We start from the raw sequence: 72,089 nt of genomic DNA, 5'->3' as shown, positions 1-72,089 counted from the left end.
TCACCATCTCCACTAAGCTTAACACAAAATGCACACTGCTCTTGATAGTTAGGAAGCTCCATCAGGAACATCTGTCCCTTAGCCTGAAAACCTGATGAATGGCTTAAGCAGGGAAAGCTTAAGAGCAACATAAAGGTTCCTCAAATCCAGCTTAGGTGTCTCACAGTTAATCTGACTTTATCATCCTCCATTCCCTTGTCAGTCATCAAAGAAAAATAATTACTGCCACAGGCAATTTATCCTACCCTGAATCTGCAGCCAAGGTACACTTGAAGATGACTATTTGTCTTCAGTGACTATGAAAGGAGCCTAAGGAGATCAGCTTATATTAACACCAACCTCAGCTGATCTCATTGCAGGCAGCCATGAGCCAACTCAGGAAAAGATCAAGGGCAAAATTCACTAGCATAGAATTCTAGAGTTGCCTAAATGCATAGCCTGAATTTGCAAACATTGAACTTAATACTTGATTCTCAACTGTTAAAGCTTCTCCCCTTTTTTTTTTCTTTTTTGCATTTTCAGAAAATGAAATATGCTTTGTAATGCAAGGGTGATGCCAAAACTGGAGGAAAGTCAGAAACCAATAAATTATTTACCTGTTAGGTAGTCACAGGGCATACAGGATGTGCTATGGGGCTCCTTACGAGAACAACACTTGGCAGATGTAAAAATAAACTCTGATTTTTGTATGCCTGATGTATCCACAAGATCAGCAGGGAGGGCAAAATTTTGGTCACCTTGAATGTGTACACTTAAGTTAAAATGAACTGAACCACTGTTAGAAGGTCCTGAGTTCTCTTCACTGACTAGAGAGAGAATGCTTGGTGAGTACACCAGGTATAGACATCTGGACATGTTTGACTCAGTGCCACCTGGACACCACTAAATGTCCCCACCTGCCTCCAGATTCCAGTTCAGTTATACAGAAGCATTTAAAGATGCAACATTTATCCAGCAGAAAAACTCAGTGAGAAGACAAAATGCAGAGGCAACTTTTGCCAAAAAGAAAACAGGATTAGTGATTATATAGGAAGACATGAAGATTGAAGGATATCAGGTTAGGTCAGTAAGGAAAGGGAAAATAATTTGGTTTTGTTTAAATGATGGGAATGCGGAGATGTAATTTTTAGACACTTTTACTTCGTTTTAGGTTTTGAGTCTCAAAAGCTGGCAGTCTAATTTTCAAACCATAATATGATCCTGAAAGATTTTTATCAGCACTGAAAGTGTGTGGGTAGAAAAGGTGTTTGGCATAGCACAAACTGCTTGGAATCTGACAGAACAAGAACTGTAAAGTCCCTTATACACCCCACTTTAAAAGGTCACAAGAGAAGATAAATGTTTGCAATACTTCATGCCAAAAGTCCTTCTAGACTAGTATCTTCTGTCCAACAATGGGAAAAAGAATGGATTTACAACAGGGTTAAGGAGGGAGCAGCAATATATCTCCCAGAGTACTCAGCCACCTTCCAGAGTTCTGCAGCTTAGGGCCTTCTTGAATCACAGTTATTTTGACAGCCCCTTCTGGATTTCTTTTCCATGAAGCGCAGGATCAGAAGAGGCATCAGATTCCTGTTACAGCAGAACTAGAACTTGTGATACAGGACTTCAATCACAAACACAAATCCACCAACTTGTAAAATGACAGCTTAACAAAAGAAATGAGTGCTCTGTAATCATAGAACTTGATATAACTTGGGAAAGCACAAGTTTTCACCATTTGGGTGTGTTATACCTCTATATATCTTCCTAGCTTATAACAGTACGATGGATTCACACAGAATCAGTGCTTTGATTTTCCTGCTCTCTATAATATTTTGGGAAACTGTTTCCTAAAAAAAAAAAAAAAAAAAAAAAAACACCAAAACAAAACAAAAAACCTTATAAAATTTTTGACTTTTATTATATGGTTTTGACAGCTTTGTGCACCTTGAGAAAGATGTTATGTGAAATAGTTTTTCTTGACTTAAAATCATGTGAAAGCCACATGTGGCATCGCTTGAATCATGTCACTTCTGTCTCTGCACTCAAGAGAGCTCTTTTTTTTCCTGAGACAACATTTAAAAATATCTAGACAAAACATAATGAAACATTTAGTATTAATGGTCGCACATGATGGCAAAAGCACAGCCTAGGGTGAAGAACAGAGGAAGGTATTAAGTCTCCGGATTTGGGTATGTGCTTTGAGGTTATGGATTAGAAAAAGTCTAAGAACCGGACTAAGAATTAGAGGTAGGGCTGAGGGCTTTACAAGCTCTGTGGGATTGTGCTTGGACCTAGGGTGAGGGTTGTTGAGCATGCCTCCATCTCTGTTCCACACATATCCCCATCTCGTCTCTCTGCTCTGCTGGCCGAGCTCCCTCCTGCCCAGCCTCCATCCCATGGGCATTCAGCTGCTTTTACAGAGGGCCCCTCACAGTAAACAACTAAGTGCTTTCCCTCTAATGTGCATCTCCCTCTTCCATCCCACGACCTCCCCGCTCCCCTGACTCCATAAGGGACCTGGGTAGGGCAGAGTGGTTGGATTTTGTGCTCATGATGGCCTTTGGGGTTAACCTGTGTGGGAGGAGGTCGGACACAGCCCAGGCCACCTCCACAGTGAATGCACTTTATGACAAAATCAGAGGAGCTTCTGGAGCCTCTGCAAAGAGAGGTGAGGTAGGAAGTGCTGAGTCAATGGGACAGGAAAAGAGACAGTTATGCTCGAGCAGAAGACACAAGAGAAAATTACAAAGAAGGGTGAAAAAGAAGGAAAAATGCCAAAAAATGGCAGCCTGAATTGTGGAGAAAAAAGAGCAGCCTGAGCAAGGGCTGTAGAGAAATATCAGGCTGGAGAGGGAGAGAGAAGAATCAGGAGGAGGTGTGACTCTAAGGGACTATGGTTGATGGAGAAAACCATGTTGGACCAGTTAAGAAACAAGGAGCATGAAGATAAAAGGACCTGCTACACACCAAGCCCAGTCTGCTTCACCCACTTCCTCACCGAAGGATCTGAGCACAACGCACAGCAAACGGATTAGAGGCATGAAAGGCGAGAGTAGAAATGCCCAGAGGTTAGCCAAAGCATTTTTCCTGCTTGTTGGGGTTTGTTTGTTTGTTTGTCTGTGTGGTTTGGGGGTTTTTGTTTTGGGGTTTTTGTTTTTGTTTGGTTTTGGTTTTGGTTGGCGGGGGGGGGGGGGGTGGGGGTGGGGAGGGAAACAGGGCAGTTAATACTAGGATCAGTAATAAAGAGTTTTGTCAATTTACACTAATTCAAATTTCCTGGCATGAGCCTGGGGGTTTTTTTGCCCATTACAGACATCTGCATCCCCAGGCATATTCTCCATAACCTCACAAACCCTGCTCTCCTGGTGGGCCTAACACACGTGAGCTAAGATTAAGAAAATACTCTTGGACTTGAGGCTTAGAGTGAGGGTCAGAAGACCTTGGGTTATGGTGACTAAGGCTTCGGGCATCTCATTGGGATTTCTGCTTAGAGACTTGCATTCAGGCCAGGGCTGGGGATTAAAGCCACCTTTGAGGCTGAGAGATTTAACCTTTGGGATTCAGGAAAGGCTTCAGATGAATGTTCTGGCCCTGGTTAAGGTTCCTGGTAACGGTGTAAGGTAGCTTTTTGTTGTTTATTATACATTAGAGAAACTATCTCTCTCAGTCAATCTTATTTTCCTGTGTTATACAGAGTAATTGTTTCGTTTTCTATTTGTGATTTTGATCCAATCTTAATTTCATTTAGTATGTTTATACTAGTTTAATTTGTTTTCTTGGCTCTTTTGATGGTCTATTTATACTTTTCCTTGAAGTTCGTGACTTGTTGAAAAATTCTACTGTCACATAAGTGAAAGTAGGAGCCAGGACATATTGCCTGTGATGCTAAATAAAACCTGATATGGCAAAGGGAACCAGGGACAGTGCAAACTAACTGTATTTCTTGCTTGTTGCCAGCAAAGGGAGCTGTTGAGCCCCTCAAACTGCTACATTCCAATGACAAGTGGGAAAAGGGAACCTGAACTTGAGTATTATCACTGTAGTGAATGTGTCCGGTTAGCTTGTTTATTGCCTGGGCTTCTCCTGTTGTTTATACATAAAATACTTTTCCCCCATAATGGTTTATTCCACAATTCTTTGCATGCATCACTGATAAAGGCTGAAGCTCCTTTCACAAGATGACAGGACAGCCTCATGGAAATTTCCTAACTTTCAATCACATAGTAGCAATAACTGAGTAAAAGGAAGATTAAAAACCTTTAGGTGATATAACATTCTGATTAGGTGTCTGCCTTTATCCTTTTGTGGCACATTTGCATTGTGACTAATAAGCCTTTGCTCTTCAGTAATAACTGCATTTTAGCTCCTTGAGGCAGTAGTGACATCCTTTGCTTTCAGAAGATGACTGCAATTACACACTAGTTGAAACACACTAGTTGCATGAAGATTAGGGTTGAAAAATCAATTATTTTCTTTTTTGATCTCATCAACTCACTGTACACTTAATAAAGAATAAAAAGTTTCTTTTTAACCCCTTAAAGGAAATCCAAAATACAGGAACATAGAAGTGGATGTCTATGAAAAGTAAAGGCGTTACTTCCCTATGTTCACTCATCTCTTAAACTTGAGCTGTCTTAACATTGCCAAGACTAAGGAAATACAAGCTTTGCTGTGCAATGCTGTCTTATGGCACATATTAATAGCATTACAGATGATCTATTATTTTTTAGCATATACTGTAAGTGTAACAGAGCTTTACAAAAATACACTGAAAATCTTTGTTCATTCTGTAGTAGTGATAAAGGGACTACATTTCTATGACAGAAAAAAAAGCAATTTGGAGTGACAAACCAAAATATTTTGTGTTATCAAAAGGCAATGGAGCGGCAAGAGAAGAACCACTCAGACTGAAACACAGGCAAAATGCTTGTTGTTTAAGTACTTGGGGTGCAAGCTGGATGCAAGGGTCTGAATGGCAAAACTGTGATTACTGCCCCAGAGTTGTGTTGTGAAAACCTGTCAAAAAGACATGGGACGCATAGAAATAGAATCATTCAAACATGCTAGTTTTTTGAGGGAATACTCTTTTTCCAGCTGAAGCTATTAATTACAATTTTAGCTGGTTTAACTTTCCACTATAAATTAGATGAAAGAATAACCTACTCTTTCCATTAACAGCTCAGCTCCTGACTTTGCCCTCAGTCCTTGTTTTGATCTCACTGCAGCCCCAACTGGACTTACAGAGACAATCCACCTTGTTAAATTTTTTTAAAAAATCATTTCCCCTTCTCATCCATCTCTCCCACACCCACAAAACAACCAACCAAACAAACAAACAAGCAAAAAAAACCAACAACACCACCAAAGAAACAAAACAAACAAACAAAAAGAACCCACCCTGTTTTGTGGCAGGAAGTTATTTTTTAATCTACTTAAGCCAGTTCCAGAGATGCCTCAAGAGATAGGACCATTTGACTTAAAGGAGGGTGAGAAAATATTGGTGGTACTGTACCATGTGGTTTCACTCAGCTCCTGGTATAACTGTGAAAGAGATCATTGTTAAGGAACTTGCTTCCACAGAAGTCAAACTAGAATTTTTCTTCTTACAGGTAGGATCTTCTCTTAAAAGAAAAATTAGAGGCCATACCAGGCACATTTGCAGTTATTGTGACTGAAAGAGTGTATGCAGCTGCTAGACTGAACAGTTAGCTAATTCCGAATTGCCACATCCCTCTTCAGTTCATTATTATATTGTCCTCTCTTCTTTTGGCTGCAGCAACCCAGGCTACTGAGTTTTATATTGTTTGACTGATTTTATATCTTTAAGGGTTGGACTCAGTGTTCTCAAGAGTCTTTTTCAACATGTGATCATGTGATACTATGGTTCTATGAACATTGCTTTTAAAAATGTCTCAATTGTTTGCTTTTTTCTCAGATGTGTGTAGTCCTGTATAACCTATCTGTGCATCTCAATATGCCTGCAACAAAGTAAGTGTAGAAACAGCATACAAGAATTATAAAAAGCCCATGACTAAACAGTTGTGTCTTGTTTCAGTCAACCCCAGTGAAAAGACACTGCATGACAATACCTCAGTGAGTCCAGGCCACGCTTTTTGAAAAAACATCTCCTTTGTCATGCCACAGATGTCTCAAGGACACTTTTTTTTTCCCCCACCTTTCCCAGGTTGCTATATATATATGCACTATTTCTATTTCTCACAATATTTCATCAAGAGAAAAAGCACAGTGTGACTCTGGGGCACCATAATCTGGAAAAAAACAGGAACCTGGACATCATGAAACCAGAAAATCACTGGTTAGTGGAAAAGTTTTCCAAAAGCAAACATCCTTTCAATCATAAAAAGATCTAGGGGTTATTGGCCTCTGCTGATATGAAATCTTTAAGAGGAAGAAAAAGCCCTTTTGAAGAGATAGAAGTCTTTGAGAAAAGTCCTCCACCCTAAGTAAGCAGATATGGATTTTATCATGTTTCCAGAAAACCTCTGCTTCTATAAATTTGCCAAGTAAAAATTATATTCACAAATCTGAGGTTTCTCCAGTGCAGAAGCGATACTATGGCAGAAAGCCGTACACAAAACACCTTAGATTATCAATTCTGAACTACATATGCATTATTGAAAACAAGTGAATACATTTCATGTTCAGTGGCAGTGCACTTCAAAAACATCTGCCAAAACTTTGGTCTCATTTTAGTCAACTGAAGAAAAATTTGATTTTATTAGAAACTGAAATATGTGCATAGAGCTGAAGGGAAACTTTCAGATCCTGTTTTTCCTTTCCTTGCATGAGGGAAAAATTAAAGGCAAAGGTAATGTACTACGAGGAAAAATCACAGGTTGTTACTGAACTGTGGCCAAGAATGTAGTACCTGTATTCTTACAATCCAGATAAGGAAAATAGGCATATTCTAGAGAATAGAGATCATCAATAATTATGCAAAACTCACTTCTGTGCTTTACTAGGCTATGGAAAATTCCATCCAGTGAGTTCATGGGAAAATTTGAAGCATTAAAAAGGATGATTAAAAAAAGTGATGAGAACATCAAAGTGAAAGATATTCCTAGATAATCGAGCCTTTTCCTCTCCTACCATGGGAAGCAAGATTTTTATTTATTTTTTGTAAATGCAGCACCTTCCATATTTAATGTTTCCATTTCTCGATTTTTTTTTTTTTTTTCTTTCCAGGCTGAGAAAAATTGTCTAATTTCTAGTCCTAAATTACTCATAAGCAGTCTATATTTATTTATTGAACTTACATGCCAGGCATGTAAATATTTCTTCTCCTCACCTCACATTTGACTATCACAAGTATTATCTCCTCTCAGCTCTCATTTCATTAAGCAGAAGGAACCATGTCTTGCTGGTCCCACTCTGCCAAAAAACCTACACACTATATTTGCACTTCTTTCTGGATTGATTTAATTTTTGTTGAATATGGATGATCCAAATGAGGTGCAATATTTCAATCACTGATAAAATTTTAAAGCTGTGTTATCTCCTCTGGGGGGGGGGGGGGAGGTTATCCCTAGAGGAATTAATAGAGCTGTCAGAGTAATCCAGATTCCCCAAGACTGGCAGGGTGGTTCAGAGGATTTACATAGGCATGTAGGCTCCATAAACAACTAAGAAAAAAGAATTCTTTTGAAAGCTGAGTGCCTGTGTCTATCATTGTGAGCAGCACGGTAGCTAGGTCCACCAGGGATGAAAGTCGAGACCTCCCATGCAATAAAACCCAACAGACTCCATAAATGCTCAGTTTGCTTTTTAGAAACTATAAAACTTTCACCTTGTTTTGTTTTGTTTTGTTTTGTTTGTTTTTTGGGGTTTGGGGGGGGGGGGGTGTTGTTTTTTTTGGTTGGTTGGTTGGTTTTTTCCTGTGAGAGGAACATGCATGGATTTTCCTAGAGCTCTGTGGTCCTGTGTCCAGGTCTGGACTCCCCAGTACAAGAGAGACAGAGGCATACTAAGGACCACCAAGGTGTTGAAGGGCCTGAACCATCTCTTCTGTGAGGACAGGCTGAGAGAGCCAGGACTGTTCAGCCTGAGGAGGAGGTGTCTCAGGGGTGATTTCATCAAGGTATTTAAATACCTGAGGAGAAAGTTTTGTTCAGAAATGCATTAGCTTTTGCATGAACTCTAAGAATATCACCGTCTTCATGTTTTGAAATGAGCACTCCTATTTCAGTGCTACAAGACCTCACATAATAGAACTGGACCAATACTGATCCTCAGACAGACATCTTAAGGCTGTACTTTCATCCTAAATATAGGAAGCATAGGTATTTTAATTAAATCAAACCAACAACTGGAGGCACCAGCAAGCCATATATCTGAATTTTGTTGTCTCCTTTTGTCCTAGATGTCTTAAAAAAATCAAAACAAAACAAGAAAAACAACCAACCAAAAACCCACACACCAAAAAAATGCAAACAAACCAAGAATTTCTCTTCAATCTGATGTTAAGAATCAGTTTCCTCATATTTTTTCATCTCCCAAGAATTATTCTTCAATCTGATGTTAAGAATCAGTTTCCTCATATTTTTTCATCTCAACCAGCCTAGATTTGGTAGCAGGAAGTTGGGAGAAATTTATGTTTCTTTGCCATAATGCCTTAAAGTAACACTATTTGTTAATGCATTTTTTCACCACCTGGGTCTATTTGTTCCTCACTGGTATGTAGAGAAGGAGATGAGCAATGAAGCTAGGTTTCTAAAGATACTGTCATAAATTTTGGTGGAGGAAATAATCATTTAAGAAACAACAACCATAACAAAAGGAACAAATGAACATGAACATCCAGGTTGTTTTGAAGCTTAGCCAGGACTGTCCTATCTTTTCATCTCTCAATACAGACACTAGAAAGATTACTCCTGAATTTAACATTGAGATAAATATGGCTCTCACGACACATTGTGTATTTGCAAGTTGTTTATAATGGCTTTTACAACTGGAAATGCGTTTCAGTGCACTACAGAAGAAAGACAGAGAATGTGCTTATCCTTTAGAAAAATTGTTATAGTTAAGTTTCCAGGGTTGAAGTAAGCTGGATTTTAGTCTAAACTCTAAAGAGTTTAGACTCTAAACCTTCCTCTAATGAAATATTAGCCAAGACAGAGAACGTTCTCATTTCAGTAAATCCAGTAGATAAGTCATATATGGCAAGTAGTGTATACAGATATTTTGCTGTGAAAATGCTGCATTTATAACCAGCGTAGGTTTAATTCACTGTTTTAGTGGTAACAGAAAAAATCTGGTTGCAGTAGCTCCCTGCTTGCTACCATGTTGGACCATATTGGTTTCCCAAAAGGGCACATTCCCATCCCTGCAGAAATGAAGGAATAAGAGCAACACAGTCCAATGAATCACTCTCTAATCTCTCTAATAGATCTCCTCCATCAGATAAACTACTGTCTTACCTCTAGACCCTGCTGTCTTCCTACTTAGAATGTGGCGGGATTAATAGCACCTGCAGATCTCTAATGGATCACTTCAGCTCCGACTTTATGCTGCAAGGAGCTGCCTTAAAATGAAGCCTAAAAAGCAAGTAGAGAACTAGATATCAGAATTCTAATGTTATGGCTACCCAAACTACTATTTCAAAGGTGAGAATCATGGCAAGAATTCTTTACATAGCAGTTGAAATGCTATGCAACTCATTTTCATCCTAAATTAAGCTACTGACTGAACCTGTGTCTCAAAGTCCCCTTTGAAAAGGGGATTTTTTATGAGAGTCACATACTGTTTGTTCCAAGGAGGAAAAGTCTACTACCAACAATAAAAAATGAAGCAATTCCAGTTAGAAAAATAAAGTGTTTTTTAAAATAACTTCCTGAGAGTCTTTACAAATGGTCTAAGTTTTTGCAGTTAATGCTTAGAGCATTTTTCTTTAATCAGAAAACAGAATGAGGATCTACTTCTGTCAGAAAATCTATGTATAAAGTAACGAACCACACTAAAAATCTGCAGATCAAGTTTAAAGTGGTATTGCAAATAAATATTTTTTTAATTACATTAGGATAGAGCCACTCAAAAATTATATGCTTTTGGTGATTTATTTTTCCCCATTTCTGATTAAGAAATCAAATTAAATATAATTGCTTCTTTCTTATTCTATGCCAGTTTATATTTGATTTCCCGGCCTGAGAAAGTTTTGGCTGTGGTTTGCAGTCCAGGAAACTCCAACAAAAGATTATAGAAAACGGGCCAATGCCATCACGTAGAATATAAAATATGGAACACTTCATAAAACCCACTTGAGATACAATGGATGACTCAGGTTTAGGATAAGTGGTAGCAGAGATAAGAATAGTAATGGATGGTAGCACATTGTTCAGAATAATCACTCGAGCAGTTACGGGAGGAGTCTTCCCAAAATACATAGCACATGGGCCAGGTTGCTTCATGCTCTTATCAGCTCAAACTCAGACCTAACTCCCAGGTTGTACATTTGTGTTAACTCTCAAGATCACCATCACTATTGATATAACCCCTAAATTATAACAAGTTCAGTACAAAGTATCCTGGCTCTGACGCAGGCTTTGTGCAGGACCCTGGGCATGCTGCCCAAAAATCTGCTCTCAGGTTCTTGACTAACAGAATGGGGACTGTCATCTCTGTGACAAGAAGCTGTGCTGAGGGTAAACGTGTGGTTCTCTGAAGAACATATATACTGTTGGGTGCTCAAGGCATGACCAAGAACATTCAGTCAGATATTTCCAATTTTAACTTCATCCAGTATAAAACCAAGGGAGGTGGGCTGTGGAGTCCTAGTCAGAGAAGAGAGCTAGGAGCATCCTGCACAGCTGATGGGGAGAACAAACAATATCTACACACCCGGTCATGAGCTTAACTTGCTGGTAAGAAAATCTAAGTGCCTGATCTCTTGGGCTGAGCTTCACAAAACACTGTTGGGTCCCCCAGCTGTTTCTGTCAGCCAAGAATGCTTTTCAGAGCATAGGCACCTGAGTGAACAGGATACAGAATTTGAAAGTACACCTGCTGGTTGCAGTAGCACCCACATTTGTACAATAGCACTGATCCAGAAAGCAGCTTTAGGAAGACTATGGTCTGAAATAGCTCAGACTAAAAATCCATCTATCCCAACTGACAGTGGCCAGAGTAAATTCTTCCTTGGATGCTTTGACACAGCAACAATTTTTGACTCATGATGGTTAAGCTAGAAGTGTTGTCCCTATTTTTCTTTTAGCCACTCAGACAACCCCTTTTCCAACCCTTCCAAACTTTCAGCATCTACAGCAGCCTCATGAAAAGATCGTGAAGAACACCATCTGAGGAAATAGCCCCTGTTTTCCTGGATTGAATCACTGCCTTGCTGGTTTCAATAAATGCTATCTATTTTGTAGGCATAGTATAACGAACATAAAGAGTGCTAGAACCAGGGAAGAAAATGCTCCTGTTGGAGAAAAAGGAGACAAGAGACAGGGCCAGTTTTGAACTGTATTAATATGAAAAGTTTTGAGGGCATTAACAAAATAGTTGAGATTACAGCAGCCTTGCTGTGGCACAGGCAAGTAATTATGACTGCCATAAAAAAATGAACACAGAATAATAAACTAATACTGTCTCATTTAAAAAAATCTTTTTTTTTTTTTTTTTTTTTTTCATTTTAAGATCCTTCAGTTGTAAAAAAAGATAAATACCGGTACCAGGAGATAATCACTGTTTTGTATTCTCAGTATTTAGAAACACTGAAAGAGCAACATCTGGGAGTTTACACAGTACAAGTAGATGCAGCTCCTAGTAAAGTAATTTCTCTGTAGTCCCTCAAAAGGAAATATAAACCATCTCCAAGCAGCTTGCAGCTGACAGTATGCACAATATTGAACACATTTTTCTACATGTATTAATTTTAACATTTGCTTCATTTTCCTTAAACACCCTCTTATACAGAAAGTTGACAACAGAGACAGTTATTGCTGAGTTGAAATATTTCTTTGATTATTTGAGATGTGTGGAATAGTAGAAGCATGGAAGAAGCTGTACAGTTTTACTAAGTTGCTTCTCACATACATATTTGTAAGAATTCAAATATAACCATTTTACTGTCACAGATAAACAATGAGTGAATACATTTGTTCTGAAAAATAAATAAAATAAAAAAGTATCTCCATTACTTCCTTAGAAAGTTTTCATTCTCACCATTACAAGAAAGGTGATAGAAAAAGAAGATCCAGTGCTCCAGTATGGAATAATAATTAACAACACAATCTCTGTGCTTATTTTTCACAAACTTTTTGGAATTCCCAACAATGCATATATTGAATGTATTCCATACATGGAATGTGTACTTTTTCCACACAAAGCAAACAATAATATGTTTCTAGTTTGGACATCTCAGTAATTAGATGATAGCTACAGGCAACTGCAGCTAAAATTAACCTAGGAAAAGATACATAGATAAAATATCTCTTTGGGGCTCTTTCAGTGTGACCGCATATAAAAATAAAAACAGCTGTTTTAAAAGAAATAAAATATTAACCAGAAAGCAGATAATATTATGTATGTTGTGGCCATTTTTACTCTGTTGAAACTGACTGAAATAGCTACAGAAGTTTACCTCATTATGACAAGTAAAGCAGAATGCAGGAAACAAATTAAGTTTCTTGCTGGCTTTTTCCTTTTTTTAATTTCATAAGAGAATGCAAGATTAATTCAAATTGTGGAACATGTTATGTCCTTCAAAACAAGATTTTCTAAGGATACAGAACAATGTGTGTATATATATATTATGCATTTATCTTTGTGCTGCTCGTAAATACTGTTTTAAGGCTGCGTGATTATCCTATATTGAAAGTGAAAGCTGCATACGCAAAATTCCTGTTAACACAGTATTTCTGCATATGTTATTTCTGAACATGGAGATGCTTTCCCCAGACTGGGTATAGGACTGATTTGCACACATTATCATCCTGGTTCATCTGAGATCCCACGTGCCCCTCAGCAGCCACTGCAGAAAAGCATGAGTTCCTCTAAGTTTCACATCAGATCTGCCAGCCCTGCGGTGACATTCCTAGCACCCTTGGAGATTTCAAATGACACTTGATGACTGTGCTTTGGCAAGCAAACCAAGCTGCAAGTGTTAACAGTCCATGTCTTAGGCTAAGCTTCCCTCAGCTGTAGCACGTGGAAACAATCCAGTGGGCAGCAACACTGCCTTTGAATAACTCAAGATAAAGCTTGAGGATTTATATTCCTGCTCATAAGACTCCAAGACCAGCTCAAATTTAGAATATAACCTCCTTGAACCAAACTTAGGACAGGCACTCCAATCTCCTCCATCACCTTAATACCAGAGTCTCGCTCTTCTCATGAGAATATAAACAAAGATCTGCTGAATGCTCTGATAAACAAGTGCTTCCTTTGCAACTTGCAACCTCACACAGCAAGCAAGAGAAAAATTTAAAAAGCTACAAGGAATTCTCTTTCTCCTCCTTCCCTTCTAACTGATCATGGCACACACAGGAACTCAAAGGGTCATTGAAATCAGGACCAGTTTTGGAGTTCCAGAAGAACAATTAACAAAATAAAGCCAAGGGATAGTTGCAACAATTAGACTGCCAGAAGGTGTAGCCAGAGTACCTTTGGGTGAGATGGACAGTAAAGAACGATTCTCTGGAGCCAATTCCACTGATAAATGGGAACATGATGGGGATTTTTAACGCGTTCAGAGTAAAATATCAGTACACATTTATCTTCTTGTGATATTCTGACAAGCATAAAAATAGGTTATATTTTGTTAAGCTCCAGACCAGATAGCACTCAAACAGCGCCACAGCACCAAACTTATTGCTTCACTTGGTAAATCAGCATAAAACTAAGTAGTGCAGGGATATCTCACAACAATAATTCCCCCATCTGACAAAAAATAAAACAGACAAAGCCTCTTAGAAAAGAAAGTAAAAAGGCATTGTTATAAGGAGTTTGAAGAGGAAAAGAGCTCTTGCTGGGGGCTGTGCAAATTATTTTGGTCGGTAAACTATGCAAAACCTGTTCTCCTATCCAATTTACCATTGTTCAGTTGTCAGATTTGATCAATTCTAATTAGGATTTGCTACTTTTCCTGAAGTTGTTTGAGATCTGTCATACTAAAAATATTCTAGGAGGTAAAAATTTTGTTCAGGCAGAAATCAGCAGAGAAAAGTTGTTCTGCTGTATCTCTAGACTTGAAGATGCATTCTTACAAAACAAAGCCATGACAACCATTTGTTATTCTTCCACTTAACCCCTCTTGGCCTGAAAGGTTATGGTAACTTGATTAGTGTTTTTTCTTTGAGAATGATCAAACAAACTTTCTTTAAACTTGTCTTTTTATAATCAAAACTAACTTGCATATTTTCTTTTCAAAATGACATGGTCATAAGTAGTCATAAGTAGCGCAATGAATTTGGTCTATTTTATTGTGCTGCTTAAATACTGTTCTGTTTATGTTTACATTATGTATGATTGACAATATCATTAGTGTCCTTGTGAGTATCCTATCAAAATGATTAGCCTCAGAACAGCCCAACATCCCAAAGATCCCATTAGAACATCTCCTTCTCCCAGAAGTAAAAAGACTTTTTATAAAGTCTCATGAATTAAACACCTTTCATTCTGCCAATGTTAATTTCTTTCTAATTTCCCATTTCCATTATAGCAATTAGCAAACCTTCAAATCAGTAAACCTCCTAGAATATAATTATTTTCTACGTAGGCCATTAGAATTACTTTTGAGCAGTCAGGGCACAAAAGTCCACATAGTACATTTCCCCAATTCCTACACTAAATCTCATTCCCTACCCACACACAAATAATACTTACAAGTTGCACGTTCCCTAGAAATGCTCCAACATAATTGTCACCACCTCTGAAGTCATGGTTCTGCGTGGCTTGAAAGTTTTCTAAGTCTGCTCATCTTCAGTGCTTAGGATAAATGAACAGTGGGTTCTGTTGTGACTACTCACATTCAATCACTTGGCAGGTTGGTATATCAGAAATCTGACAGAGCAAATTCCAACAAATTTCTGCTGTTTGTTTTTCAGCCCTGAATATAAACACTGATAAAAGAATGTTACATTCCCAAAGCCAGCTCAGTATCTCTTATCCTCTGCTAATTCCTCAGAAGGGGATGAATAAATCAAACTAAAGCAGTAATAAGCTTGTTTCGTGGAAGATGTCCCGATCATATCTTCATGATTTTACTGAATTTCAAACAAGCCACTCTTCACCTCCCTCAAAACACATTAAAATAAAAACAATAAAAGAAGATCCAACCCCCCAGAAAATAGGCATATAAGGCAAAATGGGACTTCTCTATTGGAATATTTTGTGGGTTTTTTTTCATAAGGAAAGGCTTTTTCTTTGGATGAAAGATTTTTTTCTGACTTCTTCTCTTGTCCAGTGATTGCAAAATAGGAAATGCTGCTAAGGCATAAGCGTTACTTATCACCTTAATTCATTCACTTTCCTAAAATATGCATATACCAGCAAATAGAATTATATATGTGAGTAGACTCCATTGATAGGTCTAAGGTCTGCAGGTGAATAAAATCCTGAGTAATGCTGATGAGGACTTAAAGTAAGAATCTCATGAGAATTGTTTGATTATTTTTCCCATATGTGTCCAGGAGATATGGTTATATCTCCGTATGACAATCTTTCTGTATCCTTGTTATATTTTGCGTTCCTTTGCAATACTCATAAATTCAGATGCAGAAAATTCTGTCAAAGGATTACTTCATAATCCTCTCCTACAAAATGCAGGTCTATGACCTTCACAAACAAATAACTGCATCCAAAATAAACCTGTAGCCATCTTGTTGACTTATTTCGAAATTTGCAATTATGGTCGTAATTCCTAGCATCAGTATGGAACAGAAGTGTTATTTCAAAGGAAAACCCATCAAGTCCTTTCTCACAGGCTCGTTTTGTTTTTAACACAGCCTAGTTCAAGTTTAGCTTTACTGTCAAATGCGGGCAGGTTTGAATTGGGTATAATTGTAGAGGGAGTTCAGAACAAAACTTTAAATTGTACTCACATGCTTTCCTAAATTCTAGGCATTACAGCTTCCTTTTTAAACTTACACTGCAGTCTCCTGAGATGTAGGAAATAAAGAGGCCTAGCAGAGGTTAACAGATGAACACAAACAGCAAATGCTATACACCATCACAGAGGCAGTAAACAAGCATACTACCATTTTAATTAGCGTGTGATAAACTCTGGTTTAGCATATGATGAACTCTTACTTAGATCTCAGGTCCTAAAACAACCACAAATTTAATAAAACAAATCAAACCAAACCAAATTACCCTACAGAAACAGAACTGTGACAAAAAACTATGGACTCTGGTAGGCAAGAGCTAAATTTCTATGCTGGTGGGTCCTTTAAGAGACAGACACAACTTTTACCACATCTGAAATTCTATGATTTCATTAGAGAAATAGATAATACACACAGCCAAATTCCCTAAATAACTTAGAGTTTATAGTAAATACACTCTCTGAGGTGTCCACTACATAGGTTACTAAAAGCTGTTTAACACAATGTTGGCTTCCTAGGTATGCCCTAAGTGCAGTGTAACTAGGAAGCATTACTGAACTCTGCAGCGACCTCAGCTTCAAGCAACCAGAAGGTGTTTCACCATGTCATCCTCCTGATGGCAAAATTAGCCACACAAATGCAATTAGTCACTAAAAATGAAATTAAAGGCTGCCCATTCCTCTTCAGTCAAAGAAAATAACAGATAAAAAGGGAAATTAAAGGAAAACTGCAGGGAAATACATACCCCACACCCTCCCCCGCCTAAAAACGAGGCAGTTTGTTGGTTTTCATTTGTCTTTTCTTCAGGAAGAGACCCATCAAAGTTGCAAATTTAAGAGTTCTTACAGAAAAGAAAAAAAAAGCCAACTTTGTACAGCCACTCAAAATTACTGTCATTAATCACATCTTTTTAAAAAACCTAATACACATTTTAATTGTGTATCTCTTTTATTTAGATAATGGATTTGTACAACTTGCGTCACTTTCGGTCTTATTTTTGGAAGCTTGACTATAAAAGATGATTTTGCAAAGCAGGGACCAGGATCTTTCTTTCATTATCCAAATTAAGTCATTCTCAGTGCTCCAAACTCTACACCAGTAGTTAAGTGTGTTATTCTGAAAGCAAAAGAATAGCACAGACTGCTTCTTCACTGCTCTCAAGCGTCCTGCACAGTCTCTGTGGATGGGTTTTGAGAAGCGCAGTGTGCTGTCTCAGGCTCGCATTAGGACTAAGACATGGTGCACAAATCATCCCTGAAATAACCTGCAATCTTATTGACCCTCTTGGAAACACTTGCCAGCACATCAGGCAAAATTTATCACTGCTCTTACTCACCCTTGCTGCTCCAATAAATCCCTCTCCCACAATGATCCCAGGCTGTTCCTGGCACCCTGTCATCCTTTTCCCCATGACGGTCAAATGATGCCCTGTGAGAGGTTTCTGTCATCACAGCATTGGTAGAAAAGTTCCATGTTCTGTAATAGGGGTTCATAGTGATGTCTTCTGCCTGTTTTTCGTTAATCCCTTCCCAATTCCAAATTGATGTGCAGTGAAACTCTATAAATTTAACTACGCTATTTTTTGACTTCTGAATTGTTAGAACAATAAACTAGTCTCCCTCTCTGCAAAATGGACAATCAGCTGGGAAGGGAAAATATCCTTTCTGCCTCAGCAAATCTGTCATAAATGCAGAACTTTATCTTAGTCTCAGAGAAAAGAAGGGGACAGAAAAAACCTGAGCAAATTCAGTATCTTTCTACAAGATACCAGGGAGGGTGAAAACTGCTGATTAGGGCCCACAGTCATGCTCCCTAAATATAACCTCTCCTCAATGATCTTTCATGCCTTTACCTTCTCCTACCAACTCAGTTTATCTCCAGCCTGCATTACCCAAACCCGCACTTTTCCCCATACATCCTCACCACTTGGAGGACAGACTTAAAGAAAACTATCTTCGTTTTCTTTGTCAGACCAGGAATAACAGTAGACTAACACAACAGAAATATCCCCATTTTTCTGCTGCTCTGCTCCTTGCGACTCTTGCGTCTCATCATGATTCCCCATTCTCATGCTCAGAATTCTGCCCAAGATTTACTATAGTTCTTGATCATGAAATATTATGTATGAAAGATCCCATGAAAATATCTGCAAATAAAGCAAGCTACAATGTGTTCAGTTTTTTCAAGGAAGAAAATGTGCTAAAAAATAATAAATGCAACCCCTATTACATTTTAAGTTAAAGCCCTTTAAAAAACATTGGGCATTTTAATTGAGCTGCTTATGTTCTGCATTATGTCATGTAATGTAGGAATTGAATTTCATTTTTCCTGAAGATAGTATATCTTCCAGAATTTCAGCATTAGTTTATGATGAAAGATAACACAGCAATAAGAATCTTCCCCTAAAATTAAGCATGTCCCTGTGGTTGTTGAACTGTATTTTCCAGCATTTGCAAAAGCACAGTGCTTTTCAAACCAGGGGTCCAACATATCTAAAATTCCAATGTTGTTTATGAACTGATGATTTCAATTAACACATATTGCCAAGCATTCATTTTCCAGAAGCCTGGACTGCTGAAAATGGAATCAAATTCCAGTTTTAATCAGACTTGCCTGTCTGATAAAAGTTAGCGCCTTAAACTGAAATACTTTAACAGGGGGTTGAATGTTAGCCATAGATTATGAGAGAGCGAGAAAAAATCATAACTTGATTTGAGAAATAGGAGGTTATTCTGTTAACCTGTACATGTTCAAAAAAATATGTTATAGTTGAGTACCACACATTATATGTTTGCGATATAATAGCTGTTGGCATGAGAATTACTTCAGATTTCTTAACTATTTTTGTGTCAAAATTTTGGTTTGGAAGGACTGATATATCCTTCCTAAATTTTTTCTTGTTAGATTCTGATTTTTATACCTCAAATTGTACATTTAGGCAATGAGTAAAAATGCAAATCAAAGTTTAGCCAAGATTATTAGAAGTCAGAACCAAGTTCTTATGGCCTTGACCTAAGACATGAGCAACTTTTGAAATCTGGCCTGCTTTATTCCAGCAAATGAAAGGCAGCCAGTAAAGCTGATCCACCAGTCATTATAGCAGATGCCCTTCAGACTCAATAGCTAATAAAAAGTCTCTCACTTCAACCCTTGATAAAGTATCATTCTTCCTGTGCAGATGTTTGCAAGGACTACATCCACTCAGTAGTATGTCATTAATTCTCTTCGATACACCTGCTGTTGTGCATTTTGCAGAGGAAGAGGACACGGGTGCTTTATAATTCACACATAATTAAGAAGTGTGAAATGTTCTGTTTTGAAATAAAGCTAGATGTGATGCTTCCTTTTGAATATAAATAGGAACTCAGTGGACTAATGGTTATTTAAATCACTTTGATCCTCTTTGAGGAGTCTTATGCTAATAAAATGTCTTTGCATCATCAGCATAACAAAGCGAGATCCTCATAAATTTGCACATCTCTTCCGTCCTCACAAATTCAAATTCATTTCCACTTCCTCCAACCTTGTTTCCGTAAACCCCACAGGTGACACTACCTAATCTGCCTGTCTTTGTCTTGTCTGTCTCTTTTGTAGGTGACTGAATAGTCAGTTCCTCTAAGGTTCATCTATTAAAGGTATTCCTTATTTGGGGGGGTTGTTTTCCCTTGCTTTTCACACCAAGGGACTCTGTGGTTCCAAGGTTCTTATTTCACTCACTACTATTTAATCCCCTCTTTCCTTGCTACTACTTGAAGTCCACAGAAATTATTCCCTTAATTAAAGACCCTCAGCTTCTTCTTATCAGTTAACCCAAACAATTCAATGTGGTCCACTGAGGTTGTTTTGCATAACAGTACCCACGCATCTCTGCTAAATTAGGAGGCTAAGCAGGTAGCATTTAGAGCTTTTATTGTCCAAATCCATCAGGAAAACAATGATCCTAGGACCACACTCCAAGAGAACTCCAGTTTGCTTAGCATCTTCTGAGACCAGAAGAACTACCGTTTATTAAAAGCTTGTTTCACTGAAATCTAGAAACCTTCGAAGACTTATTTTAAAAAGCATTCTTGTCAAAATGGAATTTTTTTATATGGCTATGCTGATTTCCCTTACAATTTGAAAAGGAAAATGCCTTTAAAATTGCTAAAGCGTTCCACTTCAATGAAGTAAAAATGTTTTAATGGCATGACTTCAAATTATTTGATCAACTATATCATTCCACCAGAAATACAACATCAGTGACTTTGGAATCTGATTTGGAGCAGGGTGGGGCCTTCCTTCCTTCCTTCCTTCCTTCCTTCCTTCCTTCCTTCCTTCCTTCCTTCCTTCCTTCCTTCCTTCCTTCCTTCCTTCCTTCCTTCCTTCCTTCCTTCCCTCAAAAACTGAAGTTATTATTTTACCATCAGCTCTACAGTTGGTTCCTTTTAAACCCACGTCCCAGGCACATCCAAAATTGTCTCACTCCAAGGTAACATTACACTAAACCTGTGTTAACTGGTCCATTACAGACAGAAATTCCTGGGAGACACCGAACCAGAAGACGCTGACATTCCCCACGGCTTTCTCAGTACCTCCGTTTGTTTTCTCAGGACACTGCGGTGCCCCCCAGCTCAGGGACAGAGTTGAACCTGAATACTTGGCTGCAGGTGCCATAGGTGTAGTAGGACAGCAGGCAACCTGGAGGATCTAGCAATCTATTTGGGTGAGTATGTTACTGGCATAATCTAAGCATCTAAAATATTACTTTCCTCTCAGGCCACTCACTGCCAGGATAAAGACATTCACACGTTTTGTAGCTGAGGATTCTCCCACACAGATACCCAAGGAAGAAAGAGCAATGAAATAGCAAAAGCAACAGAAGCAACAGTCAATGGAGGAAAGAAGATGATGGATGAATGAGAGTTAGGAAGGAATCAAACCGCATTAAACACTGATGCACTTCTGTGCCAGCGCCCAACAGATGCATTACTTACAGCAGTAGCATAAAACATCTGCTTATCGCTTTATTCACAGCTGGGGCCACTAAAACAGAATGCTCCCAGACCACAGGATCTGTACATCTGCCTGGTTGCTTTTTTGAGACACATTAATGCAGAGGAGCTCCAAGGCTGAAATCAGGGACAATCTCCGGAAATTATTTTATTTAAACACCAGGTTGCCATTAATTCACAAGAAATGAGGACTATTAAACTAGATTCAAACCCCTATGGACAGAACTGGCACTTAATGCTTTGTCAAAGCAGCAAAGTATAATCCTAAAATAGATTCCATTATTTACAATAGAAAATGTGATGAATATTGCATCTTATTTTTTTTTTTTTTTTTTTATAATTTTCCATTAGCAAAAGTAATTCTTTGTATTTTGAACATGCACATGAAGGAAGCTTCCTGCTTTTTTAAAATTGTAAAACCACAACACAAAACAGAATTCCCCCCAAATTATGCAAATGTGCAGTTCAGGAGAACTTCTAACTGCAATGGCAATTACTAGTAAATGTTGAACTAGAACAATTGGTTAAGCAAGGGCAGAGGACCCAGATCTTATGAATGGAAATTAAGAGGTGCTTTAGAATGGCATGAGGATGTTGGTTTAATGAGACTTCCGCATGTGTACCTGAAAGGTTCTTTTAATTCTGTTAAGACTTGTGTGACTTACCCTGCTAAGCAAAATATTTTTCACAAGTTCACCCAAAACTGTCAAATCTAGAGGCTTCTATACTCTAGACTTCCAGAAATGAACTTTCTGGCTTTAAATCTGCAATCTGTCCTGAAAGGAGGAAAAAAAAAAAAAAAAAAAAAAAAAAAAAAAAAAAGAAAGAAAAAGAAGAAGGAAAAACAAAAACAAAAACAAAAACAAACAAAAAAAAACCCCACACAAAAAAACCAACACCTCAAAATCTTGGGAAAAAATAAAATCTGTTACAGGGAAAAAAAATAGAGGGTAGAGATAGAGTTAGAATCTTTATACTCACATGCTAGAGAAAGTGTTAAACGTGAAATAGAATGACTGAACACAGTTTACAGTAAAAATTAGCTGGCAAGAAATTTTAAACAATACATACTACAAAATAATCCTTAAGAAGTGTTTCCCCAGAACACTGAGAACCTCAAAGGTTTTGGTTTTATTTTTTTCTTATTAGTTATATTTGTATGAGGACAGAAAGTTTACTTTAAAACACATGGAATATATCTATAATTGGGAACAGTTTTATAAGGGGTGGTTTATAAGAGCCTTAAGCAATGCCGGATTCAGAAGTTTGGACTTGAGATGGTTTTTCTCACGTGATCGTATGGTGACCTAGACTAAAAAACTGAGGATGCGGGGGGAAAAAACAAATTTTAAAAAAAAGCCCAAACAGCTGGTTTTATGCAGGTATGCAAGATTGTTTTCGCAGCCTTTCCTCTGTCCAGCTGAACATCTGTGTCCCAAGGGCAGGGGCTGCCTGCGCTAATGCAGCGGCACTGCTGCTGAATGCCGAAGTATTGACTCAGAGAGAAGAGTACAAACCTTTCTGAAAGCTGTGTACCACTCTCTTTTGGATGCAAATATGTCACAGTAAGAGGTTAAAGGAGGGTCATCTCCTTTTGCTTGTCTTGGTGAGTGCTATCACCTCTTCCAGTGTGCAATTTAAACTGTGTGTGTGAGCTTTCACTGGTCAAGTTAAAGCAAAATGCACTAGATTACTGTCTTCACAGTGGGACTCGGTTGGAAAAAAACTTCGCAATTTCTAACAAAATGCACATTAGATGGCAGATCCAAAGGGATAGAAACCTCAGGAGAAACGGCAATGGGTTGTTGGCACTATGCTGCAAATCTTTTTAGTCAGCATGCTGCAGGACAGAGTCCTCCTCTGTACACATTTATATGTACACATCTCTAATTATATGTATTCATTTCTAACGATACTGTTAAGGAGGGTAGAGTTAGACAAGACATATAAAATTGACACTGAAGAAGTCTGTCTTTTCCTTTCTTTCCATCTCTCCCTCTCTATTCCTAGAATTATACCCTTGTTCCCAGTCCCATCTCTGTGGTCTGATACCGAAAGGGTTGATGGCAAAAAGATTATCCTTCCATTTTGGTTCAGCTGGTTTCCTACTAAGTCACTAAGAAGAACTATGTCCCTGAGTTACAGCAATGATAATATATTAAACAATGAATAGTACCACTCCAAGGCACTGGAACTGGATTGTTTATGCTGTCTACAGTAAATTATTTTAATGACCCCAGTACGGTTTTGGCCCAGGTTAACTGTCTCTCTTCCGATAATTCCTATAAACAGCTGCAAAACCATAATGGACTAGAAAACGTTCCCCACAGGCAGCTTGTATATGGCCACCAACTGCTGGAAGTTTCAAGAATGTGATGGATGGGGAGGGTGCTGTTTCTTTCCAGCTGCTCTCTGTGCCAGAGTACAGTCCTGGGCAAATATAATTTGTTAGAAGACATGGAGCCCAAGGGACAGACACACCTGAGACCTGGTGAAAGAGGAGGGAAGGAGTCAGCAGGTGAGAATGAGAAATAAGTGAAAAAGCTGTTGAAGAGGAAACAGGACAGTTCCTCTCAGCAGCAGTAAGCTGTTACACAGGCTCAGCCTGTCTAATGTAACTGCATCCCCATAGATTTACAGTCTTGCTTCTCAGTGAAATATTGGTACCAGTTCCTGCTGACTGCAACAAAGACACCAGATACCTGCAGAGTGAGTATGGAAGCAGTTACTGCATGAAGGTGAAGAGGTGGAGAATCTGCTTTTCTCTCCCTCCTTCCAAGGCTGTGGCATTGTATTATCACAAAATGACCCCTGGTTTGACACATTAGATATGTAAACTTTTGATAAATGGCCATTTAAAGAGTTAATGTTCCAAGCACTTTAGATCCACCAATTCTCCCTGAAACAGAGAATAAGCAATCTGGATGTATTAGACAATTAAACCCCTCAGCCTCCTTGATGTATTAGTGGAATTGAATGGCTTACAATTACAACTCAAGGAATTTGATAGTGAATCCTGTAAGGATCCCAAGGCCCTTTTTTGCACCTATTCATTTTTAGAAGTAAAGGGGAAAAAAAAAAAAAAAAAAAAAAAAAAAAAAAAAAAAAAAAAGGAAATTGCTATCTGTTAATTGGATCAGGGCCAGCCAAAAAATCAACAATGGTTTCTGGAAAAGGGTCTTTTTTCCTACTTGTTGCTTTTAGCATCAATTACCTCACTGATAGAGTACATGATCTCTTTCATTGTCTTTCTATCTCTCTTGCTCTCTCTCTCTCTCTCTCTCTCTCTCCAAAAATATTCCAGCCCAGATGGAAATAAAAGGGCTTAAAGTGTAGGAGTCTGAGACAAGTGCTGTCAGATATGTTATTTTATCTTTGGATGGTAGATTATACAAGAAAAGATCATGTTCTGTCTTTCTGTTATATTTATCTCCATCATATTTCTCCAGGTGCACCTTGATCCCTCGAGTTATAGCTGTAGAGCTAAATAAACAACATACAGAGACCAAGCCTGTGTTCTGATCTAAGTGGCATCAACTGACGCACATCCCCTGCTTAGGACCAGATCCTGGTAGTGTAGAGCAGATTCATCTTGGAAAGTTGGCAAGATCTGCCTTGCTCTGTGCAGAGCAGAGTGCAGCCTAGCAGATGCACAGTGGGGTAAAGTGCTTGAACTCATTTCCTGGCCCTCTTGTACTTAGCAGTGCAGATGCAGTCAGAGCAAACATGACAGAACATCTGGAACGAAAAGATGGGGTCAAGAAAACTTGACAGAGATGAGAACTTTCCATGGCAGTTTCTCAGCTAATTGCTGGAGGAAACATTTTCCAAAGTTGCATTCTCTTCTCCAGGCTCTCAGTATTGCAGTTTTGTTTGATGATTAGGATTAGCTCAGGACATCCTGACAGGGAAATTACCTCACAAGGACCTTGGCTTGAGAATCTGATTCTAGACTGGAAGTTTAGAATAAATCCAGTTAGATAAATAGCAAGTATTTAAACTAGAATATTTGCAACAGTAATTCAATAAAACAACAAAAACAAATCTTTCTAAAGGCCAGTTACTTGAATTGTTTCCTTCTAAGTGCTCCACACTCCATACACTGCTGATAATTCTTAGATAAATTGTTGCTTAAAGCTCCCATTTACTTTTTTGTTTTATAAAATAGTACATCTCTAATTGTTCTTAAATTGTTCATATCTCCCTCCTTCTCTGCCTTTCTCACTTGAGATCTGTGGTCATTTGGTAAAAGAGAAAAAAATGAAACATAAAATAAGAGTCAACCATGCATAAATCAGTTGTAATATTATGAAGTTATTTTTGGTTATTTTTGGATGGTAACATCAAAGCTTGGATGGTTTATGTCATCTCCAAAATCATGCAGAGAAAGGAGGGGACAAGAGCTGATTTGTACCTGTGACACATACCTGCCATAACCAACTGTTCCAGATAAAGTCCATCTGCTTTGCATCAGTGATACGGTGAGAAGCAGCTGGAGGATCTCAGTGGATCTCTCTCTCATGATCCATGATGGGCTTACTTCCTCTTTACGCTGCTTTACTCTATGAAGTTCACTGGCACAATTCCCTCCTGTCCTGGACACTTAGCAGTGCTATCAATATTATTCATTCTTCCCTGCAGTCATTATTGTCTTTATTTTCCCTGTACTTTTACCATTGTTGTTCTTTATCTCTCTTCTTCTACCCCTACCTCTCTCTTTTCTGGCGTGGGAGCAAATTCTTTCCTCTTCTCTCCCTCTGATTGCACAAGAACTCTGATATGGTAGCAACCAACCATCCATTTGCTTTTATCCAGTAGAGAAACCTGTGTTTTCTACTGCTTCTACAGTTTCTACTGCTTCTCAGGTGAAGGCCTGTGACCTTTTCAAGGGTATGAAGTAAAGTCATCTAAATCTGCATTTGACCTAGGTACACCAAATCTATGAAAGTTCTTGCCTCTAGCTTCAGTAGAAATCGTATTAGATCTGAAAGAGCCAAGTGCATTTTCCCAGATTTCTATAAACTTCAGTAAGCAGAATATGTCATACTGTTTTGTTATGAGGGACTCATCCAAAGAGAAGGTGATGGATGAAAAGCTTTGGTAAAAAAATTTAGCAGGCCAACAAAGGCCAACAAGAAAGGGGGAGGGGAAGGGGAAAGGGAAGGGGAAGGGGAAGGGGAAGGGGAAAGGGAATAGTTCTTTCTGCCTGGACATGAAGAGTCTGATCGTCGTAGACTGAACTACATCTTGTACATGAAGCAAAAAATACCCCTTGTGAGCTCTGAGTGTTTATCCTAGGACTAAGCAGAGTTTTTGGTATTCTGTCTGTGTTGTCAGGTTTGCATCTGGTTTACTCTTCTACAGCCTTAAAACTCAACCCAGAGAGACATCCTGGGAAAATAAGAGTCAATATGAATAGTAGAATCAAGGAGAATTTAGTCCTTCATAACCAATTTGTATTTTGCTTTTTGATTTTTGTCTTTTATGAAATGAGAATCTTACACACTAGTTCCCCCAGCAGATGAGTGGCATCAGCAGCAAAGTGAGCTAGGATAACTAAAAACCACTGTGCAGCTACCATGTAGCTACCTGTGTGTTGCCAGATTTTACGTCTTATTGCACTCAATTATGTTGTTAACATTGCTTCCATGGATTAATTGGACACTCCTGCTCATGGTACTTTATTAAAGAATAATCCTTTGAGTAGTACTTCTGGCAAGTACCCACATATTGGCTTTTCTTACTTACATTTAAAGCCACCAGATCCTTTTATATAATAACACCTAAATACTATTAAAATGATATGTCTATAAACAATGTTCAACTATCATAAGGAATTCAGGTTTTACCAGGGAAAAAAGTGCACACAGGCTGAACCAATCTCTGTTTATGGAGTCCCTTTTTTACAGTAGAGTTCTTTTGCCCTCTTTTTAGCCCCAAATATATAATTTTGGGCTTCAATGAAAACAGAGAGGGGAAAAAATAATATCAAGTATCAGTGTTATTGATTCCTGAGGTCAGCTTTTAAAACCCTGACTTTCTTGTCTCTTCATAGCATGCTTCCAGATCTTTAGCTTGAGACTTGAGATTAGGAGCCTTTCCTCAGGGTTGATAGAGGATCATATTTTGTCTCCAAACTTTGTGCCAATGAGCAGGCAATAAAGAATACTCTCTCTCCATGGATGTTTAAGAAACATTCAGAACTGATTAAGAATAGGCTCACATCCAGCCTCTCACCCACCAGCATCGACAAGTCCTTGGCAGCGCTGTTCTCCATCTGTTCATCCTCCAGCCTGTGTTGATAACAGGGGTTGCAGCACCTTGCAGTTGTTCTTGTTAAGCCTCCTGAGATTCCCTTGTATGGGAATCTTCTCATTCTTCCCTTTCATCTTTGTTTAAGAAGTTTAATCAATTCAAGATAGTGATTACGCAGTGCAAGAGTGCACGGCAAGAGAATAATGGAATTTTCCAATATTGCTCTTCCACTGAAAGTGAATTGTATTATTGTGATTCTATAACTTTTAAAGGGATTTTAAGTGGGATTTAAGAATAGTGAAAGTTGATTCCTAGTTCCCTTTTCTGACAAGACTGATTTGAGTCAGGTTCCTCTCAACCAGTTCAAAATACCTCATAGTTAGACTGAGCTCTTAAAATTCATAAGAAAGAAACCTCATGAGAGCAAATAATCATATTCTAAAATAAACATCTAAGATCAGACAAATAACTTTAAAAGCAATATTTTCCCACCTCTATTAAAAAAAGAAAAAAAAAAAAAAATCATGGTAACTAGTTCATGGTTGAACATCCCATGCCAGGTGAAACAAATTCCACACTTTCAGTTAGTTTTCACCTGTTTCCATTAAGAGCCAAATAAGGATTTTTCTGGATGTCTTGCCAGGGGTTTTCACATAAATCATATCTTTATTCATCATCAGAGAATTCCAAAAGTTGTGTCTGAAATAAATGGTTTAGTGATATGTCTAAGGGCAAGCCATTGACAAGGATCTGATTATATCTTGTAGATGAACATGCTCGCAAAACTGCAGGTGCTAGTAACCCTGACAATTTACATTGCTTTCAATGTTTATTGAGAATTTTCAAACCTCATGTACCCCCAAGTTAAGTATTATAAATGTATTATTAGGATTTTTTTTTAACCTTTAAGGCTTCTGAGAATAGCAGCTGGTTACCAAACAAGAAGCAGGACCATTCTCTTCTGGTACATTTATTTCTGGCAGTAGTTATTCCTCCAATCATGTTTACATTTCAAATGACTGATCAGATATTAAGTGCAGGAAATAACTTTCCTTGTCTGACTGTATCCTCTCTCCATGACACGAACAGCAGCAGATTCCAGGACTTGGCTACATTCACAGGCTGCGTGTCACTCCTAGTTACCCTGCTCATCCAGCTGGCTGCTCAGGCGAAAACAACCTAAGAGAAGGGAAAGACAGGAAAAGTGCCTGACAGCCCTCAAAGCAAATAGTGTCTAGTTCATTTCTTGTTTCTGACTTCCAGATGTGTTTTTCCTACAGTCTTTAAACAAGCAGACAGTGCCTTGGCCTCCACTTCTTAGCAGAAGTCATTAATTGACCTTGCTTGCTTCATATGTTGACAGTGTTACCGCACAGGCCAGAGCGCCGGTCCTGTACGGGAACCCAGGCTCTCTTCCCCCTGAAGCAACTCAGATTCCTCTGAAAGTCAAATGCTCCCGAAGCAGAGCATGTGAACAGGCTTTTGAGTACCGCAAATCCTGTACAATAAAAATCAGTGTTCTTAAAGCATCTTATAAAAGTGCCTTTTCATCAGTTGATTTTTCTGTTGCACCATGTCAATTTATTTTGGTGGGTTTCACTGTGCTGTGTACAATGTAGCTTGGGGTCATGGCTGCTTTCCCAGAGGGACCAAACCATTCATGTGCCAGTTAGAACCACCATGCCAAAGGAAATTTGTGTTGAGGGCTTCAGCTGGTACTGCAAGAGTATTCACATTTGTTAGGCTGTTTTTGTTATGACCTAACCTCTCAGTAAAAATAGAATAAACCAGGTGGCCCCAGAGAAACTGATAGGCTAGATAATAGCTATTGATAAGGTATTCCTAAAACATTAAAGAATAATTGATCCTTTGTTTTGAAGGGCAAATGAATAAGTTTATGAAAGAATTCTCCTCATCTTTTCTCTCTCCTTCTCTTTTGTCTTCCTTTTTTTCTTACACACATAAATGCAGGAAAGTAGATTCACAGTTTTTCAACATGACCCAAGCTATATAGATATATCTATATATACATAGTATGTATATATCTTAGCTTATATGTATCACTGCATTCAGCAGGTACTCAGAAGGCCAGTAGCTGCTAGGTGGTTAGAAGTTCTTCCACAATTGTCCTTCCCTTTTCTTTTGCCTTTTTATGGTTACTGATTTTAGAGTCAGACTGGAATTGACATCAATATTTTTACGCTGTCCATATTTTTGAACACATGTAAAACGATTTATTTTCCACCAACATTTTTAACCAGAATTCTGTCTCTACTACTTTTATATCATTTAGATATTTGTATAGTAGTGGAAACACTATTTTATCCTGGCTATACAGTCGTCTCTATATATAGTGAAGAGACTTGCACACTCTTAGAGAATTCTGAATAATGATTTTGCTTTGGTACTGCTGCTACAGAGCCAATTTTACCTGGGGACAGACAGGAAGAAGAATGGTAGTAGCCTGTGACAAAGACATGACTTCTTCCACTGCTATTAATGTATTAATATGAAGACTGGAATTTAGAGTGCACTGTAGAAATGCATAGTCATAGAACTGACATTGCGTGAAAAATCTGTCATCCAAAAACCTGATTTTTCAATAATGAGTTAATTTAGTTTCTGATAAACTGTCAAAAAGATTACACTCCCCATCCTGAATCATTAGCAACCAAAGCAAGATTGAACCACTCAGGGTACAAATAAGGTTAGTGTGAAAATCATGTAGGAAATATGTCAATGTAGCAAAAACAAGGCATTCAAAGAACAGAGAATTTATTTTCCAAGCAAGTAGTTATCATTACATTATTTTCAAAACAATTTCTGAGCTAATCTGGTTGCTGTACTGCAGAGGTACATCAGTGGTACAGTTCAGATTTCAGGACTTCCCACCATTCTGCCATTCAAAATTCTCTATGCAAAAGAATGACACTCATTTTCCTTACAACACAATCCCCAAAGATTGGTATATCTTTCATCCTGTGATCCTAAAATGAATCGATTTCAAGAAATGAGCACACTGCACTGTAGCCATAGGAAGAAAGACGGGCAAAGAATCTTAGTAATTTCTTGATCTAACCTTGTTTTAGCAACTTCATACTGAATGGTTGTCAAATCCAACCTTAATAAATATTTGGATGACTAGGAAGATACTATAAAATTCAGACAAGTTGTTTGGTTACAAGTAGCAATAATAATTTAGTGCTTACACTATCAAGCATTTCTAATGCTGCTGAGCTGTTCAAAATCATATGCAGCAAAGGTTACCCCAAATAGCTTTATAAATCTAATCCACTCTTAAGCATCACAGGCAGTCTGTGTTGCACTTGCATTTCAAATTGTTTATATTTGATTGTATTCCATTATCTCTAAATGAGGTGAGTTACTCTAGGGTCATGATCTGTTTCTTGTTATTAGCTGGCATGTTCTACTGTGTATACAAGATAAAGTGTATTTGATATTCTGTCTTTTTGTTTGAATTAACTGAGGTTGAAAGATAACCACAGGTGATTTTTCTTCTATTCCAAGGGCTATCATATCAAATACTTTGAGAATGGTTAAGATTCCTTGATGTTTTCTTTATGTAGTATTCTCATCTCAAGTACAGATTTTGGGTGTCACATTTGTGATTTCTACTGAGCTGGTGTTTGACATTGACAGTGCCTGCAGATATAGGTTCTAAGGACAGATAAGCAAAACAAGATTTTTTTTTTTCTACTGCAGAGAATCATCACCTCTGCTGTATCATCATTTTATCCTCACTGTGGAAGCAAAAGCTTTTACATAAGGGAATATGTCTGGTGGGAAACCAGCCTTCGCACACCTTGTCACCCCAGATGTGCATCCCATCCCCTTCTACCATACTGCCCAAATGATTAAATAAGCTTTTGGCAACTGGATAAAGAAGTTTGTCTGATAGAAAGCTAACCCAGAGTCAAATCAGGGAGCTATCAAACTGTCCAGGAAGTCACTCAGTTGCTGGCATAGAAGAGCAACAATATGTGGCTAGCATGAAGAGAAAGGCAGTGCTAGTCATCATGGCTGCAGTGGGGATGTATTAACTTAGGCTAATTGTAAAATCACACCCTGTAGTCAGCTGTTTGGAGGCAGTTGGATACATTTTCTATTTCCCATTAAAACACCCCAGCTGTAATACAATAGGGGATTTAAGGCCTCATTAAGCATGTAATTATTATGGTGCTGTTAGTGGTTGCTCTAATACTGGTTGGTTTTTTTTTTTGCTGTCTAACAGCTACTGCCTGCAAGATTACAGCAGTACCTACAACTGACCAAGCCAGATAGCACTTTGAGCTCCTAACTTAACATGGTGCCCTAGAAGTATATGCCCAAAATCTCTCTGAAGGTAGCCCTGAGAAATGGGACTACATCATTTCCCAGCTTTTAATCACTCAGGAGCCATGCCCCAAAAGGACTGCAGCCCTCATACGCCAGGCATCTTGCTGCTTAGCATGACCCACAGCTCTAATGTGGGTCGTGTTGCAACACAAGATGATTTCCCAGAGAAGAACACAAGATGATTTCCCAGAGAAGACAGCAATCTGAGATATCATATTGGCTAATAATGAATACTGGGATGAAAGGCAAAACAGATTCTACAAAACAGATTCTTATTAAGTGAAACAATTTCTTGTGTTTGGGATTTTGTGTTATGAAGTCCTTCCAAGGCATATGCCTGATACACCCCTCTCTAATAAAGATATTCAGCATTGTAGAAAGAAATTATGATGCCTTCTCCAGTTCTCCTAAAAGCTTAATGTTCACTCGATATGCATGAAGAATGTGATACGTGAAGAAATAAAAATGAAACTTTCTTTTGTGCTTTCTTCCTGCTCTGATATCTCACACAGAAGATCTGACCCTGGTGTTGTCAGAGACCCAGAACTCAGGTTCATCTCTGTTGAACATATTCCACTTTGTAAAAACTGTCTTGTTGCACTAGGAGCTCTTAAATAGGCCCTCCAACTGCCAGCTGAGTTTTCCATCATCAGGTTCCAAAGTAGTTCTCAGTGTTTCTTGGGCCCAATGCACATTGAATACTGCCATGTGAAGAAAAACAGATCCAGCAGAAGAGCTAAAGATACCATTTCCTCTCCACCCATCAGCACACACAAGGCTTTTTTATTCCAAATTTTAGAGATGCTGTGTCCAAATTGACTCATGCAGAAACTGTAAGGAATAACACCACTAACAGCTCAGGTAAACACTACAACAAGTCGATTATTGAGTAAAGAGGAGAATGAAGACTGAATGCTTTTGAAGAAACCAGTTTCTGTACTAAGCATGATGTATAATATGAGCAGCTAGTAGGAGAGACCTGCCCATCAAAGACAGCTGTAGGATATACTCTGAGTGTGCTCTGGGATGCTTAGCATTCCCAAGACAACCCTTCAGCAAATTTAGAATGGCTTTTATGTAACACAAGAGTGAGGTAACTGCTGAGGTGTGGAAATTTAGAATCTCGAACATGAAATAGTTGTGAGGGCTGAATCCTCTTGTGCATCTCTGCTTTGGCATTTTAGTGCACTAGCCTACTAGGTACTAGGATTTGGGGCTTTTTTCATTCTAGTTGAATTGGTTTTCATTTTAGAGATGTAGCCCACTTCATTGGTACTCTTCAGTTCAGCATTCCACCAGAAGTTTTCTTTCTACTTCCATCCCACCTGTCCTAGGGTAATTTTATGATGCTTGTATCCCCAATCGTCTGTTCTGTTTGTGCTGTATATTGAGTCCTGTGCCTTTAAGACTGGTTCTAAGAGCAAGGAGAAGCGCGGAGTTTGTTTTGAGAAAACTGCCCGACTCCTCCACATTCTTCTGCGGACGGGGTGTTCGGCGGAGGCTTGGAGAAACTGCAGGACAGAGATTTATTTTTTTGCTTTTAGTTAGTTTCAGCTAGCTAGGGCAGAGAATTTCCCTGGACTGTTTTTTTTTCCTTTTTCTTGGAACTGTTTAAACCTGCTCTGGACTGAAAACCCAGGGGAGCACTGGGGGCTGCACCTGCAGCCCACCGGGGCCTGGAGCTCGGCATTTTCCAGCAGCGCCGGAGGGACTGGGACTGAGGAGAGACTGAGAGAGAGAGAGCCGAGCTACACCCAAGGCAAGGACTTTCTCAGTTTGCCATCTCACTTCAGAAGGAGAGGTTTAATTGTTTCATATTATTCATTCTTTACACTTGTATGCACTTCATTTGTTTAGTAAAATAGTTTTTTCCACTTTTCTCCAAAGAGGTTTTTTTACCAGACCGGTTGGAGGGAGGGGCCACTTGGGTTTGCTTCCTTAGAGAGATCCTATACAGGAGTTTTCTCCCAAATTTATCCCAAACCAAGACACCACTTCTGTTCAGAAACGTCTGTTAGAGGAACTCAAGAGAAAGAGACGGATCTGCTGAATTTTTAACCTTAGTTCCTTTTTGGCAAATTTCTTCCTAACTTCCTTGGGAAACACAATATCCTCACGGATGAACTCCCTGTTCACAAAATGCACTTTAATAAATTATGGATCCTGATGACCTAATTGTTTATTTGGGAGACAGAGTAGACTTACAAGACATATAAATTAAGGGCTTACTTAAAAAAGCAACTGGGTCAGGGTGTATATAAAATCTATTGTATAGAGCTGGGCACTCTTATCAGATAAGAATGGAGGGTTTTCTTCTGATACACCAGATATGTCTCTTTTCCTATGTTCAAAAGTGCCATTTGTCACCAGTGGAGGGAGAGGTGTATGTCAAATCACAGAACCACAGAGCTAATCTCAATCCCAGTTCTGCTGTCACTTATATCCACTTTTCATAGCTTAATTTCTCTAGCTTCTATGTTAATGGCAGGATAAATGAGGATAGAATCAATTCCAGAAAACAGATTTTGCTGAATCTGCAAATAATAGCATTTAGAAATAAAAAATTAGACAATTCTACCTTATTTAGTTATAAGAAAATTATTCATTCTCACCACAGAAATCCTTAGAGATGTTTTATTATTATTTTCTTCAAAAGAAAGTGAGCAAATGTTGTAAAGACCTGTGTGTTTTGCCCACTGCATGTCTTCACATCTGAGTTGTAAGGGTTTCTTGTGGGACTTGCTACTCCTAGAATGAATTTGTGTAACTTTTTTGCACACAATTTCATGCACAAAAATGCACTTATACCCTAATAATCCCTATTCTACAATTTAACTAAAATATAGAGAGGTTAAACATGGGAAGATGATGCTTCAAGTTTAGGAATGTACAGGAAAGGAACACGTGTAAATCTGAAGTAGTCAGTCCAAGCTGCTCAAGTCAGTGAGCAGAAACAGACAGTTCCAGAGTTCAACTCTTTTAACCTATTTTGACGTAAGTAAGAAGAAATAAACCCAAAGCTAAGAGCTATGGACACGGTTAAAATTAGTTCAGAACCAGAGGTCTTCATTCTCCTTCTGGAAAATTAAATTGCCTTTCATGTTATTTCATGTTACATTCAGAATACAGGTCAAGATCAACGGAGATCCTCTAAAAGTACACCTAGTCAGAGCAAATTCACGTTATGGGAAAGGGAATCTTTCGTTCATTTAGTTACCTTGCTTTTCTACTTATGCTTGTAGGTATAAAGAAAGGGATGAAAAAACATTTTTCCTACTTCTTTCCCGTTTCACCCTCGTCATTAATGAAAGTTAAAATTATGTTCTAGTCCCCACACCATTTTTCTGCCTTTTCAGTACTGAGGCCCCTAGTTAAAATTGTCCATGCTTCCAAGAAGAGTAAACAATCATTTCAAAGCAAGCTGCCAACATATAAATATCAGCTAGTTCAAATGGTTTTCATGAATCTTCTGACGCAGTGACGCGTGTTCCAATGTTCTACACTTTTATGAGACAAAATACAACTAAAGGCTATAGAATTGACACAAAGAATTGTTGAAAGAGGTTTCACAAAAATGTTTTTGCCTTGAAAGACAACACAAGTTTTGAGAAAGAAATAAAAATTGGAATTTCATTTCAATTTACTCAGCTAGTTTTGGCAGATGGACTATGAGAACAGCACTTCAGACAGATGTTCAGTGGAGGCTTCCAGCTGCTAGCAGAAATTATGTCAGAGCATTGCATAATCCGCTATGTTTGTAAATGGTTGGAATAAACAGTCACATCAATAGGTCATTTATTAGTATCCAAATTCCTTCCAAAGCTTCTGTGTTATGAACTGAACATCACTGTGTATCTTATAGCTCATCTCAGTGACCTTAAAAGCCTGTTGGTTTTGGACTTCTCTTTCTCTTAGAGCTACTTATTTTAGCAGCGTGTACAGTGTAAGACCATACAGGTAGCAAATTAACCTTTTACTTTTATGAATCTATGATAAACCAAAATTATATTTTCAAGGCCTGATCCTAAAATTCTCACATCAGCCAAAGGCTAAGCTGCAGCATCAGATTATAAATTTGCTTCTGCACAAAGTTTCATGTTTCAGAAGCTGCTTCATAACATAATTTCCTAAGAAGAGAATGGGTAAGCCATATAACCATGACATGTTCTTCCATAGCCTCTGTCCTTAAAATTTAAAGCCAGAAAGCCAGCCAAGCTGTCTGTGGACAGCATCTCCTGCACCTTATGTCTCTTCCACAACCCTTCAAATTCTTCTTTATTTCTCCACAGTTCTACGGTTCTTCTGCCATTGAATCTGTTACAAAACACTTGCTTTGTTTTATAAATTATAAAGGAAATATGTATTATTAAGGAAATGTGCTGCCTAGAATGAGGAGGGAGGTACGTGCACTTGATGATTGGTTTTGATGAAGCAAAAGTGGCAAAAACCCTCACTAGCCAGGTGGCCTAGTCACATTACTGTGAGTCTGCGATTGTAAGGAATCAGAAGACAATACCCATTGCCCCAGCCAGAATTTTCATGCTGTGAAAGGAACTCATCTCTTTCAGATTACTTGAAACTCAATGGGAAGTTGCTGACTCTACAGGCAGAGCACTTAGATCTCTTAAGAAATGCAAAGACATTTTTGTTTACTGACCCTCCCTAATCTTCCCACATGGAAGCTTATAGAACAAAAGGGCATTGTAAAGGCAAAGATCAGGAGGCTGCATTAAGTCATGTACTTTTTTTCGTTTGTAGCTCACTCACCAGCCTTCGTGTAGATACTAAACTACGTTTGAGAAAGCACTATATCATCATGGGTTTAAAACACATCTGCACTGAACTGCAAATCAGTTCTGAACAACTCACAGCAGAGAAAACAGAAGGAAATATCAGTTTTCCAGTCTGGTAGCAAAGAGGAAAAACAAAATAAGCAGAAAAAGGGACAAGGTGGGAAAAGTCTGTCTTATCAGATATTCAGAAAACATAATTTCATCATAACAATGCTAATAATTTTTTATGTATTTGTATAGATATTGTAGCAATCACTACGCTTGACTGATTTTTTCAGTGCAGAAGGCAAGACTTTCTGAGAACTGAAATAAAAGAGACAAAGGAACTGTGGTTTATATTTATTCAACCCCCCTAAATAGAATATGTTTTCTTGGCAATCAATGCTGACTAATCAAAGTCTAGATCAAAACTAAAATGTTTGTCTATTCTACAATGCCCTGATTAAATGACATTTCAACATATTCTTCAAATATTACGTAAGATGTTAAAATGCACCTCAGACTTTCTGTTGTATGGTTCACAACAATCTCAAGGATTTCTCTTCCTGCCAGGTCTGAGAGCAATTCTAAAAGGGATTGGTTCCTGTTAGATGTTTATCCATAGCATATCCATGAACTGAATTAATTGCAACAAAAGGGAAATGATAACCTATCATCATTCTTCCAGGCCATGATACTGGGGCAGAGACCTCTCCCGTGACTTCTTGTCCTTAGTTCAGCTCACTGAATCAATCATTCATTGAAGACAATGAGAGAGCTTTCTCTGAGGAAGAAACCACAAACCTCAAACAAGTTGCTCATGGGTGGATCATGGGAAACAAGTTGTGAGGCTAAATTTATCTCTACCTACATTAGAACTGTATTTTCTCTGTTGACAAGCTTTAAAAGTTTACAATACATATTGATAAGTATGGGTCAAATGTTATATGATAAAGGAAACCCGGAGAAGAGAGAGGAAAGACTTGCTAAAATTGAAGGCTGCTAATATCCTTTCTTGATAAGGATTTCAAGTTGTTTTGAGAATAAAGTTTCTGCTCCTTCAAAAATCAGCAGCACATATCTTCAAGGGCAAAATCATTTTTAAATTGACGCTTTACCTTGCATATAAAATCTTCTCCAAACTTCTCGTATATGTATACAAATTAATATGAAATTAACTTTAAATGACACTTCACCATGCACACCTTCTCTGAACTAATAAAATCACCCATTTTTGTTTGATGTTTCCAAATGTGTGACTCTGAATTATAGCTCCTTTTTAATTTAATTAAAGCATATGTAAAGGGACCAACTTCAAAATATTTTTCATCCACATCAGAAAGATGAAAGACTTTCATTATCACACTGAATATTGAAGAAAGACAGGCAATTTTTTCCTCACCTGCAGTAAATATCTTAATGTGCATAATACCCATTTCCTTCTCTTATCTAATTAAATCAGTTCCATTGACTTCATTCTTGCAGATACCCATTGGAGATGACCAAAGAAGTGGATATTGAAATCAGAAGCTTTCTGAAAATTAGGCAATAGCAGTTCTGTTGTGAAGGTCTCTGTAGCTACCCATGAAGGAGACAGCAGTGAACGGGGCAGCTCACCTGGCATAAGGTAATGGCAACTGCAAAATGAGATGGGGCAGCCTTTGGCTGCAGAGCCCAAAGGTCAAGCTTTCTGCAAGTCTATAGGTTGTACTGCTACTTAAGATATACTGGTGAGAAGACGGGAAAAAAAATGGTTCCCTTAAGGAAGTGAGGGCCTCTTATGAAAATCCCATTTTCCTGCTTTTAACTTTGCCTCTTAAAGCCTATTAAATCCTGTTTTTTATTATTGTTTTCAGTGTGCTAAAAATAGGGATATAAATGGCTATAAATAACCATAATTGCTGACATAAATATTTGGTCTGAAATTTCCTTATTTACCTGAATGACATTAACTAGCACACTACCATAATAGAGCTCTGCTACCCGTTGCAAGTATTTATATTAGAGATGAGCTTATAACCTTTTCCATCCCTGTAAAAAGAAATTCACTGCCTGCCAAATATTTCAAGCTTCCTTTGAATACATATCCCTGATCTATGTTACAGTTAAATTATTTACTGTACATGACATATTGTCATGAGGACATGCTAATTCCAACTCTGCCTAAGAAATTATAGGTGTGCTTCAACCACCCTGATACTCTGGCAACATTATTGCTGGGGGAAGAAAGAACTTGAAGGAGAAAGGACCTAAAGGGGTCAAGAAGGCTGAAGAGGGACTTTTGGCAAGGACATATAGCGTTAGGACACGAGGTAATGTCTTTAAACAGAAAGGGAGTAGATTTAGATGAGATGTTAGTAGAGAAATTCTTTACTGTGAGGGTGGTGAGGCACTGGAACAGTTGCCCAGAGAAGTTGTGAATGCCCCGTGCCTGGCAGTGTCTAAGGCCAGGTTGGCTGGGGCTTTGAGCAGGCTGGTCTAGCGGAAGCAGGGGTTGGAACTAGATGATCCCTAATGTCCCTTCTAATCCAAACCATTCCGTGTTTTTTATAAAGATTTCAGATCATAGCCAAGGACTTAGCAATTCATCAGTTAGGCTTTCTGCTTCTTCCCAAGCATACAGCGTGACATATGTTCTTGCTGGGTTTTTGGTACCTTTCCTGTGGTTGGTACCAAGAAGACATATCCAACAGAAACATAAGGTGCAAGATCTCACAGCCAAATGCATCATCCTAAGTGCTTCTCCCAAGCAGGGAAAGATTAAATTTTGGGATGGGTTTCACAATAAACTTTGCTCTAAAATAACCAGTTGAAAACATCAAAGTAGATGTGCATTAGAAATCTCTTCCAGAGACGTCATGTCTGAGTCAGTATAAAGAATACCATGAAACTGGGCTTCTACAGCCTTGAAATCCTTCCTTGTGCCTAGACTCTGTATTCCTCCTTTTAAGCATTAGGAGTTAATTTTCTGAAAGAAAAAAGACTTTCACAAGAAATTTTTCTGCCTGAGGTGTTCACCAGGAAGAAAGAAACGGAGGTAAATTTCTCCGCTCTTGTCTCGGAGAGGAAAATACAACTGACTCTCTTGCTTGGAAATGTTACAGCAGTAGTAGCTAACTACAGAATAACGTAATGGAAGGTCCACTTCTTCCTGAACACTCAGAGTGACTGAGGAACCAATATAGACACCAACCAACCACTATAGATATCTTGTTTGGTCACATGTCCTTCTCTTCTGTAGCCAAAAGTGTCTACAGAGGGCTAGTGTAGGCTAGCCTTCTAATGCAGCCTAGTGTAGGCTGAACACTAAAATAAAGTCTCTGACATATATATGTGTATATATATGTAAGTGTATGGCCTCACATACTGATGTAAGTTCATCTGAATGTCTCACCTTTCTCTGCATAAAGAAACTTGCAGAAATACTCATAATAAAAAATGCTTTAAAGAACTTTTAGACAGCTGTAGAGGGTGATAGAAGTAGTGTGATTAAAAAAAAATACATAAAACATAAATTTTTTATTTATATATGCTGTATATAGCATAATTCTAAACCAGAGGTCAAATATTACATAGAATGTTTTACCCATATTTTTTACTATGGAAAATATGTTGACTAAAACCTAAAGTTTCTATAGAATTTGATTGGCTGACTGATTATCTTATTATGGTGAAACTTTGCAAAAAGGAAAATTATTTTGCATAAGGGTAAACCTTTAATACAGGAATCTGCACAAAATCCTTTCATTTTTCAGTATTCAAAAGAGTTTTTCACATCAGTGCCCCAAAAAAGAAAACAGAAAGAACAAATCTGCCCAAGCAGGTTGTGTGGTTGTGACAGGATTGCCAGGAAACTTTCAAGGGACTTTGATTTTCTTCTTGATTTTATGTTTCAGGCATTCAGATAATTGGGCAGCAGTATGAAACTCTAAGGTAGATATTTACTTTAGATTAGTTGTGGCTTTTTTTTTTTTTCTTCTCTCTGACATTATAGCAACATTTGTTCTCTACTAATTCCATGCAATTTTTGACACCTCTTTACCTACTGTAGATTATTGCATGCAAAGACAAGCTTCTTTTACATGTAGGAAAAATAATAGCTTCCCTTTGTAAAGTGCTTGTGGAAACACATATAATAGAGTTATTGTCTTACCTACAGTAATAGCTTTCCAGGGAAATTTTGACCAGTTGATGATGATTTACTCTATATCATTTAACTGTGAGAATAACACAGGTAGTTCTGGTTTGTATGTCTGTAAGTAATGAATTTAAAATTGCATATATCTGCTTGCAGCTCTTTCTTCATCCTATTGAAGTGACATTTTCACATATGCTGTCACTTTCCTTTTATGTGATGTTAGATGTTGGTGTGCCTGCCCATCCACATCTTAATTATTTTAAAAAACAAGTTGTGTTCTGAGTCCAAGCAAAGTCTTGACCTTGGAGTGCAGCTGGGCGTTCTGCAAGCTGGAAACGTGGGAAATGGTGGAACAATGTTGCAGAGCTGAAGAAGTGTGTTCACGATAAAGGCAGGTGTTTCCTTTTGGTGGTCCAACTTTTCTCATGAAAAACTGAAGCCTAACCAAAAAAAAAAAAAAAAAAAAAAAAAAAAAAAAAAAAAAAAAAACCAAAAAAAACACAACCCCAAAAAAAAAACCAAAACGAAGAAACAAAAAAACACCACCAAGCCTCATATACGCTTCTGACTTTATGGTGCCGCACAAAATCTGATGTTTAAAAATAAAAACATGAAAATGAAGGTATTATCGCATGTCAGCAGAGGCCAGACAATTAGGAAAAAAAAAAAAAAAATTGTGTCTCCCATTATCCCATTAGACTGTTTTCCCACATCCAGTCTTTGAAAGAGATAGATTACAGAACTTTTTCTATAATAGTTCAAGAAAGAAAACAAATCAGAAATATGTTCAGCTTCAGGTATAAAATTATAATAGAACAGTCAAAAACTACTACAAGCAGAATTTTTGATACTGTTAAGTGGTGAATAGTCTGAAGGAATGGGCGATGTGGTAGCATGATAGATTTTGCTGCGTGTGCTTTCTTCCAAAGCCAATCTTCCTGAATTTCAGCATAATTTACTAAGAGTATCAAGATGAGACCCCAGTAGACAGATATCTTCTAGGTGCCAAACAGTAAATTTCATCCTCTAGCAAAGTAACACTGGAAAATAGAAATAAACATGAGATCTTTATTAAATTCTCTGTGTAGTTCTAGACACAGTGAAAAAATGTCTCAAATAGTAACAATAATAGCAGACTTTACATACAATAATTATTACTATCTTACTAGGATTATTTTAAGAAATATTATCCAGTAAGGGTATTTTACAGTAATAATATTGAATATTTATCTTCAGGGAATTATTTCTTTATATGTTCTCCACGTTGATCACTAAAAGCAGCCCACAATTGTTTTCAGAATACCCTTCACTGTCTCATGCTTTCTTTGTGTGCAGGGGCATGACTGACCTCACATTGTTTCAGGGATTAGAGACTCACTGTGTAGCCTGCAACCTGGTTACATAGAAATACCCACAATCTGAGCAAAACTATTAGAGGACTGCTTGGGGGAAAATTCCCCAGCCCATGATGAATAGGCCCAACAAAGATGTTTCTTCTCTTCTGTCTCCACTTGCACAGGGTTTGACCATGAATAACATCTTTATGAATCTCATAACTGTGTTTCAGTAGAAGAAATAAAGCTTTTCCTCTGCATGCAGCATTGAATTCTAATGGCACAGGGAGCTGATTAGCATACCTGAAAGCATAAAAAATATGTCATAAAATATGTTTCTATGACTAAAGCATTCAATTGGAATGACACACAATAATTTTCACACTGACCTGGTTGTTCAAAACTAAACACTGGACAAAAGCAGCACAGTCTTTGAGGGTGATGGAGTTCTGTGGCAGAGAATCAACATAAAGGGGTAGAGAGCAAGGACAGAAAGAAGTAATTTGACTAAATCACACAGAAATGGAAAATCTGGTGCAGAATGCTTGAGATGCAAACTCTATTACAGGAAAGTTGTCCTGAAACTTCTACAGGTTGATACTGATGAACAAATTATAGGTCTTCTTTGAAATTCCATAATGACAGAAATTCCATAATGACAATGCCAAAAAAAGAAGAAAAGTCTAAATGAGGCATTACAACAAACAAAATGATGCAAGGTGCAGAATCTATTTTTAAAACTTTATTCTAAGCAATTACACATAAAAACTCCAGAAAGCTCAGATTTTTCCATATTAAAGGATAAAGGGCAGCACTCCTTTATATTCAAGCATTCTATTTCAAATTAATGTTAAAACCAGGAAGCTATTTTTTTCTGGAAATTTCAGCTTGGAAGCTCCAGTTGGCTCTTTATTGAACTTCTTTTATACCAGATGCAAAAGACAGGCATAATTACATTTTTTTCTCCTAGTATGTAGTACTTATTTTTACTGCAATGAAATTGCCCGCAGGTTTCTTTCCTTTGTAGTACATACCAATCACCACGGCATATGTAAAAGGCCTCTAAAGTTTAGCCAAAAGATGAAAACCTACTTCTTGCTATTCTTTCTTCCTTTAGTTGTATTTATTTGGCAGTGCACTGTTTAGTATCAATTACATCAGGCCAAAAGGAAGGAAGGAAAGACTTCATTTGCATTGCTCTGCTGCTGCTGGCACTAATATTTTAACAGTCAAGAGTAAAAAGAAAAACATGAAATAATGTGCATTAAAATGTTTGCACAAAAAAAAATGTTAAAGCTAAAGACGGAAACTAAATTCTCACAAGAAAATTGTCCTCCAAGTCATATAACAATCTTGACCTATAACATAATTTTACTTTTTTACTTAACTTTTCTCACTGGTGAAACCAATAAAAACTGCAATGTGAACAGCTAAGAATACTTAAATACAGAAATTATCAATCTGGTTACTTTGTAAGATTCAGTTTTGATGCTCTGTTGCTGTTTTGACGGGAAACCAAACAAAAAAATGAACAATAAATAAGTGTTTATTGGAAGCTTTGATTCAGCCAAAACCAAATTCTGAGCCTTTGTTTTTGGGTAGTAGCACAGACTTTGAGTAACCATTCCTGTTTCCCTGATGTAGTGTTTCTTTCAGTGCAGATGCAACTACTCCGAGTAGTATCACAAGTTTCCTCAGATGCAACACACAAACAGGCAAAGCTTGAGAAGGCATGGCCTGAACTTCAGTCACCCACAGAAAATGGCTCAAATATAACCAGGGAAGCTTGACATATTTGTATCAGTAGATAACAGTGCTCAGTAACTCGGGAAGGCAATGAAAATAAATATTCAGGTTGTTAGTAGGAAGTTACTAGCTCTTGGTTAGAGTGAATATCTTATATTCTGGGACTGTGTCTTGAGAAGAATGGCTAAAGTTTAATGTCTAAGACAGTAGAATGTGTTAGGGCAAAGTTCTGGAAAAGCTGCAGCAAAAGGCGATTTCAGCATATGCCACTGATGACTTTATATAGTTTTTCCATCTGTGATGGATTGTATAGCTCCTTTATTTATGGAGAATTCTAGACCCAAGGCATTTTGCTAGGAATGACTAGACAATTCACAGTTATTCACTGCACATTATACTGTAGACATTCTTTGCACACAGATGCTTTATTTCTTGTTCTCTCTTGGTGCCATAAAGAAGTGTCACAGGCTAATTGAATTTTTACATGTAAATGGTCTTTCAGACCGTATTTTACTTATATGCAATTGAGAAAAAGCAGAGTCTTCCAGTGGAGGGTTTAGCAGAAGTGATGTCTCTTTGATTTCCCTGAGTTTACATAAAAACTTTTAAACATGCTTATATGATATCTTATACCAGCTTAAATCTTAAAAAAAAAAAAAAAAAAAAAAAAAAAAAAAAAAAAAAAAAAAAAGAAAAAGAAAAAAAGAAACACTTGTTTTGTCACATAGGACTAAGAACTCCAGGAATAGCTAGAATATAACTGCATTTTTGTCTTTTATCCACAGCACTTACAACTGGGGACGCCCACCAACAGCTGCAAAGTCTGCCATCTTCTCAGAGGAGCTTTCAGCAGAATAAATTATGAAGCTGCAGTAAGCTCTGTAAGGGGTAAAGGTTGATCTTTGACCGTGCTGACAGCCAGAGCTCTTATCATCTTGTTCAGCAACAAGTCAAATTGGGCTTTAATTACTGCTCAGAGAACAGTGCTCGATTAAATGTACACAACACAGAAACTGGTACAGGGCAGAAGGGAACAAGAGATGTCAGGGAGTCGTGAGACAAACCCTCTTTTTTATACTCTATTCTAGAGACAATGTGAGCTTTATATATAAAATGAAACACACAGAAAGGTTCCCTAACACAGGCACTGTCCTGAAACTTAGTGCTTAATAACTGGTTTCTTACCAGTAGGAGTTTAAAATGTATTTGGGTCAAATCTGTACAAAAGAGGGCTGCACCAAACCACCCTGTCAGGGTCCATTTCATTAATTCACATGTCATTAATTCATCTCTTTAGCTGGTCACAGAAATACTTGCAGATAACTTCAAATTAAAATGTTTAAAGGCACAATATACTGCACTCGAGGGAATTCAAGGGAATTTTTTGCAGATATTCTTATTTAGATGTAAAATGGCCTAAATTTCTTGCAATTTAATAGTTACTTTATAATTGTTAATGTCTGAGTAAACCTATCATCTCCTTTACAACATTTTTTCTGATATATTGGTAACAGCCATCCAGCAACATATGTTTTCTTAACCAATTCTAAGAACAGTGGCAGAGTTTGCAACATGCCTACACTAATAATACTTATTGTGCCTAATACAAATTGTAGGCACAAGTACCTAAAAGTCATCTGCCTATTCAAAAAACAGAGACAAGTTTAAGCATGTTTGATATCTTAAACTTCTGTAAGGCAATCTATGAATTTTCTATCAAGAAAATTGTAAAACCACAGGAACCCCACCAGTTGCACACACACACCAATATAAGCACGGAAAGTTGGAATTTAATTTTAAGAGCGGTGACCAAATCATTCTGCCATAACCCTTTTTAAGTGTAAAAGAAGCATTTTTTTCCCCAGGAAAAAGCAAAGCCTAGTATGAGAGCCCAAGTTCACCAAGTTCTCCTTTGTAGGTGTTAAAAATTTGATTGAGATTGACAGCAAAAGAAACGAGAGTACAGAGACAGTCACCTCCAGCCAGCTTCATGAAACTGTGGACTCTTGTCAGTGACATTCTACAGCTCTTCTTGTAACCAAGAAAGGAGATACACTTGGAACCCTGCCCAAGATCTACCTACATATTGAGGTTTTAATCCCGGTATTTTCAGGCAAATTCTTTCAATTCTAAGAAGCAAACATGTTGCTCATATTTGGCTTTGGGGGTTTTTTTGTATTCCGTTTTTTACATAATAACATTTTTTAAATATCTACCTTTAATTATATTTCATTTTAGTACAATGCTAAATGTTCCTTTGAAAAAGAAAAGGTTTTGTCATTCAAAAAACTTTAATCTTGGAACACCTTTTTGCTCTCCCCTCCTGCACAGTGGTGGACAGGTTTAAAAAAAGTCTTAAGTTTTAAGTCGAAGAAAGATGCAGAAAATATGTACCCTTCCAAATATAACCCATAGATTAGGATGTCACCAGTGTAGGTATAAGGCTCTATTTTTACTGACTTGGTGTGACTTCAGTTTAGATACCTTACCTCTGAAAGATATTCCTTAAGATGCAAACATTTGATTTCTTTTGTTGGTTTTTGTTCCCCCTGTTTATGCAAGTTTAAAAAGCCCTTTTTGTCACGTAACACAAAAATCTGAATCTAGAGGTTTTTTTGTTAGAAAACTTCTGTGGGAAATCTTGCATGAAGTGCTAGTCAAGTACCTTGAGTAGAATATCATAAACACCAGGCTAGAAATTACTGTAGATTAGCTCCAAAATTCCATTATAGGTAGACATTTTCATCAGTTTCATAAAAACTAAGGCTTACGGTTTTTTATTTATTTTGAGTGGTTATCATTTTTAGTGGAAAAGATTCCTCGTCTAGTTCCTCCTCTTTGAATCACATTTTCTTTGTCTGTACTTTCAGATGTATAATAAGGTGCTTGAAGTGTATTCTGTTAACTAATTTTCTTTTCTTTTCACAACTGATTTCTTTTAAAGGAAATATGATTCTCATTAGGCCATGTTTATGATCATTCATGACAGTGATTCATTTTTAAGCCATGTTTAATTGAATATAAGTCAGAGGTACTAAATGCACAACACTGGATGCCATGATTCAAAAGCCTTCTAAAGAAAAGAACATGCATATTTGAAAACATCTGGATAAAAGTACTTATTTGCATTTAGATCAGGGATTTGGTTTTATATATATATATATATATATATATATATATATATATATATATTTTTACCATTCTCATCTTTTTTAACACTTCCAAGGAAGGTGATTTCACTTCTTCCCTGAGCAGCTTATTCCAAAGCTTGAACACGCTTTCAGCAAAGAATTTATTCCTTAAATCTTGGTTAGATTGGGTCTTTCAACAGTCAGACAGGAGAATTTATGTCTGCAGTATGACATATGACTTTTTAGTGGAGCAAATCTGGTCCAGTTCCTCATAAAATACATTGCTAAGGTCTTAGAGGGATGGTTGAGATTTTCAGTGACGTCAAAATTTACCTTGAAATGTAACAATGCACTGATTTTAAGGTCCATCAATGTGGCAATGGACAAAAGTCTTATGCACCTGGCAAAAATATAACATTTTAAAAACAGGGTCTGAAAACAGGATATATGAAAAACATATAAAGGCTTTCAGCTGCTTGACTCTATAACTACACTGAGAATATGAATTAAAATCTTTTCAAATTGGATAAAAAGAGTCTTAAAAAATGCTGATAGTGTGAAACTAATTCTAGGAAGATCTACATTTGTACTTTGCAGCAGCCCCACAAAACATTTATTCTCTTTTGATATTATAAATAAAATGCAGAACATCTATTAATTGTCTCTTAGATGTCATTCTGTACTAAAACAGATTTGAAGAAAATAATAAAAATAACAATTATTAAAGTTATCATCATGTTATGACTAGGACTTTGTGAGAAGATAGCCTCTTAAAATGGATTGTGACTGTCATGTGACTGAGCATAGGTAATTTAATGTTTTACTATTTCCTCATTTTTGATGCCAAATGATGAATGTGCTAATGCATTTTGTTTCCTTGATTTTGCCTCAGGCTTTGAGGTTAATAGTGTGCAACAGTGATATAGATACCGTCATTCTGTTCAATAAAACATCCCCTATCAAAGGGAGAAATGGTAAATAAAAAAATTAATGCCATTCCTTTGAGAAGCTCTAATCGACTGTAATGAACTAAATAAATTTAGTTTTAAAAGCTGAATGAAAAAAAAAATTACATCTGAAAATTAAATTGTAAAACAGGCTTTTTCAGCAGACCTGGTCCCAGGCCATCCAAGATCCAGAGAAGGGTTAAAACAAAGATGTGGGGGTTTTGACTAAATGCACTGTTCACCAAGCAAACATAATGGCTGATGATTGTTAAACACTTACCAAGCAAATCCCCAGTATCACATACCAGGCTGGTAGTTTGAATGCAAAGAGGAGCCTGAAGCATACTTTTCAAAGCATGATCTCTGTTTAGATATATTTTGGTTGAAAACTTACTTAACAACGTTTCAAATAGATGAAGCAATGATCAAAATGTGTCCCGTTTTGAACTTGGAAAAAACCCCATTATTTTACAATTCATTGAAATTCAAAATGATAAAAATTGAAATATTTAAATTTATATGTAATAATAGGTTGCTTTCCTCAAGATTTTCTATGTTGACTCTTCAGTCAAAAATAAATCTCTAAATAAATGCATTCAAAATCTCTAAGTAGTGTAAATTGCAATAACTCTGACATAAAAGTCGTGCATTATCAAGATCCCAGTTTAAGCTCTTGCAATTCATATTCTTTTTATATTGTTTCAGTGTTGCCAGACTTACCACAAGAGAAAAAGTTTACCTTAGTTTTCCACAACAAGCTCAGAGGCACAAAATATCACACAGGCAAAAACAATACTCATGCTGTGCTACAAAATCTTATCCAAACTATCTCATATTTGAAAAAGCACTTTTGCTGTAACAGTCAGTCAGGATAATGTCAAATATTTTGGGAATAGAGTAAGCTATTTGAATCCCTTGATTCAGTGAAAGGATTAATCAGCTTTATCTCTCCATGAAATCATTATATATTTAATCCAATTTAACATCCAGGCGGTGTCAGATACTGTTGTAGCATGCTGAGAACTGCAAATTTTCCAGCTGGCAAAACAATTAAGTGCTAATTCATTGCCTGCCAGCTTCCACGTATGCTCTTTAAATCATTGTCTTGGCTTTGGATATTTTCTGCAAAATGGACTAATGGGAGAATGTAATCTCTTGACCAGGAATTTAGCGTGCTCTTCATATTTAGTTTAGTTGCTGAATTTGCCAATGCACACCTGAAGATCCCTTAAACAGAAGAACTGAGAGGGAAACTTCCAGCAGTGCACAGAACTCGAAGCCAGAAACCTCATAAATAGCATTTGCAATACTACTTTGTAGCTTCTGCCCTGATTCTGACATTTATTACACAGATGTTGGTCAAGTAAGTTAAAGTTCAGATGGCACTATTAATAAAAGTCTGGTGCTCCTACTTATGATTAAATAGGTCTAAGTATCTCTCCATAGCAATGAATTTTTTTGGTAACTATGTGTTTTGCAATATCTTTGAGAAAGGGTTTCTTATCAGCAATAATATAATAAATGGTGTAAACCACGTGTAGTACAGCTAAGGAACAAACTGATCAGTGGATTCATGGTGAACCTGGCAAGCAGTGGCCAGGAAAATTCAGTATTATTTAAGAGACTGGAAAATAAAGAAAGAGAGGGAAAAAAATGGCTAATAAAAGTTTGGATAGATGGAAAGTCTCCTTATCTTCCACACTCTTACTTTCTTTGCATATATTTTTCTTGCAAATCATGTTCCTTTTGCACTCAGCTGAATGAAATATGAATCCAAGCTTGTCTGCAGTTTATCACAGGCATCTATTTTTTGACCAGATTATAAGAGGGTTAAGTCCCATCTCATACTCAAATCAAGGTATTTGTTATTCATCTCAGTGATGTTAAAACTGAATATCTAATTTATACACTTACATAATTTCTAAAACAGACACAAATTTTTCATGATATTTAAATTTTCTTGTTTTATATTGAATTTGATACAAGGTTTAGCATCTCTTTGTCACCCAAAAGAACAACTTTTCTGTAAGAAGCAGAACAGGTGCATATTTCCTGGAAATAGAGTCCAGTTTCTATTTGAAAAAAATTTGTTTCATTTTGCTATATTCAGAAATAAGAAAACAAATTTGCAAGAAGTTTTCTCTTCTGATAGATGACAGGTTTTTTGATCCTTGTTCTTGCATTGTCTTTTTGCCTTACACGTGTTAATACCTGAAGACCCACAAATCCGGCATCGCTTTATGAAATGCTGCTGAAAACACATGGCTTAACACTGCAAAAAACATACAAAATTAAGAGCATTAATAACAGCATGCTTTATATTCAATCCAGTCCAAGACATATTTCCCACTGAAATGTATTTTTGAAAAAGAAATTAGTTATGAAACTCAACCTAAACATAAAAATACTAAGACTGAGAGGTGTGCCTTTGTGAGAATAGCGCAGAAATTCTATATACAGACAAATAAACCTGTAATTAGCAAGGAAAGAAAGTCAAACTTGCTGGGCTTCCATCTAGTAACTGCTCCTCCAGGAGTGGATTCTGTTGAGATGGATTTGGAGGGTTTTCTAGCATTCCTTAAAGAGATCAAAATTCATGGATTAGTTAAACAACCAAGTCAAAATCTGACTGTATAACCTGTCAAAGTCTTTGTAATAGTAAATAGTAGTTAGTAAAGCTCTGATAGTAGTTCATTTTTAGAAGAAGCTCAGACTCCCCCTTTAACTGAAAAGAGATTACACGATAAAAGCCCACATTGCCCCACCTGCATTGCCTGTTTAGGTAGTACAGAATAAGGTCATATTTGTTCATACAGGTGGACCACACACTTTTGCATTCTAACCATGAAAAACCTGGCAGCTTTAAGAGCTAAATCTAGACACACAAATAATAGAAGTTTCTCTGGAAGCTGTAATCAAAGGCTGAAAATCCAGAACTGAGACCTAAGCAAAGACACATATGTTCAGATCAGTGTTCGTAAGAGGATTTTGATGAAATATTATGAAGATAGTGGGTATAAGGAGTATCAGAATTACTATGCTGCAGCCCATACCAATTCTTTTAAACATCTTAGCATTTGCCTACTCCTCAGTCTGTTGCAGGTTAAATTGCATGTGGAAGCCATCCTACTCAGTTTAATAAAATTAACAGAAATTGCAGGTGCACAGCTTCAGAAAATGATCCAAGTCGCCTAACACACCTGTCCAAATTTCCTGCAAGAGTTATTGGAGATTTTAAAGTACATGTGAAGATCAGAATAAAGCAAAGTTGTTTTCCCAATAGAGGCATTTATTTTGCCTAAACACTGGCACTTCCAGAAGATGATATTGCCTCTGCTTCAGTTAAGCCTCTGCTACTGTCAGAGAGCTGAAATATTCAATGTAGGTGCCTCTTTCTCATTCTCATTCCCATTCTCATTCTCATTCTCATTCTCATTCTCATTCTCATTCTCATTCTAACAGCAGCTCATCAGAGGACTGTAATTTCTACTTTTTTCAGTATGGTGAATATGTCTGTAACTCCACCCAGAGAAAGAAACATTCCCCATGTTATAAGTCAGTGCCCAAAATACTGAGGAACAAAGAAACACCAATAATGGTATTCTCTCCTCTTAACACTTGGCTACCAAGCCACAATGTATATTTACTGAAGCAATATAATCCAATGCTATACCTTATGGCCAGTTAATCAGGACACTCTCCAGCATTTTGGATATGAAAATTCAATACCCTGCTCAGACTAAATCAAGTCAAAGGTTATCTATCTCCTTTTTTACTGTTCATAATTCTTAATTATTACACACCCTTTCCATAAAACAGTACTAGCATTTCAGAACATTTTCAGAGTTCAGCTACCTGTATAACTATTCCTGGATCACAATTCATTTGTTGGCAGTGTTTAAAGGGCATGCCTCAAGAATTTTTAAGCAGTCAACATGGACTTCCTTTGAGCATCCTAGAGATATTCCATCTTAATAGGGTGGCACCTAATGAAAGTTGTCATATAAAGAATGAAATAGTTTTTAAAAACTGTTGACTATAGCTGAAATGGAAATCAGGTGACTGTGTACTCCATCTCTACCTAAACCAACTAGACACCATCTACAGCTGTTTTGCATTCCAGTGGCTTTCACAGTTTGAGGGGTTTTGAGATTTTTTTTCCCTGTGAAACATCTGGCTTTCGAATACATATTATTATTTCTGTTAGGAAATGAACTATTAAAATGCAAGATATATTTATCCACAGGAAAAAATACATCCAAACTAGTAACAAACAGTACACACCTGTCAAGTCTGTATGCTGCTGTCCCACACTGTCTTGCTAGATAGTTAAATCTGGTTATGTAAGTGTCCTCTGTGATTCCTGGACCTTCCTGAGAAGTCTATTAAAATTACATTTAATAGTTTCTTGAACATTTAAATTTTAAGCAAACATGTTAATGTTGGTGCTCATCGGGACTTGTCCTTTCATCTCAGACTTCTGTCATGTCTTGATAATTGACTCCACACTTGTTTATACAGGTTCTTCTTCCTGTGTTTTGACATTTTCTAACCCACTACTAAACCTGCAAGTAATTCAGGAAAACATATCAATTCTCCAGTCACTTTTTTTCTATGCTGACGTTATTTTGGCATTTCCTTTTCCATAGTCTCTTGCCAGAGTGTTCAGTCAGTCTACGGCCTTTACTTGTACCTCTGACCACTGCACCTTCATTTAAGTGCTGGCAAATCAAGGACAAACAAGAAAATGGTTTTTAACTCAGATTTTTTTATTAGTGTTGCCTTTGTAACTGCAGGGAGTTTGAGGCACATATATCTATAGTTCACATTTTTATCAATTCCTTCAGCCACTAAATAATCTAAGTTCTTATCAGGTAAATTGGCAAAAGTACTATCTTGAAACACTTCAAGAATGAAAGACACGGTAAAAGACTGTACAAGGTTAATTCATCACATAAAAGAACAAAAAATATAATCAATCATATTTCTGGACCACATTTCATCAGTTTCCTCACTTCTGAGGGAATGAGAGCTTTACTGAAGTAAAACATTCCAGTCATGCTAAACAAAGATCTAAAAGAAAAGGGAAAAAAAAGAAACAAGTATTTTTAAGTTTTCTTAAAGAATTTGCATACATTATTTTATGGTAAAGTGCTCTATACTTTGTACGATATCTGGCGAAAAATTCAGCGCACCAGATTCCCTTACTAATAAGAATAGCAATGATAACAAAAATCCGTGAAGAAGAGTTTTATATTGTGCAAACTCTGACCAAGAAGTGTCAGGACTGAAAACAGCATGGGCTATGCCAGCCAGATGATCTGCAGAGAGAATTAACTGCAGAGTCCACAGCTTTGGCTAGCCCCAGGACAGTGTCATTCAGACTGCTTCCAGGACTTCAGCTACCAGCTTTCGTTTGAACCGGGCTGTCAGGCAGAACTACCAACACATTCAGAACCAGAGCAGAAACCCTGTGTGATCATTACATGGTCTAGACAAGTCTCAAATGGTCAGCAGCACCGAAGCACTGAAGTTAAGAATTTTTTTTTTTTTTTTTTTTTTTTTGTGGGGGTTCAGGCAGGTATCATTTTAATTTTTTCGTATGTTTCATAACAGGGTTCTGCAATAGGAGCAGGTATAATGGTTTTAAACTGAAGGAGGGTCAATTCAGATCACAAATAAGAAAGAAAAATTTTAACAATTAAAAACAGAGTGGTGAAACACTGGAACAGGTTGCCCAGAGAGGTGATAGATTCCCCATGCCTGGAAACATTCAAGGTCAAGGTTGAACGAGGCAGGATGTGATTTCAAATTAGACACATATTTCATAGCCTGACATAAAAACACCCACATATCTTTTAAAAGACTAAGTCCCAGACTCCTATGCCAGTGTGTTTTTCTCTTTTGCTAAGATACCTGTTGGTTTTAAATTTCATATTTCCTCCTTCCCTTTCCTACTAAGAGATTTATAGTTTTTCCAGTGATATTCCTATAATTTTTCTGCTGAACTGCATCTAAATACTGGCTAGTTTCAAACAGAGGTATCTAAATCTACAGGTATTAGTAGTAATGGGCTATGGAAATTGCAATTTTCACACTGAGATCTTAAACTGAGTTTAGGAACAAAGAGATATCTAGGATGAATAAAGAACCAGCATTTGATGAAGACTTACGCTTCCCATCATGAGTGTCTCAAAGAGTCTCATCGTTCCCTTCAGGAGCCTTCAGGAATCTCCTCTAGTAGAGTCTAGATAAAATATTGATTACTTTTATTTGATTTGCCAAAATCAGTCTCTGGAATACTTAGCACAGAATTATGCATTTCATTATCATATAATATTGATTACAGAGCATTGTAATATAATGTAATCTACATGTACAACATAATATAGCTTTTGCTTGAAAATTCTGTTTTGGGTCTGAAGATACCAATAAAAGAATACGAACAGGTTATGGCTAATAAACAATATCCTCTATTTTCTAGGTAAAAAGTATTCCAGCTGGTAGTTTTCAGTGCAGAATGTAAACTACCAATTCACAGGATCAGAGAATGGTTGAGGTTAGAAAGGAACTCTGGAGATCATCTGGTCCAAACCCCCATCACCTGCTCCAGTTACATCCCTCTGAACGGCAGTGACCAAGAGTCATCCTTGCACAAGAATGTTTGCATGGAGCTCGCTCACCTTCACTCCCTAGGACTGGGCTGGGATTTTTTGAGAAGTGAATCCATCCAGTTAAAAGACCTCAGAGAAACATCTGCTTCATGATAACTTCCTTCAAGTCAATGCCAGGTGTGCACAGGCACTAAATCATTAAAAAGCTAAAAAAAAAATAAATAACTTCAGCCATGTTTGCATCAGTGAGATGACTACAAATATGTATACAAATATATGAACATACAACCACATACAAATAAATGTATTTGAAGGCTGTATGTGTTTTTAGATGGATAACATGTATGCAGCATTAGTGATTGTTTCCTTCATGTTAACCATCAATGGTTTCCCTGAAAATTAGCCTAACAAGATGATGAAATAAGAGGATGGTGGAAAAGGTCTGCTGACCACCTGTGTCTTATATTACCTTCCTAACATTATTGGTTTTCTCTCTTTATATTTAAAGTTTTAAATATTGATATTTTCCCTTTCACATTTAGAACTCCGCAAAGGATATTGGAAGGATTCCAAGATGTCTCTAACCTCTGCTCTGACAAGTCATGTCTATAAAGTTCCTTCTGGAGTCCAAAAAATATAAGCATACTAGCTAGCAAAATCTTTAACACTGAACCTGACACATCACAAATCAAAATGAGAAACTCTTTGCAAGTTCAAATGTTTGTGAGGACCAAAAAAAGCCAAAAAAAATCCACACATCTTTGCATGATGTGCAACAGAAAGATTATCCTTTCATAGACAATTTAGGCAATGAAGCCATTAGTTGGAGGTTCAAGCTTTATTTGATGAAGGGAAATGTAAAGATAGATAAAAATATCAAAAGAAGTTAGCAGCTCTTTTAAGTTTATGCATTCATAAAGTATAAGAAATTATCCTTCTACTTTGAAGTGTGAACTATGATGCAGATAATTTAAAACAACAAAATAATAGTTCTGGCACAAATGGGAACAAATAAAGGGACTGTGATTTGTTGGTCTACTAATGCAAGTATGAAATCAAATCAGAGTCTTTTTATTTCTTTCTGTTGCTACTATTTAAAAAGTAGTAAGTCAGTCAGTCCACTCAGAAAAATGTTTTAAAGTACCCACAATGGAAGAGTGACGATCTCACTAGATATTCACTATATCACTAGATATGGGATATAATATATCCCCAACACATATTATTCCTCCTTTGAAACAATTACTAATCAGGGATGAATAAATTCCCTGCAGTTCATTGAAAGCTGGGGACTAAGAAGGGAAAAATAACATGTTGCAGCTCTTAAATTAATGATTTCTGATGTCAAGTAAAAACATTATTTTAATAGTTTACTCCTTCAGTAATCTGTGCTGAATGTTAATAGAACTCTTTAATACACTTCAACTAGGAGATTTCAAAACAAAGGAAGGGTTGTTTTGTCTCTGCTTTTAGTCTGGGAAGGTGAGGGAATTACCTGGCTTCACCTTTACAATAATTTGCTTATATTATTCCACAAGAATAGAAGAGTCTAAAGACACCTATGCCAACTCTGATTTCTGAGAGATATTTATAATGAAAAGGTCAAATTATCCATGTCACTGTCAATCTCATAAAAAACACACAGCGCAATGAAGGAATTTTTAATTCCTAACTCTAGAACTGGTGCACATATGGCCTGTGACTGAACTAGAGAATTTAAAAAAAAATTAAAAAATCATACTCTAGCCAATACTAACTCAACTACTCCAATGGAGAGAAATTCTGGCAGCTTGTGTTGTTCTCAGCAGTACATCTGCTAATCCTTCCTTTTATGTAGAAATAAGAAGCACAGTCAAGCTGAGTACCAAACAGCTGCAGTAATCCATATAAGACCAGAATGATCTTTGGAAAGAATAGTATTACTGCATAGACATTGGATGCTTACCATTTTTTTAATTAGACAATTAGACTGATAAGATAGTCTCTGTCTTTTTTTTTTTTTTTTTTTTTTCCTTTTTTTTTAAGTATGTTTGAGCAGGATCTGTCTCAGTCTAATCTAGGTGCATGGTTTTCTTCAGACATGAAGTAAAAAAAATCAAAAGGACAATTTTTGGAAGTAATCTTGGACAAATCTGCAAATAACTTTTCCACTGACTATAAAGAAGCCTAGATTCCCACTTTAGATGAGATGTTTGTTTAATTTCAGTGCAGTTCGAAGCAGGTAAGATAGGTCAGATCACCTATATAAGTCCAATACATAGCATACATGATACATGTATTATATACTTATGTGTATTTTTAGTCTTGGTACATGTCCGTATGTGTGAACACATGGGGGAACATGGGCAGATGAGTGTACACATACAAACTCAGATTACAGTGTGTACATCCTAACTGCTTCACAGATTTAGTATAGGCATACTGGAGCACACAGAAATATATTCCTGGGTGCTTTGACAGAAGCATGCTGTTTAAAAAACAAATTAAATCATCTCATATAATGAATAATCCAAAGCTTTTAGGCAAGAGTACCAAGGACTATTTCCTTTCTGATCTCTCAGTTGTATAGTTACACATTAGGAGTATTTAATAATTCAGGCACTTAATGTTGAGACCAGTTAGAGCATGAAATAGGAATAATGCCCCACAAGAGTAAGAAAAAACATGAGATTTCAACCCAGCAGCAAAGAGATAAAGCCTTATTTATGCCTGGTGCCCAGTGAAATCATCGATATTCATAGAACAATTTTCTTTTTGCCTGCACATGCTCCCTAAATGATGGAATCTGTGTTCTCCAAATCCTTCTTGCTAAACTCAAATCCATAGATTCAGTTTTCCTAGGAATCACTGGCCAGTTTTCAGAATCTTTTCTATAGTAATATGAATAGAAGAAACTCCATAAAGAGAATGCAAGAGAAAAGTAAAATGAGGAGCCACTGTCATAATGGAATCAAATTTCCAGGCATGTCATTAAAATGAGAAACTAATTGTCAAATTCTGGAGTCAGATTTTACACTTGGATACATGTACATAACTTCCACAGGTTTAATTAGGACCTATTCTTATGCGCCAGAGAAGATAGTTTGGCTTAAAATTTGTAATTATATCACATTAAAAACACTTGTTTTTCAGGTGCAGCCAGAAGTTCAACAAGTTAACCATGCAAATCACATTATGTAAATATTTGGATTCATTACTATTTTTTTTATAAACCATTTCAGAGTAAGCAATGAGTCCTCTTACACTACTTGTTTTACTGGGGACAGTGCTTCTTGCAAATTGCCAAGTCAAAACAGAACACACAGCAGAACAGCAGAAGAACCATGAGGCAAAACAGAGGAAATAATGTGTACTGAGATGACTCACTGAAAAGCAGGGTGACAAGACACTAAGGATTCAAATAATAATTTCCTGTTCTGCTCCACAAGCTAATAATAGAAAGAAGCTAAAAAGTGCTTAGCAATACTGTTACAAACACGATATACAACACAATAATAAGTATTCTTTATCAAGAACACCTTGATTATCTCAGTAAAGATATGCACAGAAGGTATAATTAATGCTGTATGTTGGGAGATTTACAGCTGTTTGTGCAGCCCTCAGCATCATACAATTGATATGAACATATCTTGGGGTAGGATTGTGTTGCATATTCAAGCGTGCAAAATAAGATGAATATCACATAACACCTGTGAGCTGTGAATGTAATCTCACATTATAGACAGAGCTTAATTGTCTGAACATAAAAGAGTGGTATCTTCTATAAAATCCAAGGGTAGCTAAGATCTCAGCTATGATGGGGCTGAGAGTATCGAGACAGGACCTACATGGCACCTAGACCCTTCTAAGTAACAGGAAAAGGACAAGTAGAATATCCTGGACAACTGTGCCCAGGCCTTGGCCAATACACAGACATAATATGCTTCCATGAACAGAAGCATCAAGTCCCATTTAACATTCCAAGTGTTATAAATAGGCAGGAGTCGATGTTATCTCCTTTTAATGCCTTTATTAGTGATTTCAGCAGAGGGACGGCTCGGGGTAGGGATGCCCTTGCCCACGCTGCACCAGCCGGACACCGCCGAGGAGGAGGTCTCGTCGGATCTGCGCCGCTGTCGTCGCAGAGCCGGAAGCCACGCCTCACGGGAGTCCCTAGGCTCGCTGATGGCTCGAATGTCTAGGGGGGGTGACTCTTAGTAGGGACTTCAGAGGTTATGGCGACTCCTCTCGGTGTTTATAGATGATCCTGGCAGCTACCTTGGCTCTTTCCCCACTCAGTGCTGCATTCCGTCTCTCCGGGTCTTGATCGGGCTCGCTGTTCTGAGCGGTTCTTGGTTCTAAACTCACTTCCGGCTATACTTGATTTGCATAGAGGCGGTGACAGTCTCAGAGCAGGCGAGGAGTGGGCGAGGCCCCCAAGTTGATGGGCAGGCTGGTATGTGGGCGGTGTCTCGGAGAGCAGCAGGGCTTACAGACTAAGGTAGGGGTGCAGGGAAAGTACGGGACGGGATGAATGTAACATTCGAACCACAGAATCAGTGCATTTACGATTGGGTTTTAGGGTACAACAGTACATTAAACAGATAACTAACAGATAACATTGATACATAGAACAGAGGATACCCACAACTAACTACTAACTGCTAATAACTAATGGCCTGGACCCTTAGTAACTTATGAAATTAGTGCGTTAACATCTTTATCTTTCTCAATCCCCCCTCTTTTTCTTTGATCGAGTTTAACTCGCATCAATTCTTTTGAGTTCTTCTCTGATGGTTAAGAGTTTTTCTTTCACTAGGTCTGAGGCCCCTTCCTGATTGTCTATCTTTTCTAAGCAGAACCATTCTCTCATAGGGCATTCTCTAGTCAGACGCTGCCTATAATTGGCTATATTCTTAGCAACCCAATATTTCTTACCTTCCTCTTGGCAGGAGGTAAGTTGTCCAGCCTCAAAACAAGTGGGGTTTACATTCGTATGAACCCTTATCAACTGCTGTAAATCCTCCCCATCATAGATGGGTGAATAACACTTTGTGCAAGCAGCCCCTTCTGTATGTTTATTCGTCGCTAGGACTAGTATCAGTCCTATCAGCTTCCTCCAGAGTCCAGTATGAACCATGATTGTTTTGGTCTCACCTGGGCTTGCCTCTTGGGACTTTGGGGCTCTCTGCGTTTAATCCTTAGGGTTCTATAGTTATTCTTTCTTCCACTCGGAGGTTAATTTGGTTATCTCGCCCTTCTAAAGGATGCTCTAGGAGAGAAATTTGAATAGATGCTCTAATTTACTTATCTATTTGCTTAACTGCTTTTAACATTAACTGAACTTTTATTGCACAATGTTAACAATTTTCAAACTTAATACAACAGCAAGTGATTTATAATAACTTTCTTTCGCTTGAATTAATTTCTTAATCACAGTTCTTTAACAGTCCCTGGGGCTCAACTGGGTTGCTCCAGTCTTCTACTGAGTTTTTGTTTTCCTTTTAAACGTCAGTTTTAGCGGGTCCAGTTGCGGGGTTACCGTCCAATCGGAGGAGTCAGCTGGTTGGTTTAGGTCTGGGGGTTCACTTGGGGGTGACACAGGTCCTTTTACTCTAGTGATGTGGGTCCAGCCTCTTTCTTTAGTGCGTACCGCGGTATGAGTGGTTAGGAGTACCTGGAAAGGACCTTCAAATTTTGGGGTCAATGGGGTAGTGCTCCAAGATTTAATTAAAACCCAATCCCCAGGATTTATTTGATGTATGTTAGCGTCGAGAGGGGAAGTTTGAGGAATATACCCTTTTATTCTGAGGTTTTCTAGTGTCTTACCAATGGTCTGTAGATACTTTCGGGCGGCTGTATCACCTTCTATATATTCCCCGGTGCTGTATGTTGTTAAAAGAAAGGGGAGCCCGAACATCATCTCATAGGGGGAAGCCCCTATATCCGATCTTGGCCTAGTTCTGATTCTCAGGAGAGCTAGGGGTAAACACTTTAACCAATTTAACTGTGTTTCTTCGATTAATTTTGTTAATACGTTTTTAAGGGTCTGGTTCATTCTTTCCACCCTCCCTGAGCTCTGGGGGTGCCAGGGGGTGTGCAATCTCCAATTTATGCCTAATTCTTTAACAATTTGGCGCAGAATTTTAGCAGTAAAATGAGTTCCCCTGTCCGAATCAATGTTATTTACTAACCCATACCGAGGGATTATGTGCTCTAGGAGTATTTTTACCACTACTTCCGCTGTTTCCTTTTTGGTCGGGAACGCCTCTATCCAATGAGTAAGGTGGTCGACCATGACCAATAGATGTTTGTACCCTTGGATTTGAGGCATCTCAGTGAAGTCAATCTGAATACTCTGGAATGGTCTCAGAGCTAGTTCCCTCCCTCCAGGTATGGCTTTCCTCGCTATCCGTTGGTTGACTTTTTGGCAGATCGTACACCCTTGCGTTATGGCTTTTGCTATGCTGTATATTCCTATGCAAAAGTTTTCTTTTAAGAAATGATCACATAATCCCTGGGTTCCCCAGTGGGTTAGTTCGTGAATTTCGGTTAAAATCCTTCTGGCTAGGGGTTTATTCAAAAACTTCCTGCCATCCGGAGTTAACCATTCCCCATGCTCTCCCTTCCTCATTCCTAGGTCCTTGATCGCTTTTAATTCTGTTCTATCATACTTCGGTTTCTCTTCCCCTCCCTCTTCCTCTGATGTTTCATTTAAGGCTAATATTCTAATTGATCCTTTGGGGTCTTGAGCTGCTCTTTTTGCTTCTTTGTCTGCTAGTTGGTTCCCTTTCCCTTCAAATGTGGTTTCTTTTTGATGTCCTTTTACATGTACCACAGCAATCTCAATGGGTTTTAACAAGGACGTTAAAACTGATCTTATCATTTCCTTATGCACTAGGTCTTTCCCTTTTGAATTGAGATATCCCCGTTCCTCCCAGATCTTTCCGAAGGTATGGACTATCCCAAAAGCGTACTTCGAATCGGTGTAAATAGTTCCCCGGTCTCCTCCTAATAGGTCTAGTCCCCTTTTTACAGCATAAATTTCGCAGAGTTGGGCGGACCAACTCGAGGGTAACTTTCCCGTTTCTCGAACTTGGATGTCTTCTATGGTGGATCCCTCTACTACCGCATACCCTGAAACCCTTTTCCCCTCTAGAACTCGTGATGATCCATCAGTGAATAATCTTTTTCCATAAGGTAAGGGAGTACTTTCCAAATCTTCCCTTACCTTCGTCTGGAGACTCCTAAGTTCCAGACAATCATGCTCCAAGTCTGGAGGTGGTTCCCCAGAGAGGAACTGTGCAGGGTTCAGGTTTTTGGAAACTGTTAACCTCAAGTTCTCCGAGTTTATTAAAGTGATCTCATATTTCAGGATCCGGGAATCGGTTACCCACCCCGGGGCTTTTTGGCTCAAAACTGTTTTGATATCATGAGGTGTATGAATTTGAATTTTTCCATTTAATGTGAGCTTTTGGGACTCCTCAACCAACACTGCGGTGGCGGCTACAGCTTGCAGACAGGCTGGCCACCCTCGGGCTACAGGATCTAATATTTTGGAAAGGAAAGCAATTGGCTTTTTGCACCCTCCCCACTCCTGAGCTAACACACCATAGGCCACTCCTCCTTCGGTGTTCACAAATAGATCGAATTCTTTCTTCAGATCGGGCAGGCTCAGGACAGGTGCAGTGGATAATTTGTTTTTTAGTTTTTCTAATTGTTTTTCATCCTCTTGTGTCCACTCTATGAGCTCTGAACTTACCAATTTATCATAAAGGAATCTCACATTTTGGGTGTACTCATCAATCCAATGTCTGCAATACCCGAAAAGGCCTAATAATTTTCTTATGTCTCTTTTGGTTTTTGGAGCAGGTATTGCTATTATTCCAGCAATCCTTTCAGGGCTTAATTTCTTGTATCCTTTGCCAATCAAATGCCCCAAATAGGTCACTTCCGGTTTCACGAATTGTAATTTCTTTTTTGATACTTTCAGCCCTTTTTCCCCCAGAAAATTCAGGAGTTTAATGCTGGTGGTTCTCACTTCAAGTTGGTTTTCTCCTGAAATCAGTAAATCATCCACATACTGGAGGATTTGCACCTGTCCTTCTGGGGTGAATTGCTCTAGCAGCCTTTCCAAAGCTTGCCCAAATAAATTTGGTGACTCAGTGAACCCTTGGGGTAGGCGTGTCCATCTTAGCTGCTGTCTCCTCTTTGTTTCAGGATGGTCCCATTCGAACGCAAACCAGTCTCTGCTCCCCTCTGCTAGTGGACATGCCCAAAATGCATCCTTCAAATCTATGATGGTGAACCAGGCATGCTCTTGGGGAATCTGGCTCAGGAGATTGTATGGATTAGGGACTACAGGGTGTTTGGTGATAGTCCTCTTATTAATCTCCCGTAAATCCTGAACCAATCGATATTTCCCTTCCGCTTTCTTCACAGCTAAGATGGGTGTGTTATGTGGGGACATGCATGGTTCCAGGATGCCTTCTTTTAACAGTTGTTCAATAATGGGGATCAACCCTTTCTTCCCTTCCAAAGACATTGGATACTGTTTTATCCTGATGGGAGGAGTTCCTGGTTGCATTTTAACCTCTATAGGTGGTATATTCAGGAGGCCGCTCTTCCCTCCTTCTGCCCATACCTCTGGGTTTATTTCCTCTAAGTCTTCGGCGGTTAATTTCATAATCTTTACTTTCATTTGGCCGCCTTCGGGGATAACTCCTATTCCTAATAGTACTTGCAAATCGCGTCCCAATAGGTTGCTCCCTAGGTCCGGTAAATAAATAAAATCCGCTCTTATTTGTTTGGAATTCCCTTTGACCTCTATTCCTTCTATAATTGAGGCTGTGAATGGTTTCCCCTCCGCCCCTACGACCTCACATGTTCTAGTTCCGACCTTAACTCCCACTGGAAGCTTCCTAATACTGGATCGGTCTGCTCCAGTGTCTACTAAAAATTCATATTCCTCGTGTTGGGGACCCACTTCAAAATTTACTATGGGCTCACCTCGGTGGTACATCGGGTCCCCTAGTGCATAGAGCCCATGACACCCCTAATCCTCGTTGTTTTCGCCCTTTAATAGCTTCTCTAAGGCATCCTGTTCTTTTGTGATGGCTTCATCAAAGGATAATTTCTGACACTCTCTTCTTATGTGTCCAACCTCCCCACAATAGAAGCATTTTCTGTCCTCTCCTGGCCTCCCAGGAGTCTTCCAAGGTGGTAAGGCCCTTCCTCCCCCTGACTTGGTACTTCTCCGATTGGGAGGGTTTTGATCTTGTATCGCTTCTCTTGCTACAGCCACCATTATCTTTGCTTTCGTCTTGGTTTTCTCCTCCTCCCTTCTTAGATAGACCTTTAAAGCCTCTCTTAACAACTCATTTACGTCTTTTTCTTGCCAGTCTTCTATTTTTTCTAATTTCCTCCTAATATCGGGCCAGGACTTGGTGACGAACTGTGTCTTTAACAACACCTGACCCTCGGGACTATCGGGGTCTATACTTGAATAAAGTTGAAAATTCCTCTTTAACCTGTTTAACCAGGTTGCGGGAGTCTCGTCTTTCCCCTGCATATTATCAAATGCTAATCTGGTATTATTGCTTCGGGGTACTGATTCCTTTATACCTTTAACTATTAGACTCCGATAGTCGTCCATACTTCTCCGGTCTTCCTCTCTGTTCGGATCCCACCTCGGATCTACGACTGGTAATTTGTAATCCCCTGGCGGACCCGTTCTGTTTTCTTTCTCCCAAGTTTTCATCCCGGCGGTCCTAATCATTCTAATCTCTTCTGGGCTAAATAAAATCTTCAGAATCGAATTCATCTCTCCCCACGTGTAAGTATTGGGGCCCAGAAATTGATCAACTTGATTTGATATGCCTACAGGGTCCTCTACTAGGTTTCCCAGTTCTTTCTTGAAATTCCTCACCTCTGAAGCTGTTAGTGGAGCATTTACAAAACCGACCCCTCCTGCAACTCCACCCATCGGGACTTCCCTTAAGGGGAAAAGTTTAGTTCTGGACCGGGTGTTATAGTTATGTCCCTCTGGGACTTCAGTTGCCCCTATGAGGTTGGTACTGTGAGAGGGGTCCGTATTCGAGGTGTTAAGGTCTAGCTCCCAGCTACGAGGTGGAACAGGAAGTTTAGATGGCGATGGAGAATGTATGGAGTTTGGAGAGACTGGCTGCGAGACTGAAGGAGGAGTAGGAGAAGCTACAAAGCTATAAAAGGGGTTTTTACTAGAGCTATGAGATGTTACTGTTAGGGGTGTATTCCCAGCAAAATTCACAGCATCTACTAGAGGTGCATTCATAGAAAAATTAGTCCCTATCGGGGACTTATCTACCGAAAAATTAGGGGAAGGGGAATTAGGTACAGGGGAGGAAACTGGTGAGGAAGGGGTCTGAGGACTGACTTGGGGTAGATCAGGGTAAATAGGAGGAGGGGGTAAGTGCTCAAGGGGGTCCCATACAGGACCCTCCTCTTCTTTCTTATCTTTATTCTTCCCTTCCTTTTCTTGCATCTTGCAAATTTTTACTGTCTCAGTACCTGATCTTACATGCATCCAGCAGGCAGCATACCTTAGCTGCTCTGTGTCTACTTCCTCTTGGGCTCTCAAATATTGGTTTAACTGTGAGCTCATCCAAGAGTCGGTGGTACCGTACCATGGCCATTCCCCGGGTAGATTAAGGGTTGGCCATACTTCCACGCAATAGTGAATCATTTTCACTTTGTTTAAATTCTTAGTTTTCTCATTGTTCTCCCACTGGTCTAACATTCTCCCTAGTGGGCTATCAGAAGGGATGTTAGCTACCTTCCCTTTTCCCGCTTTTCTCTCCTTCCTGATCTTACTTCCACACACACCCATTCTTACTTAGTCAAATGAAAATACTCTACTGTACGACAGGACAACGCAAACTAGAAAAGCGACCTTTCTTGAACTAAAATCTTATAAGGTGCCCCTACTCAAACGGAAATTTTAAAGACGGGCAACTAAAATCTAAAATTTCATTCACTCTGGATAGCTTACTGGCACGCCCTTAGGTCCTGGCCACTATCCCTCTTTCACTCTCTCAGACAGCCTGTTGGCCCGCCCTCAGGGCCCAGCCACTGTCCCTCTCTTACTCACGACGCTACACTAAACTAATCCCCGCAGACGGCCGGTGGACCGGGGCCCAAGGTATCAGGCACCGCCTGCAGCCAGGATTAGTGCGTCGCGGTGCGACACTCACTCTGTCCCTAGCTTTGAACTACTCGCACCTCAGTAATTCCCTAACCACACACACCCCCACCCGGGACAGCGTCCTGTCCGCCCGCCGGTGGGCTGCCCCCGGATAGCGTAGACGCCTCCGCCCAACGGTCCCAACGTGTCCGGTAGCGTACCCTAGTGGTACCCCCGCCCAACACTCCCGTCCGGTTTGCACGTCTACCCCCGCCAGGGCAGGTCCCTTACACCCGGTAGCATAACTCCCCTTTGAGCTACCCCCGCCCAGTGTAAGGCTCGCACTCTTGGTCCCACTACACTACGCCAAATCAGCGGCGCACCCCCTCGTTGCCGGCCCGTAGGTCCGCCCTTAGGACCCCAGCCGCCGCGCTACGGGCTTACCGCCTTTGCTCGCTGGGTAGCCTGCCGGCCCGCCCTCAGGGCCTCAGCCACTACCCCGGGTAGCCTGTTGACCCGCCCTCAGGGCCCAGCCACTACCCTTGTGGGGGGGGGATCCCTAGTGGGGCCTCCTACCAGTTACCTATCAACCTCACACGGGCCACTCACACCCTAGGTTTCCTCCGCCCGTTCGGAGGGGGGCCCACTATGCCCCTGGAGGCGCCTCACTCGCTCAGGCTCCACTCGCTTCCCCCTGTTCCCGGCCGGCCCCCTCGCGGGAGTCCCGGAACCGCGGTACTAAGGGGTCCTCACTCGCTTCGGAGGTCCGAGCTGCCGGCCCCCGTCTCATTCACACCACACTCGCTCGCCTCCACTCCCGCCACCGGCTATACTTACCAGCCGGCGCTCCTCGGCGCTGTCTTCCTCGATGCTGCGTCCCTTGTTGCTGGGGTCCGATGTTCGCCAGCTGTCCCAGGAGTTCGAAGATGGGCGGTGCCTTCCCTTCTTCGTCCTCTTCTGGGCGTGGCGATCCCGGACGAGCCCCCAAAATTGTTATAAATAGGCAGGAGTCGATGTTATCTCCTTTTAATGCCTTTATTAGTGATTTCAGCAGAGGGACGGCTCGGGGTAGGGATGCCCTTGCCCACGCTGCACCAGCCGGACACCGCCGAGGAGGAGGTCTCGTCGGATCTGCGCCGCTGTCGTCGCAGAGCCGGAAGCCACGCCTCACGGGAGTCCCTAGGCTCGCTGATGGCTCGAATGTCTAGGGGGGGTGACTCTTAGTAGGGACTTCAGAGGTTATGGCGACTCCTCTCGGTGTTTATAGATGATCCTGGCAGCTACCTTGGCTCTTTCCCCACTCAGTGCTGCATTCCGTCTCTCCGGGTCTTGATCGGGCTCGCTGTTCTGAGCGGTTCTTGGTTCTAAACTCACTTCCGGCTATACTCGATTTGCATAGAGGCGGTGACAGGCCCAGAGCAGGCGAGGAGTGGGCGAGGCCCCCAAGTTGATGGGCAGGCTGGTATGTGGGCGGTGTCTCGGAGAGCAGCAGGGCTTACAGACTAAGGTAGGGGTGCAGGGAAAGTACGGGACGGGATGAATGTAACATTCGAACCACAGAATCAGTGCATTTACGATTGGGTTTTAGGGTACAACAGTACATTAAACAGATAACTAACAGATAACATTGATACATAGAACAGAGGATACCCACAACTAACTACTAACTGCTAATAACTAATGGCCTGGACCCTTAGTAACTTATGAAATTAGTGCGTTAACATCTTTATCTTTCTCACAAGGATGCTAAAATATCTGTATACATCTGATGGATGTTACTCAAAACCAATGGGAGATCTGTGATTTTCCACAAAAGCAGCTGGAGACCACATGGGAGACTGACCCTAGCCAGTCCGAAATGGCACCAAATATAGATACTTAAGCAACTGCATTGTGTCAGATGTGGTCTGGAGAGTTGCTGGATTCATCCTAGAGAGGCACCCTGAGGGAGATTCATTTGGCTAAATATAAGTACCACATTTGAGACTCCTTCAGGTATTCTAGAAACTCTCACAAGTCAGGAAAAGTATGTGAGGACATCTGAGAGACTCTGAGGCATCAGGTTTATACCTCTCTGAGTCTAAAATTATATTAATCATCTATAAGCAAGCAACCATGTCTTACATTAGATGTGCTGAGAACCTCAATACTGCCTTTTATGGTCTTCACTGACCATAGTGGGAGGTTGCATTGCATGTGGATTTTTATAATGTAGGCACATATATTTGAGCAATTGAACACAGAGTTGAAATGAAACCAATTCATTAACTAATAACAGAGTTTCCAGTGCATTTGAATTGATGATAGACGGTTGGACAGGAGCATCACCACTGCAATGCTATGAAACTTGGAAATCAGGGAAGTCAGCCCACTCTGCTTTATAATCATGGAAAATGGTACTGAGAAAAATAGCTTTAAAAGACATGAAAAAGACACAGAAACACTCTTGAGCCCTTGTTGCACTGAGTACAAGTTGCAAAATGCAAATGTAAAAATTATTTGCATTTCTTTCCTATCATGAATAGGCTTTATTCCTTATTTGTTTTATCTAATGTGCCTGGAAAACCAGACAAATGCTTACATGACAGACAAATAAATATTTGGTCTGTTGCAAAAACTAGTTTACACAATCTTTTATACTGTTGTATACTTAAGTAACACAGCCAAAACCTTGAAACATTGAGCTGTCTTACCTCTGTCCTTCTGCCAAATAAAAATAAACGGCCTTATTAACATTTCAGCCTTTAAGCAAGATGATTTTAATTTGGAATAATTTTTCACCTGAAACACATCTAGCATTATAACTCCTTATTATTTTTATTATTTTCCTTTTCTTTGCAAGCTAGAGATTGAATACCATAGAATCAATCACCAGAAGGTCAGACTTTGCATTCGCTTGTCCCAGAATGCTTCCAAGAAAGGATTAGGAAATGCATTTACATTAATGATATATTTATATATCTGAGAAGAGAATCAAGCTCAATGTATTTAAAATAAGCAGGACACAGATCTAAGAAGCATACTCTTCCAAAAGAATCACCTTCCAAGTCAGATTGTCGAGACTAAATAAGAGCTTGTATGAGAGTCTGAATAAAAGAATCATGATGAAAATTATTCCAAGGTCATTTTGAATCCTATGTATATTTGAATCAGTGGAGCTCTGTTAAAGGCTCCAGCCAAATACAGTGCTCAGCCATGCAGAGAACCAGATGTTTTCATGTCAACCTGGAAAAGGACTCCGGTTAATAAGAGCATGATGAATGGGGCTACTTAGGGTCTAAAAATTTTGCTGGCATGGGACATGAGTATTCATCCAGCAGCAATCAGTGTGAAATCAGTGGTATTGTAAAAGAATAAATAAAAATAATTCACTGTATTTTACTGAGATCATCATCAGAAGATCCTGAGAATTGCTAACTTTTGCCCTTCTTTCCTCCCAATGCAATTCCTGAAGTGCAGCCTGCCACAATCACCATTAGGTATCAAGGAACTGAGGGTGCATTTTACATGTCCTGGAGTGCACAAGTGTCTGTCAAGGACCTCTGAGCTGGGGGGATTCCTGGGGAATGTGTGAGGACCTGTGACATGTGGGGAGCCAAGCATGGCAGGGAACAATACCTGGAGACAAATATCTCCTAAACTTCCCCCTAGGTCTTACAGGGAGATGCTTGCTTAGTTCACACCAAACAGAAGCACATACTCAACCTTGTGGCCAAGATCCAAGGATTCTTGGGAAGTTATGTTCTTGGCAATGTAAACTTCACTTGCGTCACGTTTAAGACTGAAGTAGCTATTTCATGGAAATAGAGACTGCAAAACACAAAAGCATGTTCTGAAACAGAAATACAAATGGAGAAGTTACAAACATAAAATAAAACACAAAATGGTATGGGGAAAAAAAAAAACAAAAAAAAAAACCCACAACAACAACAACAAAAAAAAAAAACCCCAGAGATTTTTCTTTGCCTGGATGAAAGATTCTTGTCTCTAGCTGGTGAAGGGCCCATTAGAAAAAACCAGTCTGACTCATCAGGTGCCCTTTGAAAAACAGCCAGAACAAATAAAGATGGTTGATAATGTACAGTAAATGTCATCCACAGATAACTTTTAGCCTAAATGCACTCTGGGAAGGAAGAAAACTCCTTCCCAGAAGAAACATGAATGTGATTTCTTAGTCAGCCTGACTTAATCACCCATGCCTCAGAAAACCTACAAAATATAGTAACTTCCTATAGAAGCTTTTCAAAGAAAAATATTTTTTTAATTTCCTAAGGTACACTTTTCAGAGGATAATATGAAATAAAAATGTTCTGAACCAATATGTCTCACAGGGATCATGACAACCCTCCAACCAGGATTAATGATTCAGCATTAAAGTGATTCTGAGGTAGGCAGAAACTCTGTGTCTATTTTGCATGGTGTCAATTTGCCCTGGAAGATTTTTTTTTATCATTTCTGTCTTCCCTTATGTAGTTACAGACGTGAAAAGAGCCAGTCTGTGTGATAATGAGGGAGGGCAGTGGCAGTTCCTCTGGACAATCTCTCCCTCTCTCAGAACCCTGCAGAGATTCGTATTGCAGAGCCATGATAAACTGTGAGAAAACAATGAAAAACTGGCAGTCTCCTACAGTTGTTCCAGAACTCAGAGCAACCATACAGCTAAGTGACCTCTGCTTCTGCTAGGTCACCAAGAGGTAAATAACAAGAGAAATGCAGTAAATGAAGCATTATTGTGCAGACTCTGTCTGTACTGTATCAGTTCTGTGGAAAAATAAGAGTTTCCTGCGTTCTCCTCCTCCATGGTCTCAATTGCATGATTAAGCGCAGCACTACGCTGTGTGGTGTGAGTTAATTTGCCGCAGGCTGAGTACTGGGAGGTTCAGAGGAACAAAAATGTTCCCAGAATGATGTGGTTTACTCAATGAGAGCTTGGGTAAGATTCTTTATCTCTATGGCCTGTAACATATGGGCTGAGCAAGTCTCAAACCTGTGCCTTAAACAGAGAAGAAGGAAGAGGGAAGCCTGGTCCTGCATATCACATATCCCTTTTCAAGCCACTTGTGTCTCCCCTACCCTTCACCCCAGCTTTACTCAGACCATAACTTGCAGCACCATCTCTCAGTGACTGCATTAACAGAATCTGGTCTTGCTCATAAAGAGCAATGTGGTGGCATTCTCAAGGAAATGTTTAACCCTTCTCTAGCTAAAAAAAGGCTTAGAAAACTGTGGTGTTTTGGTTACCTTCAAAACTGAAAATAAAGCAGCCATATGAAGCACAGAATTTTTTAAAAAATGAAAATTTTGTGGTTTTATGTCTTTGATTTCTAGTCAGTCTCACGGATCCTAATTTACAGTTTTTAAATGTTTCATATCCAACATACCATGCTAAAGTAATTTCTGTTCCAACAAAAAGGTGGTTGGATTGTCAATCAAAATATGCAGCATGGTTGACTGCATCTGCTGACTTGAAACCAGAGCTGAGCATGATCCTAGAAGCCTTTATTCTTTCTAGTAATCCTCACACACATGAACAGGTCCAGTTAAACAGTCAGGATTATCCACTCCAGATGAGATAGATATGACTAGCCCATCATCTTCCACATTCTGGATCTCACCCGAAGAGCTCATTTACGCATGCATTGGTCACATTCCCTATTGGCCTCCTTCATTTAAAGCAATGGGTCTTCCAGGTATTTGGGTCAGAATTGCACATTATTTTTTGAATCTGAAATCTGCTCCAGCCAGGCTTTGACATGCAGAGATTAACTGCTTTCATGACCCACATAGTCCTTCTTCCTCCAAGGATGCAGACCACAATTTACCTTGTGCTTTCCTAGTACAAATGAAATACCATATGTTTAGTGGGAACAAAGCAATGCATGATTTCCCAGATTCAGGACCAGGTTTGGAATAGCCATAGCTTTGAGCTGCAACCCTGTTTTGTTTGCAACCTTTGCTAATATGCAGCGTTGGAGCACATTTCTCATAAAAGCCAGCACACGCTGCACTTAGAGGCAGAATTGTGCTATTGGCCACCAATATCATCTTCAGTAGCTACTTTGCAGCCAGTTGTCCACTAGATATTATAGACACATCAATGAAGTTGATAAGGTGACAAATCAGTGAACAGGAAAGCAAGACTGATGCATAAATGATGGAAACTGTATAAAGATGCATGTGTTTACAAGAGTAAAGAGAGGGAAGATGAAGAAAGAGACCACAATAGATAACATATCTAGAAAATGTGTAGAATATCTGTTAAATATCTGAGTCTAAAAATATTTTTCTGAACAAGCTTATCTGATACAAGGAGAATTAAGATTTGTTTCATTACATCTGGCTTTCAACAAAGTATCTGTAACCACATCAACCCTGGCTTGGGTGGCCAGGCTGCTTTGGTGGTCACTAATTTTCCCATCAGAGACATTCAAGTTTATCTCAGATTAGAGTTCTACCATAACGAAACTTTATGATCTGCAATAGCAATCTATTCTCATTCAGAATGCTGATATATCACCCTGAGCATTCTGACAAGACAGAAGAGGTCATGAAAAACAGGCAAAAAAATGTCGTGGATGTTTATGCACTTCATACCATTCAGCTATTTCACAATGCTGAG

At 38.7% G+C, this 72,089-nt stretch overlaps 1 long non-coding RNA gene across 1 annotated transcript; it reads left to right on the top strand.

Moving 5' to 3' along the window:
- Window positions 1-37,931: 37,931 nt before the first annotated feature.
- On the top strand, window positions 37,932-54,568 carry LOC120749136 (uncharacterized). The gene is made up of 3 exons (XR_005699541.1): window positions 37,932-38,047; window positions 44,424-44,519; window positions 54,201-54,568. It is a non-coding gene; the product is annotated as an uncharacterized LOC120749136 (long non-coding RNA).
- The last annotated feature ends 17,521 nt before the right edge of the window (window positions 54,569-72,089 follow it).

This window comes from Hirundo rustica, chromosome 2 (assembly GCF_015227805.2).
Source record: "Hirundo rustica isolate bHirRus1 chromosome 2, bHirRus1.pri.v3, whole genome shotgun sequence".
Classification (NCBI taxonomy): domain Eukaryota; kingdom Metazoa; phylum Chordata; class Aves; order Passeriformes; family Hirundinidae; genus Hirundo; species Hirundo rustica.
Note: the sequence above shows the minus strand (reverse complement) of the source record. Positions and strands in the feature narration are given on the sequence as shown.